The 72,089-nt window shown below is 39.8% G+C and overlaps 1 protein-coding gene across 1 annotated transcript; it reads right to left on the reverse strand.

Annotated features, from left to right (window-relative positions):
* Nucleotides 1–25,133: 25,133 nt before the first annotated feature.
* On the reverse strand, nt 25,134–51,423 carry kitlga (kit ligand a). The gene is made up of 10 exons (XM_047596703.1): nt 51,124–51,423; nt 34,389–34,496; nt 34,112–34,168; nt 33,540–33,695; nt 33,222–33,402; nt 31,196–31,249; nt 30,500–30,597; nt 30,227–30,336; nt 28,954–29,018; nt 25,134–28,786 (listed from the first exon to the last, which is right to left on the reverse strand). Exons 1-9 carry the CDS (start codon nt 51,136–51,138, stop codon nt 28,988–28,990), a joined length of 810 nt encoding a protein of 269 aa, XP_047452659.1. The 5' UTR covers nt 51,139–51,423; the 3' UTR covers nt 25,134–28,786; nt 28,954–28,987.
* Nucleotides 51,424–72,089: the final 20,666 nt, after the last annotated feature.

Below are 72,089 nucleotides of genomic sequence, written 5' to 3' on the forward strand. Positions count from 1 at the left end.
AAAATCTTGGAACAGTTTGATCATCTTAGCAGTCAGCCATGGCTCAAGTCCGGCAGCATATGTGTGGGATTTTGATATCTGTGGTGTTGTTGGTGACCATGTGCATTCTTCCAGCACGAAGCATATCCATATCACAAGCATCTCACTGACTCCTGCCTCCACAGTCGCCAGATCTGAATACAGCCTAAGATGTATGTGTTGTGCTCCTGTTGGAACTGATGGGGACAAATTTGCATGTTGGGAATGGTGTGATACAATCTCATCATCATGAACCTGAATCGCAAAATAAGGGTACCAAAATGTGTGGAATTCATGATATGAATCAGAGGCTGTTTTAAAGCAAAACTAGGCCCAACTACGTATCTAACATCAATGGCCTTTTTCCAAGATTCTCGGAGGGATGCTGTTATACACCACACCTACGCACACTACACAGGTAGTACAGTTATATACAGAATCAAACATTGTATGCTTCTACTTTGTTTTTTCTTGTACTTTGCTGTGGATTGTTGGGTGAGCAGTACCAGCAAAAGGACACCAGTAGGATTGACAAACTGATCTGAAATGCAGGTCGCATTATTGGCAGAGATGTTTGTCTCAGTGAGGGACAGGAGGACACTGGACAAACTTCTCCCATTATGGACAATCCATCCCATCCACTGCACCAAACATTAGAGGGACAGAGGAGCTCATTCTCCAGCAGCGGTTTGGGGTCAGAAGGTGCAACACACTCCATAGAATGCATTTGAATACGTTTAAGCTAATTATGTTCTAATATGGATTTATTCGAAACCTGAACAATGCAATAACATTTGATTGAACACAACTGGCAACTAGTCTTTTGCTATAGCTCCTCTGAGGAGGCTTTCTACTACGTTACTGTGGGACCCAGCTGTAAGGACTTTCTCCCGTTTGGTCACTGAGGCCAGACAATGTTTTTTGGTGATGCAGCCATTCCAATCCATCCCAGCTGTGTCCAGCATGTGCATACTTGCTTGGGGAGCCATTAAAAGCACCACAGTTCTTTTTTATATGGAACATCAGAAACGTTTCTTGGATGCCTTGTATTTCATTCCTCCTGACCACGGGTGAAGTCATGTACTGATTACATTTGTAACTCTTGGTTTTCCTCCATTGGTTCAGTCATGTACTAGTCAGTGTTGCTGTGAGAAACCAGTCGTTGCCTGGTTGACACTAAACTCATGGCTACAGAGGACAGATTTAAAACTCTGGTATGATTGTATAAGATGTTTGTTCAAGCTTTGCACTATGTGCAGCAGTTTTACATGGCAAGTCTCCAACATTACACAGGGCTCTTCTCTGCATACATTGGCAGAGAATTTTAGCACTGTACTTACATCTTGGGGTCTTGATTGGTGCAGGATGAGTGTAACATCTGGGAATGCTGGGTTGCTTTATTCAGGCACTACCTTCCGTTATTTACCTAACTTTGTGCACAATGGTATTAATATTTTGTGTAAATAAAAGGGCCTTGATCAAGCTGTTCCTGGGGCCCATTATTGTCTCAGATATCACTGTTTAGTGTTTAGTTTCTCTGACTGGAACTAAAGGGCCTAAATCATTAGAAACATGTGTGAGGCAGGGGCATCCTTAACATTGCATATCATGTATCTAAACTGTCTGCAAAGGTGATGAAACTTATCACTAACTTAGTTGTAATCTGTTCTTTTGCTTGATGAACACTTATTCAGTTCACTGAATAAACAAATTCACTACATTCACATTTTTGACTGAGTGTGTCAGTTTAGACTTATATACGATAAACAAGTGCGAAGGGAAGTTCTGTAGTTTTAGGAGAATGCCACAAAATGTTAGTGTCGAATGAGTGTACAGTGCCCGTTGTGTAAGAAGATTTTAATAGGTCACTTTTTTTCTGGAGTGACTTCTATTTGCTCATTTTTGAGCTGTGACTAGAAAGCTGTTTGCCCCAGGGAGGATGGAAATGAAAACAACCCTCTCAAATAGGATTCTCATGATTTTGTGATCACAAGTATGACAGCTCTATGAATCAGCCTCTTATTTAAAGCCAAACACTTGTTTTTATTCACTTTCTCTTTGGAACAACATATAAGGTTTTTATTATAGCCAGATAAACATTCAGCCTCAGGGATGCAAGTGTGCATTACTTTAAGTTCATCTGGTATTAAAAGCTGGTCTGAAACAGTAAGAACGAGTCCAGGTGGCAAGTAATCTGCTGGATGGATAATTATATTTAGTCCCAGATAAGGTTTAAGCACACTATTTGCCACTCTCTAACAGTCCCAAACCTTATTTTGTTTATTTTTTTACTTAAATTACTTTAAAGTGGAGCACACATATGATTTCCACTACAGCTGAAATCTGGTACAAGTGACTTGTTATATGTCACCTTCCAATAACTTATGGGAGGTTGTTAAAGGGATTTGTCTTTGTCAGTGGAAGTTTATGTCTTTTAAGCTGGAACTAGGGGTGTGCAAAGCATCCAGTATTTGTATGTGTTGAGTGTGTGTGTGTGTGTGTGTGTGTATGTGTGATTTTATCTATAACTTATTCATTATTAAAACCACATCTACTTAATATATTCTGTTTTATAACCATATTTATTGTTTTAAAACTATATTTACCTAACTCAGTGTTTCCCAACCACTTGAGCTATGGCACATATACATTTTACTGCTTTTAAAAATCATATTAAAATGCTGTATCCATGCTCATATCAAGTCATTCTAATATTTATATTCTGTGAATATGTGTATTTTAGATGAATTATGTGTGTACTCCACTGTGAGCCAACGAAATGTTGTTTAATATATGCACCGATGGTGGGTTGTTGAATGACAGTAAAGGAAGTCTAAGTCTACGCTAACATTACTACTACTACTACATTAACTAACAGGCTAATATTAGCTAATTTATGAACACTTAGAATGGCTCGTCAAACGAAACTCCACCATTTCCCCAGTACGTGAAAAAGGAGAAAGTTATAGCAGCAGAAGATTAAAAAGAAGAACAGGATGTCAACTGATTTCTACGTAAATGTCAATTTTTCTCTTTGACGTTTGTTAAGATTATATACAGGAAAAATAAAGTCATACCATCATTAATGTGACTACTTTACAAATGAGTTACGTTAAATTACGTTAAGTTAACCAAGCCTCATTCTAGCCGTATGCTAGCTAGTTGTCTAGACTGAAGGCTTAGAAAAATAGCAGCTACCGTCATATATACTGTGAAACTCATGTACATGTAATTTATGTCCAACAGTAAATTTTTTTGTTTTTCACTATTTCTGACTATTTATAACTTTTCTGAGTAATTTCAAACTTTTAATGGCAATGGTTGAACATGGGAGGCTGAGGAGAAGGTAAACACAGCTCCATGACTGATGAGGCAATTGGGACTCATTTAAGATATGTAAAGTAAGTAGATGCTGGGATATTTAAGTGAGGGCCTTTTACATATTGACAGACATTGGCAATAACATTTATAGGCTCATTAATGGTGAAAATGTATTTATTTCAACTCCGTATATCAAACATGGCGCCCATGATTTGAGTTGGCCAGACTCTCTGTAATATATGGCTTTGTCAAGACAAGTCAAAAGTCATCAACACAGCGACTCAGGTGGACTTGAGTCGAGGTTGCAGTGACTTTGAAAACTATTTGTTCAAAGTTTTTGTAAAAAAACACATTATTTGTGCCTTTACAAATACTGTATTCAGGTTCAGCTCCATCCCTAGGAGGACCTTAACCAATCATAGCTGGTGGCCAGTGGTCTCAGATTTTTGAAAAAATTCCTGCATCTAAATGTGGTGGTTGCCAGTGGCGTTTCTCGGGGTTCACTTCTTGGTCCACTGCTGTTTGCTCTGTAATTGGAGAAATGATAAGGAGGTCCAAAATTGTGCATTCATTGATGCTCACATTATTATGGTGCTAAGAATAACAATTTAAATTAAATTAAAAGTAAGTGATTGGCTGCCACGTGTTCAAAATTTAGCATCAGTCATTTTAGCTCAAATGAAACAAAGTCATTTAATGCTGCCTCCCTATATGTCTTATCTTGTCTTGTCACCTGTCTTTCGTTTTTTTTTTTTTTTATATTTGCAACAAACTCCCAGCCAGTTCAACCTTTTCTGATAATATTAAAAAGCAACCAAACAATATTTCATGTAATTCATAGATTTGACCTATATATATATATAACATTATTGTAATTATTATTATTGCTTATCTGAATAAAGCAGTAAAGTTAGTACATCAAGAATTGAGTGTGACTAAATTATGTGAAAATTAAAAATATGGTAATGAAAATAATGTATGACTTATTATTATTTAAATTAAAAGGAACTGATGTTGCAGTTTTCTTGGCAACAGTAGCACAGTCAGATCAGTGCATCGTAAAAAAAAAAAAAAAAAAAAAGAAAGAAAGCAATATTTCAGATATTTGCACAAACAAGTATTTCTCATAGCTTCAGGAAAGATTAGGGGCCCAGGCCTCAAATGTTCCAACTTCAGAGTTGGAACAATCACTGCCTGGAGCCATCATGTACTGACTGTGCTCACTTTAGAGTCATTCTTTTTTTTTTTTTTTTTTTTTTTTTTTTTTAGAGTCATTCTTGTAAGTAATGTAGTAAATACCCAGCTACTTATTCTAACATAGCATTATAAGGTAATCTAACAGTTGGTTTAGTTTATGAGATATACACGCACATGCAAGCTTCTAATTCACACTAAGGGTTTATTCCTAGGGACCCAAGCCGGAGCAGTGTCAAGTCTAAAGACGTTTAGGTGAAGGGTCATCCAACCGTAAACAACCAATGGCTAAGTATGTGTGTTCAGCAGCTCGTTTGCCGAATGCATCTCAGTCAAACCTCAGATTTTACACAAATGTTTTCCCGCTGATGTGAAGCAGATGATGCATTCTACTGTGATTGTGTCGTGTCTACTGTAGCATTATTGTGCATCATTGAGCTTTGAGCCAGGGTGATTATTAGCAGTGCTTGGAAGATGAACAGATGTGAATGCACTCTGCACTGTCTCATTAACAAATTAAGGAATTTGTGCATGTGTCTCTGTCTGTTCTCCAAATTCCTAGACATCCAGCATAATTCACAGTCAAGGAGTGGCTGTATTCTGTTACGCTGTCAGAACAGTCTCTATATCCACAACAGGCTTTCACCACCATGGGGCATTTACAGCGTGTTCACTATTCCCCCGACCTAAATGTAAACTGTTTCAATAGGCAATGCACTCTCTGAGGAAATATTGTATGTCATAACTGTCAGCACATTCACAGCAGCTTTCAATTGCCATATTTTCTCATAAAGCCACAGTTTGCCCGTTCCCAGCTGGCACGGTTTGATTCAGTACGGCACGCTTGAGGAAATGTGGTATATTTCCAGTAGAACAGAACTCACTAACTGCAGCTCCTTCAAACTTCTGCTGGTAGTTAGGATGAAAAGTGTTCCAGAAAGCTGCAATCAGCCCCTTCAAAATAGTCTTCATATGAGTTAACACCAGTATTGATTTACTTCATCACTGTGCTGTAATATCCAAAAGGCGTTGAATGAAGGCAACTGGACCTGTAGAGTTTCTTGAGGACGTTTCGCCACTCATCCAAGTAGCTTCTTCAGTTCTGAGAGACTAGTGGGAAGTTGAGGCTTAAACCTCAAGGTTGGATTACCATGACCTGGATGACTAAGAACACTCACAGATATGCGTTGTAATATCATTTAATTTATAGGTCATAAAAACACATTTAAGTGGGCTCTGCACCTTTAATTGGTTATTTATTTTGTAGATATATTTTATCTAGAAAATCTGCTACAGCGTGCTGACAGATTTACAGGCTATTACGCAGTATTTTCACTTGTTTTGTCCAGCTGTCATGGCTTTGCATCCCAGTAACACCACAATGAGCTTAAATCACCATCAGCGAACAAAAGCGATGATGACAAAAGGTTAAACACATAGCAGTCTGGCAGCAGGAGTCGAGCATTTGTGTGTGAAAGCAGGATATCTGAAACATTCTTCCCCTCCAGTGAAGCTAGGCCATAGTGGACTGTGTCTGTACTTGGCAGCTCTTAGCAGAGACAAAGTGTCCCCTATATGATTTTTATTCCTGGTCTGCATACTGCGCTGTTCTTTTTTTTTCCTCCTCTGCAGAAGAAACATTTGGGAACATACTAAATAAACATCTGTGCGACTAACTAATGTGCAGTAATTCTCACTTTGCTGAAAAATGTTCAGAAAAGATATTTATTGAAATCCATGAAATCAAATAAATACATAAAAATGTGTGTGGCTGCTAAGTAGTGGTGTTGCAGGTATTTTGAAATTATTGCAGCTGTGCAGGAAAGTATAACTTTACAGTCTTTAGGATAAGAGCATACAGTTTAGGATAAAATGAATGGTTCTACAAAAATCTATGGTAACCCATGCAGTGGTCATTTGGGTAGAAGTTAACGTGAGCCAAAGGCTGGACTTACTGTCCAACATATCTCCAACATATCATAGAGTGATATATGGCTGAAAACGGCAAGCTCTTGATAAATTGCCTTACACTCACTGTGCGCTGCAGGAACCCTGCATGCTAATCAGCAGCCTGTCAACATCCAGAGGAAATCAATGTCTCATCAGCATGTTCCCCAGATGATAATGTTTAAGGTTTTGTTGGATTTCATGAGTGTCAGATAACACGTCAAAACGATCCTGAGGGGGAAGGCGAGGTCATCCTTGATTAATGTGGACATAAAACAGAAAGACTCGGCACATGTTTGTTTGTGAGGGGAACTGGTTGACATGTTGCACAAAGTATCCCAGCTGAGCATTCCACAACATTCCACATCTGTTATTAGCCCCTGCAGGGTACAGCCAGGTGAACACATGGCACATCCGACTAAATATACCACACAGGAAGGTTCAGGATTCATCCCCAATGGCAATAAAACTTCCAGCACAGATAAGATATGATAACCCTTTATTTATCCCACAGTAGGGATGAATAAGGGATATACACCGATCAGCCACAACACTGAAAACACTGAAATGAGAAGTAAATAACATCGACCATCTTGTTACAATTCAGTGTTCTGCTGGTAAAAATCTTTGGACCTGGGATTCATGTGGATGTTACTTAGACACGTACCACCCACCTAGATCAGACCAGACACCCCCACCCCATAGTAATAGGGACCCAATGGCCTCCAGTAACAACATGCTGTTGCCAGACATCACAGGCCAACCTCACAAGGTTCTTTCTTTGATGAGTGAACTGTTTTGGAGGCACAAGGGAGACCTGCACAATAATAGGGGGTCATAATGTTATGCCTGATTGCAGTCTAATCCATATATACAGCAGATTCAAAAACCGCAATGCTGGACTTGAGAGACACATTGAGTGTTACTCCTTCACTGTATGGTATGAAGGAGCAATGCAGAGGCTAATAAATAATTATCATGAAGATCACGTCCCAATGGGCCCTACTGGATGCCCTCGCCACCTCATTAAGGGCACCACCTTTTCGTGTTAGTGCAACTCACTTGGAGATGTTCACTAGATACTGAGGCAGTTTGTTTGTTTTTTCCGTACAGCCATCATCGCATTGAACCAATAATACCGCTGCCAAAGCTGCTGTACTTTCACTGTTCTCCACCTTCCACTGTCAGTATTGTTTTCCTCAACTTTCACGTATCAACACAGTTACTTAACAGCTGCTGCTGATGTTTTGCTTCTGTTCTAAAGATAGTACGTGCTTTCATGCTGGTTGTCCTGTCTGCTTCACCAAACCAGCGGCATGCCAACCACCACCTACTGCAGCCAATACAATACAGTTTCTGGGTGTGGGACTCTGTACAGGCTTGTAAAGGGGCCATTCCCAACTTGCACAGATTTGTAACATAATTTGTGCTAAAACAATAAACTAAACTAGACAACACACCTTCAAGAACCATATTTTTTATTTGTTCACCCCGCTGTATCAATAACACACATAATTACCAGATGTGATAAATCTCAGTTATCTCCTCAATCCCGCCACGATCACAAAAAAAAAGTTTTAATGCAGGGAAGCTCTGCATTGCTAACTGAGTCGATATGCCGGCTCTATGACACAGTAAGTTAATACACATACATTCTGTATAGCCAATTTTCAAAGGAATTGCTCAGCTTATCAGCTGTTTTCTGAAAAGAACATCTGATAACCATATGTAAATAAATTATCTTATCTTATCTTATCTTATCTTATCTTATCTTATCTTATCTTATCTTATCTTATCTTATCTGAGCACGTGTGCATATTGCGTGCAAATCGTGACAGGTCACTGAAAATATGTTTTCCTCCAGCACAGAGCTGAGAAAATTCTGATGGTGGTGATTGTGACAGGCGGTAAAATTTATATGCTTTTTTCGTAGACATATTCCAGTTATTTAGTCCTGTCACCAGCTATAGTTACACCTCATGACAAAGGACAGGAAGGTGGTTATTTAAAACTTTCTGGTTCTGGACAACACTCAAAAAAGCTTTACGCTATTGCTTTCATGAAAGCATGCACAGTGAATTCTCCTCCCTAGGGGTAGTGGACAGCTCTGAGAGTGTTTGACAGAGTAAGTCAGGATGGACAGGTTGCTGGAGAAGGCGGAGCCAAAGGTGGAACCAGTTCAGCTGTGCAGCAGACCAGCAGAGGAGAAGCCTGCAGGGCACACCGCAGACAGCGGCAGACCAGCAAAGCGGCATTTCTTCCAAAGAAAGGCGGCATTGTAGTAAACGCCTCCACTGCCCAATGAGTTTATCTTAGATCATTTGACAACAAGGCCCGTCTGTTGAGATTTTGAAGCATGGATGTACTAAGTGATCAGGATATTGTGTTCCAAGCTGGTGCCCTATTCATCCTGAGGAGAACAGTTCACTGGGAGCAGAACTCCAAAAAATATTCTGGCCTATGCATTTTGGGGTAAATAGAGCATAAACATTACACCGATGGTCTACAGCGACCATCAGCAGCTACATCTTCAGTCCTCTGTCAGTCTAGAGGCTGAATATGTCCACAAAACAGTTGTTTGCTCATCTGTGTTTAAGCAGAGGTCAGTGCACTAATACTGTATGTGCATGTATCAGAAAAAAGAATGAATAGTTTAAAATAGACTGTAAAAATTACACTTCTGGTACAGTATTATAATATATCAACAATAAGCCACTGCACATCCAGGATGGACAGCTTTAGACCCTGTGTTTAGTCGGACTTGTTATCATCCTGCCCTGGCTGAGCTGGATGACTCACCCCGGACCTTTCAGTTTATATTGAAACTGTGACAATACAAAGAGTAATTCTGGGCTGTGTTAACAATTTCAGATTTTCGTTTTTAGAAAATCTCTGTTTGGATAAAAGTCTTTTTGGCCACTGGGCACTGTTTGACCTTTAAATTCTGACTGCCACATAGATACCAATTTTGCCGTATAGCCCGTAATGCTTCTCAGGGATTTGGCGTAAATCCCATACAGAGTTGGTGTTTTAGATTCTTATTTGCATACTGTGGTTTTAACACATTTTATTTGAGGCAACATGAACAGCAGACATCTATTGAAATGTCACACACAGTAGGTTGTTCATAAAACTGTAAAACCACAAAAAAACATAGAGCTCTCTACTTTTACTTGTGCATGTGTGGTCAACTTTCGCCTTCAAAGCAGATCTGAGGGTGTCCTGTGGTGTCTGGTAACACAATGTGGTTAGTGGGGGTCTTTTGGGTCCTGGAGTGGCTGCTGTCACCAAGGAGTGTCACTGCTATGGGGTGGGGGTGCCTGATCTGGTTTAGGTGGATGGTACGTCTAAGTCCACATGAATCCCAAGTCCTGACTTTTCCCAGCAGAACATTGAACTGTAACAAGGTGGCCTATGTTATTAAATTCACTTGTGAATGGATTTAATGTTGTTGTCCATTAATGTAGAAAAAAACAGTGATTAGTTGGCGTAATGTGGCTACTTATGCCTAACTGTGTTAAATAAAAAATGCCTGTACTGTTTTTTTTCTGTTTTGTTTAGTTTTTAATTGGATTCACATTTGAAAGTTGCCCAACTGTAAATAATTAGTTTTCTTGAAGATTTAGTTCGTCAAGAGTTCTTGCCAAGGTATTAGTTGTTTTAATCCTCTATAATATATATATATATATATATATATATATATGTATATATATATATATATATATATATATATCTGCAACTGTTCCTCATTCTTTAACACGCTTTAATGATTGAGTATTTTTAGCCTAAGGCAAAAAACACAAACAAACAAAAAAAAAACACAAAAAAAAAAAAAAAAACACAAGTGCTTTGTTGTACTACACAACTCTACACAACATGTCAGACTGCAACAGCATGGAAAAGGGCCACGCCTGTCAGATTAATGATTAAAATCTCTGGCATACAGTGAATTTCACTAAAGATTATATATAGTAGCTTCAGAAAGTATTCTGAACCTCAGTATTTTGCTCTTTATTCCATTATAGTTTTTAGTTTTGACTAATGCTGTTTTTTCTCCCCCCATGTGCATCCATTTTGTTATGACAAAAAACAAACAAACATGGTTTTAGATACATCTTTTTTCCTTTTTCCAATTCATTAAAAAAAGAACAAAATGTAAACTCTCTGTGCAAATTAATTTAGATTTTTAATTTTGTACTTTCAAAGTAAGGTTTAAGCTTCAAAGACCTGAATTGGGGACCGCTGATTTATCCTATCTTTCCTGTCAACTGCCATCTTCAGGTTCTCTCCACAGATGTTTCGTGAGGTTTAATTTGCTAAATGGCTTTCAGACTTACCTTCTGGATCAGGTTTTCTTCAAGGACCTTTTTGTATTTAAGTGCCTTCATCCATCCCCCAGTCACCCTGTCCCTGGTGCTGATAAACGGCCCCGTACAGCAGCATGATGATGCCGTCACCATGCTTCAATGTAGGGACGGTATGAGCAGGTGAAGTTCCTGGTATTTAACAGATACTGTGCTTGGAGTTCAGCCAAAATTACATCATTTTTAGATTATTTTTCCATCATCTTCATCCTAATTTTTTTAGTCAAGTTTCAGTTTCTCTGACAAACTCCACCCAGGCTACCATGTGATTTTTGCTTTCAACAAGCTGCTTGCATACCAGCGTGCTAAGTACATGTTTAATGAAATTCTCTTTGGATGTAAGAAGCTTCTAGCAGACTCTCCAGGATTGGTGGTCGACACTAAACTTCACGTTTGGCCGGCGCAAATGTGGACACAGTCCCTCCATGCTCAGGCTCATAACTAAATGGACAAGTCACTGATATGTGTCTCCCATGGCCAAGTGTGACCTGTTTCCTTGTTACTCACTGACAAGCTGAGGTGATGTAAGGTCTTGAGTTCATTCCAAGCGCTGAATTTACATATGTGAGCTGTTCTTGAGAAGATAGGTGTATAAGTGTATACAAGATGAGATGCCTCCATGATTGAGTGTTCACATCATCACAAGTGCTGATAACATCTAAGGGAAGAAAACATCTAAGAAAAATGCCTGTATATCTCTGGAACAAGATTCTTTGACGCAGTGAGACTAAGATTATCTCGTAGGCTACCTCCATGATGGTAGGAGAAAAGTGTGGAGGGGAAAGGAAAGGCTCATGATTTAAAGGTTACCAGAACTGGGGAAATTCACTGTATCTCTGGTCTTTTTACCCTCCAAATGTCTTCATAAACTTCAGCTGATCCAAAATGGCGCAGTTCGTATCATCCCCCGAACTCCTTCCATGGACCACATCATCCCAATTCTTCAGCGGCTCCACTGACCTCCTATACAATCAACCTATTGGGTACATGATCATGTTCTCCATTTCCCTTTTTCCCATTTAAATATATACTTTTAAATCTGCTTTTATTTCATTGTTTCTTTTTTCTCATGACGTTTTATATATTGCTGTTTTATGGAGAACTTGAGTGCTTTGAAAGGCACCGGCACAAAGGCACAATTTCTACAGGGACCTGTAGTGTAGACTATCCAAGATCCACCATCTGTACAAGGGACTTCTACAGCTCTTTTAGTGAGTATTATTTTACTCATGTCCATGACGAAAGCCCTGTTTCTCAGTTGCTCGTTTAGGCCAGGTGGCCGTTTCTCTCAAAATTCCTGTTGGTTTCTTACTTATTGAGGTCACTATGCTGGGAACATATAAAGCTTCAGAACTTCTTTTAATTTGGGAACTTAAATACACGTGCGTGCCTCTCGATATCTAATCATATCACTTAGCCACAATTGGAATCCAATCAAGACACATTTTTTTAAGTTAACACGACGCAGCGGTTGTTCACAGTAACGTATGTCTGAATATATTTTTTAGCTCATAAGTTTCCACTTTTGATTTTGCCAATTTGCACCCCCATAGCAATGACGCTCTTTGATGGCAACAGACCCAGTAGGATGCAGCCTGACACAGACACACACACACAAAATCAGTTTAGGAACAACTCAAAAAAACATGAAGGACAGCACAAGGTGTTGACCTGGCCTCCAAATTCACTAGTTCCCAAACTGATCGACTATCTGTGGGATGATCCACCAAGGCCCCTCCCTTCAGCCCATAGGACCCAAAGGCCCCCACTAAATACATTCTGTTTCCAGACACCACAGGACAGGACTGTGTGGAACTTCACAGCAGACTCAGATGGTTTTCATATATGAATGACTTCTGGGTAGGTTTGAAAGAATTCAGATCTTATGTGTTGGCAGAGATAATTCCTACCTGATAGGAGGTTCTAGTGTTCTGAAACACAATATTTTTAATATTGCACTAATACTGGACGCAGTGTTTTGAGATACGATAGCCCCTCACTCTATGAGGCATGAGATTTCTCATTTGGCAAAACTCAGCATGCTCCCTTTTAATGATATGAAAGACTGTTTCTGTTTCAGAGATGCTTTTTTGTTCCCCAGGCATTCCTCAAGTCAGCTCTGCTTTTTTATAATAAACTCCCTTTTTGTGCTAAAGTTTGTCCTTAGTCAGCTAAACTGGCCGACTTTTTTATGTTTCTTGATTGTTTTGAATCCCTGGTCTGTCTGCTTTGCCTGACAGGCATGGAAAAGTGTGAACTATCTTCCCATGCTAACCCAGAGGATCTAGAAATGTGGATTTGAGAATAAATGTTTTGAAAACTTGGGCAATTCACTGGGAGGGAGTGTGTTGGGACAGCGAGTCTGCTAAAAGTGCCTTTAATCAACCAGCATTTTCAATCAGTGCTCGCATTCCAGTATCAACAAGAACTTTGGACACTTAATGTTCGTTATTTTCAGACAATGAAGTTGTTTTCATTACTTCACTGTTGACTCTAGTGCTATAAAAAACTACAAAATGATAGTTTCAGCTTTTACTTCATTGGTTGGCACCACCTGTGTAGCTTTGGTAACACATTTTAGTAGAGAAGATGGTTAGTTCTTTTGTTTGCTCTCAATATAGAGAAGTGTGTTAGCCAGGTCTGGTGTTGTTATATAACTTTCATTTATTTGACATGACCATGTGGTCCAATCCTTCCTCAACATTTACACTTTCAGATGCTGTTGTATCTAAATAAATTCTGTTGAGTTGGCTTTACTTCCACACTCAACTTCATTAGTTGCCCCGTGTTCATCCCCAAACTCCCTTAGACCTTCTCATGAATAAAACACCAATGAAATCAAAATTGACCTGCATCAAGTAAAGGAAATCTTTCCAAATCTAATACACAGTCTGACATGTTGAGTCTGATTGCTAATAAAGGTTTGCTAAACAATCTCCAAGAACATCAGAGCAGCACAGGTGGGATTCAAGTAGAGTGGAACAGCTGTTGGGTCACAAATTCACTGCCACCTGGGTGATACACGGACAGAATATATGATTTGTCAGCTGATTTGGTAAGCTTTTGAGGCAACAATGCAGCAGAACGTCACTCATATACCAACTTGCCTGGCCTCTCGTATGAGTCTGTGGAATGCTGCTGAGGGTTGGCTCCAGTTGATCATTTTTCATTAATGTTTCCATAGAGCATTGTTTCAAAGCTCCAGGGGATCATCATGTGCTTTTTGGCCAACATTAGATAAGCATTCACTTATTTTTATTAGGGAGCAGAAATTCCTGCCTTGTTACTCTGACATGAATACCGAATTTCCCAAAGCTCCTCTTTGATTGTAGAATAATTAATGCTTCACTTTTGCCACAGTAAGAATGGTCTATGTGTCTTTTTGATCTGCTTTTCTGGTGTCACATATATTTTTATGTTTCACGTCATATTCTGCTTTGGTCACATGTAATAACAAAATTTGTTTACAGACTTATACTGAAAGTGTCCTTTATTCATAGTGAACTAAAATGCACCTCACGATTTATAAAATCTATATAAAATACATGTTGTGTCCGTGTACATGTCCAGCAGAATTTGGCCAAAATTTTAGTAAAAGCTTCAGTTGCCATTGTTGAAAGTGAAGTAGAAACAAAAATGAACACAACTGGTAAGAAAGACACAGCGCTGACTAACGTTTGGGTGAATTTGTTACACAGTGAGCCAGACTGCCGAGTATAAATTGCTTGCACTGCCGTAGGATCCGGGAGTAGGTCAGCACAGTAGTATGTAGCGTAAGTTATACTTAAGTGAGGGCAACGTTCTTGACTGCTAGTTAAGCAGCTGTTGCAGCAGACCATAACTTCAGAATTAATGACAATCAATCTATTGCCCGAAATTGGTGGTCCAGTAAGATTCCATGAAACACGGCTTGACACTGTTTGAACTATATTGAGAGAACCACTTTATATTTGTCACTGACAGCTGTCTGCCTTTTTTTGGCAGGCGTTGTCTGATGACCCAATTAAGAATCAGCCTCTATAAAACCTGTGTATTTAAATGCATGCAAAATGACATTTTTGACCTCTAAGCTACATATTGTATACTATACTGTGTGCCTCTATATTCTGTAACTTGTGCGTATTTTATTTATTTTTCATGGTGTCCTACCTTCCCTTTATGTTGTTTTTTTCTTTAAGAAACTGAAGTGAAACTTTAAATAATGTGACCAAAGCAAAGATGAACAAAAACATCTTGCACATCTATTTAACAAAAATCGCTTTGCTAAAATATGAAAAAGCAACTTGTTTTTCTGTATAACCCAAAGTTGTGCAGCCACACTCTCTCATCTTCTCTGTTGATATTTGTGTATGGGTGGAGACAGTTGTGTGACCAGTTTCCCTTATGATTTAAGTCATAAATATACGCGTCTGACTCGGCACACTCCATTTATGCAGTCATGACTCCAAAACCTTTTTGATTCGTCTTGCTCTTCTGTCAGCATTCTTCCTTTGACTAAACGCTTTTTTCCCAGCTTGACCCCAGTGTCTGCCTCAGGACCTTCTACCTCATCTGTCTTCTTCTCATCCCCCACTCTTCGGATCCCCTCAGGACCACCCCTACCTACTCCCTGTCTGACCTCATAGGTTTCAAGCTAGTGATCTTTTCCTCCTGCATTCCAGTCAGCACACCAATAAATAGTCTTTTATTTACGTTTCACGCTGCATCTTCACTTTGTGTCCAACATTTACCTTCACAGTCGAGCAATCTGATCTCCAAGGATTTCCAGTCCTGAGATGACAGATGAGCCCACACCAGATTTCTCTCCTGTTGACGCTTCTTCACGTGAATTGACTCATATTCATTCTCAAGGGAAATTCAGTCAGCTATCACGACTACACCCACATGACCCCAACCTTAACAAAAAAATAAATAAATAAAACCTTTTGGGGATATCCTGCGCTGCCATCCGGCCCAGCGATATAATTTACAAACCAGTGAGTTCAGATTTCAGGTTTGACGAGAGTGAGACGGTTTCCCTTTCACCCTCTTATAATTTTTAGATATGCATTCTTGAAATTGCAACTCCTTAAATGAAAATGTACTGAAAAATAGGAATGAGTTTGCTTTTCATTCATATTAAAGTAGTTTCTTTACATCCAAAGGTGCTGGAAACCATCTAAAGGTTGTTAGTGGTGGCTACCTGAGTATAACAGTAAAAGCAAATTGTTAATGTCTAGTTAGCTTGTTGTCATAGTATGAGATATTTTGAGATTATACTGTACATTTTAAGATCGCACAAAATCTCATGCCAGGAATTCTTGGTCAAGAAGACAGGAAAGACGACCAAAGTATTTTTGACAGACAATAATACAGGTAAGTTGGTGACTTTTTCTTTGAATATTTTATTTTCATTTTTCAACTGAAATACAGAAAAAAACACTATGTCCAATATGGGTTAACAGCATCTGACATTGTCAAGAGGCTATATGAGGATATACACAACAATCAGAGCAGTCAAAGGCCTCCTGACTCATGATACTGTTAAGGAAATGGCTAAGGAGAAAAGGAAAACAAAACAAAAAAGAGAAGAAAAACAAGCACCAAAAAGAGAGCCCTGAGAGGAGGATCAAAACCTTGGTCAGTAGAGAAGAGGAAAAAATGCAGAAGGAAAAATTAATTATGTCACATAGCGGTCTCATTCATAAATATGTCATTTAGGTCTCATCAAGTAAGGCCAAGAATGGCTTCTATGCATTTGTTCTGCTACGGCGAATCTGTTCTATCCTAGAAACAAAAATCATTTAGTTGAGCCTCTTAAAGCAAGGGGATGATGGAGACTTTCAGTTAAGTAAAATCCATTTTTTGGCTGCTACCATGTCCATTTTCAGAGCCTGCTTACAGTGGGAAGGAAGGGTCGATGTCCTTTCAGAGTAGCCAAAAATAGCCAGTCATGTTGTTTACAGTCTGGTTGAATACTTATTTCATATCGCTTAGACAGGCTCCTCCTCCCATAGTTCATCTGACAGTGGAACTCCCAGTTCTTTAGCCCATGTATCCCTGAGATGACTAGTATCCGGTGGTGTCAGAGGGAAAGAACCAAAATTATTCTCTATGTAAAAATCTGAAATACAACGTAGGCCTTTCTCTCTCCAGTCCAGAAACACCCCATCTGTCAAGCCTGGTTTAAAAAGGTGATGGCCTCTTACTGGAGCATTTATCGAAACATTTGGTAGTCTAATGACTTTTCGTATTTGCCTCAATATATATTTAATGAATTATTAAGAACGGAATTGTAGCCAAGTACCTTGTGGGACGGTTGGGCAACTGAAAAAAGCAACGCTGGGAGCGAAGTTTGTGACACAGACATGGATTCAATCTTTAGCCACAGAGGAGAGGAACAGTCATCACAGGGAGAATCCCTCTGCCAGAAAATGAGAGCCCTTGCATTTGCAGCCCAGTAACAGTGCAGAAAAAGGCAGAGACCCCCACTTTTTGCTTTCTTCCGCAAATGGACTTTAGAAATGCGAGGGGGTTTATCTCCCCAAACAAATGGCAGGACCACTGAATCCCCTTGTTTAAAAAAGGTAACAGCAATATTACCTAGGATATTGAGGCTTTGAAACAGATACATGAGCCTCGGAAGTGTGAACATTAGCATTAATGCAACCAATCATTGAGAGAGAGAGCAACTCCAGTTCCTAACAGGTAAGTTTGTGACTTTTATATTTACTTTTATATTTAGTATATTTTATCTAAAACATAAGTAAAACAAAGGCAACTGGACTTGTTTGCATCTTGAAGATCTTTCACTACTTTGATCATTGGTGAAACGTCAAGTTGCCAGTTACCTTTGTTTTAGTTTTGTGTGAGATACTGGATGACTGACAGTCATCAAACTAAATCAAAGCTAGCAACTTAACGATAGGCGGCCTCTTCAGTAAATGGCAGCAGGTTGAACTGCTAATATTGACTACGGCCTAATCAGGGTAGTAGTAATCTCCAGGGTGGAGAGTGGACTGGAGTTGTTAGCTGGTGCTGTGTCTTCACAAAACATATAAGGCCAGAGCATAATGTATATTAAATTCTACGAGTTGGCATGTCCAAGTGAATCCGCCACAAGATGTTCTTATCTACGGTATTCATTTCATACTTTCTGTGCCACATGAGAGAAAGAACAGGTGTCTTTCATGTCATGATACTAAAAGAGGGAGGTAGCTTTTGTTTGCATTTTTTATCAGCTAGCTTTCAGTATTATCATATTTCCCCTTTGAAATGCGTCAAAAGCCATTTTGAAAAGGGAAGCGGCGCGTTATTCAAGTCTAGATAATATGGCAACACCCACCTTACTCCTTTTGTCGACGCATTTGCAAATAAAGAGACTCAAGGGAGACATTTGGTTTACCAGTAATATATAATTACTTTTACAAATTTGGAAAAAATGCGGTGTTCTTTGTTTTTAGGTTCTTCATTAAGATACAGTTATTGGATGTTATGACACACTTCACCTAAAGATGCTCGTGGGGGGCACGTGAAAAAGCTGGTGCAACATATTGTGCAACAGTATGGAAGCGCTGGTGAGGTTCATTTATCCCAGTCTGATTAAAGAAACAGCTCACCAGATGGTCTAATCAAACCTACGGCAGCTCTCATGCGGGGGCGAGGTGCTGACCAATGTTCCCTTTGGAGCGGAAACACTGCGATGCGTAGAAACGGGATCCTCTCCAGAAATAAAAGGCTGAAGTTAAGTGATTCATCTTCAAGTACTGTAGAGCCGAACAAGGCCTGAAAGCAGGACTCAGGAGCCACTGAGTCACGCTGTGCGGAGGGTTGACCTTAGCTCAGATGACGGGGGCTGGAGTTGTTGCGCACTCTCGCTCTGCAGCGAGGTGACATCAAACAAGAACTCTTAAGGCCCCCTTGCCTCCCGCCCCCCTGTCACCTCCTCCCACGCAGTCCTACTTCCTATCACTGTCTGTCTGTCTGTCTGTCTCTCTGTCCGTGTTTTGGATAACAGAAGCCCAAGGCAATAATTAATATATATGTATATATGCATTATAATTATTGTCTCGGGCTTCTTGCTCTCTTCACGAAATCAAACATGCTGTGCCCTTATCTTGTATGGTCAATTGTTGGCACAAAAGTCACACGGTCTCATTTTAAGTCTAAACTGTGATTTCAAGAAACTGATTGTGGTAGTGAGGGAACATTCAGTCTCAGGACTAGGAGCTAGGAGGAAAAATCAAACACATATAAATTGTGAAACTAATGATGTTTTTTTTTTTTTTTTGAGTCGGTTACCTGTATATAACCCATCAGCACATAGCAGTCTGAGATAGCTGGTTTTGTTTAAGAGTTTTCCTTAACAGGTGCATGGTCAAAGACAGCGTGTGCAGACAAATGCAGCTCTTCTCTCTATCTCTCACTGTCTCTCACCCCGCCCTCCCACCTACCATCCCAACCTTCTATCTCTACTTCCCCCCACCCCCCACCCCACCCCACCCCCGTCCCAGCTCTAATGCTTCTGAGGGGGCCTTCTCAGTTTCTCTCCTGCCCAGAAAAATCAATATTGGGAGGCGGCCTGAAAGACCTTTCACAGGAGTATTACAGCACAGCCCGGCACTCCGATAAGCCTCCTATTACGTCCTCTCGGGACGGGGCTGGCCAGGCCAGCGCTCCCCACCTGGGGGGGAAGGCATTCTGCTCTGGCCGCAGGGAAGAGCGCCATAAAGGGCAAGACGTGGATCACAAGTCTATTGGTGTGGGCTATTAGTAACCTTATAGCCCCTGACCTGTGACTTGGGTCCTGTGCTGATTCCCACACACACTCACAGAGTGGGAGGAGACACACACAAAAAAGACAGTTTATGACGATAAAGAGCTTTGTCATTCATTCACGAGAGAGGATAATGTGTTTTTTTTTGTTGTTTTTTTTTTCGGTTCTGTCGCTAATGTATGCACTAACACAAGGAAGCCGGGGAGCTTTCACGACCTTGCCTCTGTGACTGTAGTGACTGTGGTGCCCTCCCACACACTCTCACCTGAGCATCAGATTCCCCGGAAGCTCACCTGAAAAAACAGACACACGTACCTCATGAGCATGATTCATGAGCACATGTACGCTGGAAAAATGCGTGCCAACGGAATAGCCCAGTATTCAAATATACACATGCTGATACATGTTCCAGAAACCGTTTGATAAGGATTGTCTGTAAAAAGTGTGTTAATCCTATATTACATAACCATATTTTAGCCTGAGCCCAACGATTGCTCTTCTGATATTTGTCTTGCTGATGCCCCATCTCCGGGAGATAACATGGTCCACTTTCAAATGGCCTTACATATCAGAATATAACACACCTTCCCGAAAATGGCACAAAAACATGGGAGATAACTTCATTTTTGGGTCATGAGTCTAAGTCTTCCTATCTTGTTTAAATATTTGCTTAAACAATCAAATTCAGTCGAAGTGGCAGATCTCCTTGTACACGTCCTAGAAGTCCTTTTGCACGTATTATTAGCCGGGTACATTTTGTGCTGTTAACGTGGAGGACCACAAATGTTATGGAAATATTTAAGCGTTTCACTTACAATAAGTAACTGAGCAATACAAATAGACATTTGTTTAGAAGTTTATTTGTGATGAATAAATATACTAATGATGAATATACATAATTAAACTATTAAAACTACAAATCAAGCCAAACAAATCATTAAATAACTACATCAATTAAGGCGTAAATACATTTGTGAATAAATTATAGGATTTAAAATTAAATTTAATGTTTGCACAGTTTACTTTTACTATTAGCTGTTTGATTTGTTTCTCCTCTCCTTTTAGCACTTTCATTGACACTATGGGCTTTGTGCCGGGAAAGCAAAAAAATTAAAAAACAGATGCATTTTGCTAGCTCTGGCCAGAGTCGTATATAGAGAGTCTGGCCAACTCAAATCACGGGTGCCATGTTTGCTACATTGGAGAGATGATTTTATGGGGTAACCCTCTGGGGCGGATGTGATATGTTGAAATAAATTGCTTATTTTCACAGTTAATGGAGCTATAAATGCTATTGCCAACGTCTATCAGTATGTAAAAGGCCCTCACTTAGATATCCCAGTGTCTGATCTTAAATGAGCCTGTAAAAATCGTCTCGTCAGTCACAGAGCTGTGTTTAGCTTCTCCTCAGTTTCCCGTGTTCACCCATCGCCATTAAAAGTTTGAAATTACTCCGAAAAATTATAAATACTCAGAAAGAGTTAAATTGAAACTTGTCTTGCTGTTATTTAGTGTTATCATTATAACATTAGCATGCTAGCCATAATAATTTAGTAGTAACCAAGTTATGTGTGTGTCAATTAAATTTCAATTAAGTTTACATGGACAGTAATAACATGTTCACATGAGTTTCACAGTATATATGACGGTAAGCTGCTATTTTTCTAAGCCTTTGGTCTAGATAACTAGCTAGCATAAGGCTAGCATAAGGTTTGGTTAACTTCAAACTTTGTTCATTTGTAAAGCGGTGTTGGGTGCTTTTGAGATCAAGGTTCACATTAATGATGGTATGACTTTTTTTTTCTTGTATAAAATCTTAACAAATGTCAAAGAGAGAAATTGACAGGTAGAAATCAGTTGACATCCAGTTCTTCCTTTTAATCTCAATCTCCTCCCGTAACTTTCTCCATTTTTGTTCACGGAGCAAACGGTGGTGTTTTTTTCCTTTCCTGATCCTGTGCTGCAGCCGTAGGCTGAGCACTGTGGCATACTTTAACTTTTAATTCAGTTTTATTCTCTATGGGGTTAGATGTATCTAACAAAGTGTCCAGTAGAAGAACCTACCACCGAAACATGTCAGGTATGTTTCAAACAACCTAAAAGTGTCTGATAAAAAAAAAAGAAAAAAAAAAGAAAAAAAGAAATTAATAACCTTTGGTTTTGCTACTGACATGACAATCACAGTAAACAATATTTGGTAGAATTTATTGATAATCCCTAATGCATTGTGTAGTATTTTAATATTTGTTCAGCAGTGTGGCTGTGGCTCATTGTGTTTACTATCTGTTGGCTCGTGGTGCTGGTAGTGAAGGCTTTCAAGCTGCTGCTACCACTCTACATGCATTGTTATTCCTGGATAAGACCCGAAATTAAATCCTTTCCCAAAGTGACTCCACTTGAACTATTATTTGTCAGACAGAGTTGTTTGCTCTCAATAATTTTTCAGAACTGTTATCTAAACCAGAGGTGGTGGAGAAACATTGAATCACATTTGTCTTCGCCTGAGACAAAGCACAACTGAAAACAAATTTTTCAAAAATAAAAAACAAACCCCTTTTTGAACACGTGTCCAAGTTGCTTTCATGGGTGCATAAGGGAATGATCCATCAAGTGCGCTCGTACAAAGAGCCAGCGCACTGTGGTCCAAGTTCAGCTGGCTTACAGTCACAAAAACAAAAAAAGGTCTGGTTGCTAAACACGCTTCTTTCATTGGTTTGTGCAGCTGGGAGCCGTCTGAAAGGAAGGATGGGAAAGCGGAAGCTCCTGGCTGTGAGGTAGGAACCAGGGAGGCTAGGAAATCTGTTGTCGGGAGAGAGTCCTTGAGGCCATGTTTACAAAAGTGGGAAGAACTACATTCACGGAGGCTGTCTGGGGACTTAGGTCATTTCCTGCACAGAAGTGATGCCCTCAGTCAGCAATGATGTATGGATGTGATATGCCCTATACAAACCCCACATCCCTGGGGTCCTGTCAGTTGTGCTGGCAGCCCCTAAACTTTTACTCTGCAGAGAGCTTTTAATTATTATTATTATTATTATTATTATTATTATTATTAATTTTATAAAGGGAATAACTTTATGATCCATTACCTGTAATTTTCTCCAACTTTGCGTGATTTCTAAAAACAAATGTACTGGTACATCTGTTGCCAAGGCAGCATGATTTGTTTGTTTGCTTACTTCTTCAAATACCTCATGCATTTTCTCACAGATCTTATCTATTGTATCATACATGTCATCACAAAAAGGCCCAAATGGTTTTCATTCGATTTTTCTTTTTCATTCTTCCATGGTATGGCAACCATAACCACTATCAGCATCTAAAGTGCACTTCCTCATACAGCACTAAGGGAAAAACCCAAACCCTGGGTTTGACTGCCAAGATGTATTTATTCAAATGCAACTATCTTTGGTCCACCTTTGTTTAATAATGTAGAAGGCACCAGGATTGACTGAGATCAGATAACGTGTTTATGTCACATCTCACACAGATCTTAAAGTCACACTTCTCTATGTGTATTCAGTGTGATACAATTGTGCATTGATCATAGGGAACAGTGGGGTTGTAACACAAATCCATGTCAAACCATTTTGCATGATAATGACATGATGCAGCCAGTGTGACAGCCCCAAGTGTGACTTTTTCATGAGGTTTCACACATCTCCATTGTATGTGTACATGCGATTATATGGTTCCTATGGTGATATCCAAAAAAAAGTACACTCAATCTGCATGGACTCCTCCTTTTCCCTGATAAGTTCTTAGCATAATGTTTCAAAGCACTCCTTGTCAATGTTTAGCCCAGATAACATCTCACGTACTAATAGTGGCCTGGCACTCATTTGAGATTGAGTTTCTTTTCTGTTTCTCAGTGAGCTAGCATGTTAAAGACAAGCCATGATTTCATGATTGTACTTAAAACTATTAGGTTACACATCATTTTGTGGATGCCATGTTTCTTTTGGCTAAGTGTAGACAGAACAATGAAAAGATAACATTCAAGGGAATCTGACATTTAAAAACGTAAGTTTCTTAATGCTGAATTGCTGACTTTCAAATAGTCCAGGATGTAAAGAAACATTCCAAAACATTCCATTTTCCAAATCCTTATTTCCCACTTTACATGAAGATGTGACTGTGTTCTCACACAGCTGGAACTCGTGGAGTGATTGTGAATACATATTTAAAGGGTACATTTAAACATTTAACCTGGCTGTTTGGAAGTGATGAAATATTTCCATCCTTTGTTCTCTGTTTTACAACCCTGTTGTAAACCCACTAACCGGCACCACAACATGTAGAGAGTGGAATGCACAGGTCAAAGTTGGAACAAATACAAATCTTTTGATCTTTAAAGCTCAGTATTTCTGTAAAGCTAAACCATGATTACATAAAATACAATGACCCAAATAGTGAGAGATACACCGCACCACGAGGCACACAATATTTAAATACAGATTAATGAATAGAGGTTGACAGTTTAGAGAAAATTGGAATCTATTAATACGGAATACTCTACAACACAGTTTGATTGATATATTGTGAAGAATGGGCGGGACCGGTAGTACAGTATATCGTAATCCTTATGTGATAAGGAATTTAATTTGCATCAGAGCACGTACTGCTAGTCTTATCTAATGTTAAACAGCCCCAGCAGAGCACCAACAGCGCACAGCCAGGACATAATTATAAGCTCAATTAGAGAAGAAAGCAAAGTGAATGGGATGTCGTTCCAGTGAGGTGTTATGTAGGTCCACATCTTAAAGATATGCTATTTTTATAGTTTAAATATGTCTCAGATTGAATTTATGGGAAATACAGAATGAAATGAACAAAAAAATCAGTCTTTAAAAAACAACAACAAAACACGTATATGTTGGTGCTGAATGTGCTAAATGTTGCATAAAAGCAATAACACAGCCGAGGTCGCTTTAAACCGTGAGATATTGGCACGGGTTTGAAGTGGTCACAGACAGAAGGCAGAAGGTCAAGTTCTCCCTGTGGTGTAGTTATTTTAATGAAATATGACCACGAAAGGAGCTGCACAACCTTGCATTCTATCATTATATTCTTCTGGGAGAGCTAAAACCTTGCAAGGCAATGGAAATTACTTATCAGTTTTCGAGAAAGATTTTTTTTTTTTTTTTTAAAGTATTATCTTATACAATGGACACGCCACACATGCCACACATGCTTGGAGCATCTTTTATGTAAGCTGATAAACTGGGGAAATTCTGACAAACTGAATGACACTTGATTTCTGTGATTTCAGAGGAAAATGCCCCCACCACATCCACCATCAAATGTCATTTAGAAAGTTCAAAATCTGCCACTAAACATGACTGTTAATGTGCATCAAAAACTGCTTTTTCTTTTAAGAATAGGCCATGACAAATTGAACCATTCCTGCCTTTAAATGACTGTCGTATACAAACATGGAGTTTGAAACTTCCCCTGGCGCCTGGAAGTAATTACAGCCCTCCCCAACAAACTACACACAGAAGCTCAATTAAAATTCTTCAACCACAAGCAAATCAATAAATAAAAGTTGGATACATGTACTTTATTCATATTTCATATATGTTGTTTACATTTATACAAAAATACAGAATACAGTAGAGTTTTCACCCAGAATACCAACCGGGCAATAATTACATTTGCTTTTTGGCACCCAGACTTATTTCCTGCCTAGAGCCATTTGATTTACCCACTGAAGTGGAATGGATTGGATAACTCATGCCCAAAAGCACTGTTCGGGATACAACTGTGTTCACACACAGATCACACAACAACCCACATAGGAACAGTATTTAAGGGCAGTCATTCTCTAGACTAATGCATGAAATTGCTTGGTTTCTGAGTTCCATGCATCAGGCATACTGACTGTTTCTGGCTCTCATATAGACAGGAAAATGGGAGACCATGTTCTTTTTTTTTCTTTCTTTTTTTGATTTCGTGTTTTGATTTTGTATTTGTTCACAGCTTAGACCTGTTGCAGCTAATTATATTCATAGACTATGTATAAAAAGCAACTTTTGACATAATATATCTTGATTGTTAGTTTGTGGCTAGACTAGCCTTTATCTCTGTCAGAATACTGGGCACTGCATTTAATAGTCTTCATGTAGAGAAGCATAACCTAAGGATGATCAAAGAGAAAGTCTCAGGTATCAGGTCTAAACTGCCATAGATAGCGTACGCCAATATTACTCAAAAATGCATCTTTGAATGAAAACAATCAGATTAAAAGCTTTGAAACTGCAATACTTTACCATGACGCTAATTTCTCATATATCCCTGCCAAAAGTACCGCTGCTGTGGAGTATATGGACACCAATGTGGTATACTTTTTCTAACACAGACTCAGCTCTACACTGCCATAGATAATATGGCACAATAAGATGTCACCATTAATAGCGCTTTTTTTCAAAAATGCATTTTTAAATCAATAATTTTATCCTGCAGTTTAACAAAACAAACGATACTTAACCACACGAAAGATTTCCAGCTATTGATGCTGAAAGGTACTGTTGATCTGAACTATAGGAACACCAATGTGGTATACAGTTTTTTCAAACACAGATTCAGTTTTGTACAATACACTGTTGTCTCCTATAAGAAAAAAAAGCCCAACATATAGTCCCAAATACACAGGAAACAAACAGTTACCAAGTGAACGGTTTCCTAAAGGTTACAAAGGCTAAAATGTAACATGTGGACAGAAATGTTACAACCACTGCAGTTTGTTCTGCTGATAGTTTTCTCTTACCAAAGCTCTGCTTTACCACACAAAGTGTGCATAATCATAACTGGGCACAGGTCAAGCCAACTAAACTCTAATTTGAAAAGAAAAGGGGAAGCATATCAATTGGTTTGTTGAAGTGAGATTATTTCAATCTGCCCTAAAATGATCTCTCCACTTACTGCTAGCACAGGGAGACATAGACAGACCTTTGACATTTACACACAAGTCAGTCACACTAATCAAACAAGGCACAAAACCAAGAATGGACATGGTACAATGTAAGACCACCAATATGATAGAAATACTAGAACTAGAAACAAATGTTTGTGTCCTGCCACTTCTGTCACTGTCTAGTTGCCTAATTGGATAGGTCACAGCCAGCGTGCCCTGTTGACACTTCTATCTTTTAGTCACTGACGAGGTCAATGATCAGTTTATTACCTAGAATTCATTGTCGATTTATTTTGTGTTTGGGAAAGGCTTTTGTGGGAGTCCTCATACAGCACTGAAGGAAAAACCCAAACCATGCAATTGACTGCCAAGACGTAATTATTCAAATGCTGAGTCACTTGTGTTCATGGGAGTGACTTTAGATAGATATGTTAATCCCACTGCTCTGCTCTGATAAGATCTATTATCACTGAGGCAGGGAGCACCTCGGCTCCTGACTTCTCAGATTTATGAGAGCGTCAAGTTAGTGAGTTGGGGGACTGGTCCCTGTGGCCTTGACAATCAGTTAATCTGTGTGAATTTAACAAACTCCCCTGCCATTTGCTTCAAATTGACTACCAGTGCGTAAATGATTTCTGGACCATTTATGTGGATCGTTCATTCAACAGGGAGCGATAACTTTTTAAACTCACCATATTGCATTTTGAAAGTCACACCGTTGTGCTACAGTTCGGTATGCGAAGGAGGCAACTTTAAGGCAAAATAGATATTTAGGTTTGCATGGCATTCCCATGTGGTGGGCTTCATGGATTGTAGAGAGAACTAACATGCGTTGTCTGGAAATATCACAAACACAGGTGTCGTCCTTCAGCAGCTGTTTCGGTTACATGCACTAACTATCTTTGTCAGATTGTCCATAATGGGTTTTATTATGCAAACACAACACTAATACTGGACAAAGGCAAAATCAGTAAGAACAGATTAAACCTTGTGAGTGCAGAACAGTCTAAGCTGGATGGTTGTGTAGGTACATTGGGTCGTTGAATAAACAGTCAAAAACAGATATCTTAATATAAAAAGTGATATAATATGGTATTTGTTTATTCGATTTTATTATATCTGTTTCCTTTTTCAAATTGCGTCACATTTAGTCTCTTTTCCAATGTGAATGGTCATCAAAATGTCTGATGTAACAGTTTCTATCTTACAAGCATAAAGGTGAGATAAGTAAAAAAAATATAAAGGCATTGTAGAACTAACATAGTATGGGAGTCCCATTGTTGTCTATGTTATGAATAATTCAGCTTTAAATTAAAAAAAAAAAAAAACCTGGATCCACAGAAGTCATCCCTGATAGTTGGTAGGAGAATGTCATTGCAGATTTCAATAGTCTAAGTGTAAGTTAGTCAAAGCAGCATATTTTCTATATGTGTGTGTGTTTTTCCATGTAATCCATTCACTCAATCTGAATCACCAGAGCCATACAGTATATACTAACAACAACTTATAAGAAAATATCACTTGTTCAGGAATGCGTTTGTAGCTTTATGACGTGTTACTATACATATTGTTCTTTAACTGTAACCCATTACTTGAAACATTTCAGTTCCATGAACACCAGCAGCTGAGTGCTGCCGCCAATAAATAAATACATCATGCACGCCCCCTCCCCCTGGGTACCTACCCCAACCAGACAATGTGACTACACCTTGGAACTACAACGCTTAACATTATTATTCTTTGGGAAACCCGAGACTAAAAGGAAATTGTGGAGCTGCTGAGGATGTGATTAACTTGAGGGTCATCGGAGGTAGTAATTCATGCCTCAGTTCATACAAGAGATAACCGCTCTCTGCTTTGTTCTTTGAAGATGAACCGGCAGGCCAAAAAACGCAGGTGGTCTGGAGCAATGTGACGATGAAGCGGCAAAGTTTTCCCCAAAACGCTGATGTTGCAGCACGTTCTGATGGATTAATTGGAGCCAGAGAATCCAGGTGCAGAGGGCATGGGGCGGGGTAGGAGTTGAGGGGGGGATACAGCTAAAACCTCAGTCTTGTTCAAAAGCATGGGGTTAATGCAGTCTCATGAGAAAGGCAAGCCTGTCCACACAGTATCAGGCGTGATTTAACCAGAAGAATCTTGGTCACAGCAAGTGTTAACGTGCCACAGTGAATCTGGAGAACAGTCAAAAACAGGCCTTTCACCTCACTATGGAATTCAGCTTCACGTTTGCTTTTCACCTTTGGACACCAGCAGGAGAGGAGTAGAGCCCTGTGAGAGAGGTATGTGGAGAGATGTGTTAGGTTGTTTCGTAAGGGCAATACAAGTCAGTTTTATTTACATAGCATCAATAAGGTTCCACCAGAACTTGAAAACCACAGAGTAAGCACTAATGCAACAGAGGCAAGGACAAACAAGATTAATGTGAAATATCTCACCAAGTACACTGAAGAACAACAATGGGTTGAAGCATTACACTATTTCAATGACGTTCAGCTTGTTTCTGCAATTGGACAGAAAGAAAAAATATTAGACATTATCCAGTAGCAATAATATTGAAAAATAATACATAAAAAAGAGTGGCTTTCACATGACAAGAGTCAAACACTCCTTTCAGCACACTGTCAGACAGCTGTAAGCTTAGACCTTGCCTGACTTCCTTGGAGACTGACTACTAGACCCTAAGTTCAAACTAGTTGAACTTAAAACGATGAGGCATGCCATCCAGCGTTTTTCTGGAGAAGGGGCCGCAGGGCTGCTTTACTGCAAACTCACTTCATGACAAATTAGCAGCTGCACGTTTCATAAACCACTCAACGTAGTCAGTGCTCATCGTGTGAAAGAGGCATGAGACTAAGAAACATGACTGAGAAGGACCTTTTCACTTATTGATCGGCAAAGAATGGCTGACGTGCGTGATTTGTGTTTCACCTCCAGATCCAATCACACTTTTATGCCTGTGAATGTGCATCACACAGTTCAGTAAAAATACAGTTCGGCTAATGCTGCTTCTGCTGAACACTCTGTCTTATATTCAGCAGGGTTGGAAAGATCTACAAAAACCTTGGATACATCCCTTGTAAGTGCCCAGCTTCTACATTCCCTCTTCTACCAAACTGTGTGTGACTGGCTGTGCCTGTGAGTTCAACTGAGGTGGGTGGGTGATGCCTAGCTAGTGATCTGTGACAGCACCTGCTTCTTACTTGTTGCTCAAATCGTCCACACAGACACTAGATTTTTAAATTACATTTAAAGGGGTGAATTATATGAAAATTCCAGGCTGTAAAACCGTGTGTTGGACACATTAGGTTTGTTTTGAACACAACTGGATAGTCCTACACCAAATCAGAGTCATTCTGTAGTTGTAGAGTTCAAATTCAATTCCACAGTACTCAGATGACAATGACTACGACGCTGTTACTTCTCTGTCCATCACTGGATAAAACCAAGTATTTGAGCGGCCTGGCAGACCTTTGTTGGAGCTGAATGAGCTCCCCAAGGAACAGCTCAAAACTTCTGCTACAGAATTTTTTTCCAGTCAGTCTGGCATCCAGGCTATGAATACATAATACATGTTGCTCATTAGGGGCAGAGCAACTAATCCACTTACCTAAAGTTACCTAAAGTGGAATAGTTGCGTGACCAAATTTTGCAATGCAATTATTAAAAGAGCAAAACCAACCAACTAAAGGGAAAAGAAAAACAGCCTACTTTTCTGATATTTCAGCATCTAGTGGAGGTGCAGTCCCTTCTGTTCCTGTGAAGAGTCCTTGTTCTCCAGCATTCTGTTGGAGATCCTCCTCGTTCCTTCGTGATCTGACCTGTATGGAAACCACTATTAATTCTAAAGCTCTCACCACCACAGCTCAGATTAACACAGTCTGCACTGGATCTGTCGAAAGCTGAAAGGCTGCAGCCAGTTGTCATAAACCTCAATGCTGAGCAAAGCACTGTCTAGCTGCCAGGAGTCAAAGGTCAGCTCACCTTCCACACAAGCAGGAATACGAGGGCTAAGAGTGGAATGAAGAGTAAGGAGAGAAGGCTTCGCTCCACCACCTCAGGCAGCAATCTAGGTGCTTTATCTGGAATGGTAAACAGAACTGAAAATTAGAGGGCAATTACATTTTTCTGGAAATACTGGTTAAATCCTGTCAGCCCTGGGCAAGGATGGATTCGACCTTCTGTGTTTTTGACATCATCTAAATAAATACAGCTGCACGGAGCTGTTAAACCACAGACTTAAAAAAAACAAAAAACGTTAAGACACAAATGCTGAATGATTTTTTTTTTTCGAAAAAATTAAACATGAATACAAGAATAGAAACAATGTTTAAGCCGCTGTAAATGTATTACAGTAACCATCTCCTTACATCTCTTCATGCTGACACCACTTTAGAAAGGATTTGTCTATTATTTAAATGTGTCCCTCACTCAAACAGAGAAGACAAAAAAACAGCAAGACAGGTAGGCAAAAAGCCTAGGAGACGCAAACAAGATAAGACAAGGGACAAAAGACGTGATGTGGAATTTGCCCTGCAGAGTGTCATTAATCAAGTGACTGCCACTCAGGTGAAATTAGGTTACTCGCTTTGGAATGTGCAGAAATACTGTAGCAGCTAAAGCTAATCTGACACACCAGCTTGCCTGGTTTTGCAACTGAATTCAAGCAAGCCAACTTACGTGCTGTGCAGCCAGTAGAGCACCCGGGGCCTTTACTGCTGGGAGTGGGTGACACTGTGGGGAAAGCAAATAAATGAAAAAGAGATGGATTGGTGAGTCTGGAGTTACGAGGAAACACAAAAAAAAAAAAACAAGTGGAGGGACGAAAAAGAGAGGGAAGAGAGGAGCGTCACTGTCTGATGATGAAAACCTTTCATTGTCAGGTGCTAAAAAGTTACCTCAACGCCACCTTTTCTACCCTCCCCTCACACACATAAAAGACCTTATCCAAGCACTCCGGCAAAGAAAAGCCAAGCGCTTGGGAAGATTGGAAGATTGCTCTGTAATCAACACGTATACAGTCAGGTTTCGGCCCCTTTCTTCCCTTTCACATGAGCTACCTTGGGACATCTTCCCTCAGTCCTGTGACTCAGCTCTATCTCAATGGACCGTCTAAGCGTCGAGACCGCTTTGAGTTTTTATCTTGCAAAGTTCTTGTGCAGAAATAATGGTACCTGGATTAAAAGCTTCTTCAAAAACGGCCACAGGAGATCTGTCCTAAATAGAGCCCGTACACAATAGTCCAAAGAGGGTGACGGTAGTTTTACAAGCACAAGTTAGCTTGTGACTGGAATGCAGCTGGTTAGACTTTGTAGACTGGCTTCAGAAAATGTGTGTGGGAAGTGTGACCTACATTGTCAACTGCTGCTCCTTAAGAGCTGGTTACGAAATCCAACGCTTTTCACGCGCTACCCAATAGAGCAGTGGAGAATCTTGATTGTGGTGCTGAACTATTTAAATTTCATGTATTAGACCAGAAGCAATGTCAGCGTTAATCTGGACAGCCCACAGACCCTCCTGTAAATAGGTTTTAAATACGTGCTTCTGAGGTAATGGCGACTGATACATGGTGGAAATGATGAGAAAAAATGTTGAGCAAATGCTCCCATGATTGTAAGTAGTTTGTTGTAAGCAAAATAAAAAAAAAAACGTCACAAACCACGTAGAGTGTCTGCTTGGCAGCCAATCCAGTGATCTTATCTTTTACCGATAGAATCGTTCATTCTTTGACTGATCTTAACAGTGAAACTGAAAAATTATCAGATTTTTACCAAAGGCTCTCATGACCGAGCAAAGGACTCAGCGTTCGCGATCTCTGCATTTTATTGCGTTGATGTGAGAAATATTTTCTACCACAATATGGTGCTTCAGCCCAATTATCAACAGCCTGTAATCAAAGTAATAACCTTTATTTAACCAGGTTTGTCTCACTGAGGTTTAAAATCTCTTTTTCAGGAGAGAACTGGCCAGGACAGCAGCACAGGATACAGTATAAGATTCAATTAAAACAAACAAACAAAAAAACAAACTGGCCAAATTAAACTACTTATAACATTTGCAGGTATGGGCAAGCCACATGTTCTATAGATTTAACAAGACGTATAAAATCATCAAAAGATGCACTTCTGGTAAATGAAAATGTTGCTGCTAGAAATCCCGCTGACCCTGCTCAGTAGGCAACATGAAAAGACAAATCCAAAATCTCAGCGTGAAATCCAAACAGCTTCAAAAACATCAGCTACGCTCAGGGAATGGAGCCGGACTGATCTTCTGCCAGTCTTGTGATTTTCCTGTAGTGTGCTTTGGATTAAAGGATCACACACCAGATGCAATGGACATGAGTGAGTGGCACGCAGCTTGTGGTGCCGTCAGCCCTATCAGAGAGAATAATGGAACAGCATCAGGTGTTCAACGCCGAAGCTCCCGATGAGGAGCCAGCATGTCTCTATAAGACATGATGTACGTCTCACTGAAGGAAAACTTTCTGCACAGTTAACATTTGCTCCTCAAGAATTTAACCCTATGGTAAGTTGTTGCCCTTTTCATCTGCAGTTAATAGTCTTACCCGCTACAAACGATCCAGTGACAGCAGAGCTGCAGTTAATGACTGCTTCATTATCCATTACTTTCTGCTCTCAGTTAAAAACTTGAATTCAGAATTGAACTGAATTCATTCATACAACACAAGCACAGAGCAATTATTCACCTTGTAAATATTCTTTTGTTGTTACTGTATACGGTGTGGTGGGACAGGGAGGAGGATCACAGTCATCTGAATCTTCTTTATTCTGTGCAGCTGTGAGGAAGTCTTTGACAAAGTCAAAGTATCGCTCCGTGTGCCACCCATCTTCCCTGTAGTGGCACTCAAAATCATACATGGTCATCTCCTGCAAATACAACACAGGCCACACTTAATTTGAAGTTGTACTCACTGATTTTTGTTGCATGCGGTGGCTGCATAAAGACGTAGCTCACACAGCTGACTGTTTTTTAATCTATTAAAAAAAAGAAGAAAAAAACGTACCAAGCTTTGACCCATTGCGAGCCGCAGTTCTTGGAGTATTTGGATGACTATGCTAATGTCGTTTCTATTGGATGAAATGTTTCCAAACTTGTCTGCTAAATCTTGTAAACTTTCTTCCAAGTAGAAGACATTTAATTTCACCCAACACATCCCGCCCTACAAGGAAAAGAAAAAACAAAACAGAGACATGGCATTAAATACATATATGCTGAGTCAGATACATAGTGCCTAATCGCGGTCACCATAAGTTCAAAAAAAGAACTCTCTCAGTAGAGTGGATATCCACCGGAGATTAATCATCCTCCCAGTCAGATGATGCCTCACAGTTAAAACAGCACTTACCACATGACACTTTATTTACAGTAAGTGGGATACACTGAGTAAGTACAATAAGAGGGTTTCTTTCCCTAAGGAAAATGACAGCTTTGTGACTATAATTAAGGACATCACTTGAATTTACAAAAACAAAACAAAATAAAAAAAGCTGGGCGTGTGTATATGCAAAATGTCGTTAAGTCATTAGGCTGACAAAGGCCTGAATGTAGTTGAGTGCGCGTGGCACTGCATCTTACCTCTTTTTTTGGAATGTAGCGTACAGGAATTTTGTAATCTTTAGGAATGTTTTGTCTCTGTAAAAAGAAGCAAGCAGAATACAGTTAAACCACAGACAAACCCCATGAAATGCAATGCTTTAGTACTTGGATTTGTACGCAAGAAAACTGCAACAACACACAAAAACTAACCCTGTACGACATTTGTTGGTCATCCAATGTGGATAAGGTACCAGCCAAAACTAAAATGGGGATCCAGCTAAAATCTAAAAGATTTAATTACCAGTATTGAGCTTACCAAAGTAGAGAGTTTAGAGATGTCATCGGTCACTGGGTTGACGTCAAGTGAATCTGAAAGTACCCCAAGCGTGAACAACAGGAAACGGACACAGATGTGTATCCAACTCTGAAAGGTTGAAAGAGAAGGACATGTTAAATAAGAAAATCAACTAAACATCCTTCAATGGGTGAGAGTTTCTCTGCACACAACAATGTTGCAATGCAACATTTCGTAAGTGACTTGCAACCGTCGAAGCCAAAAAGGACAAAAGTCGTGCCACACCTAACGGCTACTCTATCCCCAATCCACTGAACACATGCACTAGAAACTTGCACAAAGTAGGCCTTTCTTTTTGGATCTAAGCAAAAAACAATAAAAGGCTGTGGTATGCAACGATTTCACACTAATTGAAATGTGTGCATGGCCATGACAGTGCCGCATTGACTGGCTCATTGGTTGTACCAAAGTATTTTATGTATCACAAAGACAAAGTAGCCCTGAGTTGTAAATCAGTCTGAAGGTCTAATCTGATGGATGCTTCCTAGGGATTTGCAACAGTGACTGCATCAGCTTCGTTTACAGAAGCACGTAGCAGCAAACTTCATCTTCATCTTACAACTTTTTGGCCACTGTGACAGAACCGCGAGGTCTGTTAAGACTCAACATGCTTTTTCAATCCACACATTTTGATTTGCCACAGAAATGTAATAAAGAACATTAAGAATGGCACGGCTAACGGAATAGAAGTTTTTTCTGCTGTGACATCACAAACAGAGAGAAGGCGCTGATCATATTTTCTTGACTTTTTTTTTTTTTTTCAGAATGAAGGTAAATTAGTCCTGGCTTCTTTCTGGTTATGTAGTGTCAGCGTATCCGCCGGATAATACATAAGCAAATCCAAACATTTTGCCTTTCTTTTACATTTCTGTCAGAGCAGCATTCTGAACATTCCTGCATGAGAGAGCAGTGTTTGGAAAGCTCTCCTTCGTGCTGGGATGACTGATGCTGCTGTGACACAGGTAAGTCACCCGGAACGTTCACCTGCATTTATATACTTGCGTGTCGTGTTTTGTGTCAACTTCTAACGGCGTAAAGAAACATTTTGTCATCCAACATGTCCTGCTGACACAACATGGCACTTGTCTAGAGCTCTTAGCGCTTTGAAATCAAAGGCTTAACCACTCATTTTTTGGCCTTAATCAATGGTTAATAATAATAATAATAATAATAATAATGATAATAATAATAATATATTATACAAAGTTTTTAAATGTATATACTGTATACTGTGTACTTTATACGCTGAGTGTACTCTTTCAGGTATTGCACTGAAATTTCATTTGGATGTAAATCTAAATGACAAATAAAATCTGTCTGAGTCTAAGTCTAAAGTAGATGCTGACACACTGATAGGAACAAAGACTTTGAGCAAATACATGGGGTGATTATAATAAAAGAAACAGTGTTGGCTCTCTTTTGTAATTGTGCTTTCTTGAACTGGAAAAAGATGGATTTTGAGATTGCGAATTTGGAGAAGCCTTAAAGTTACGCCGTGCAGGTCTGCAGAGCAAAACTTTACAAGCAGTGAAATTCCTGCCTTCCCACCGACGGACAACTGATGAATGTAACAAAAGACAGCTAGAGAGCAAACGGGGTAAACAATGTGCCATTCATTAAAAAACATTTTTTAATTGGCCTTGCTTTGCAGAACTTTCCTGGAGTTATTTCGCAGGGTTTGGGGCCAACCGTTGTCCTTCATTTGGCTGACCTCCCACCTCTTCCCTGTGCCAATATGACAATATTACACAATGAAGCCACAATTCTCCTCTTAATGTAGATTACGGCGAACTCTGAGCCATGGCCCAAACAATGCAGTCACCCTGAATGTGAACCTACTCTTGAATAAAGCTTTCACAGAGAGTGGAATAAAGAGATCATAGTGAGCTGAGCCACGTCTAATCTTCAGGCAATTCAACAAGTACAACAGGATTTTGTTCTTCAGTTTATTTAAGCAAGGGTTTGTTGGACCAGGCTCGCTCCTTTGCAGCAACTTGAAGTCTCATTCATAGTTGTGCACATTCATACATACATAGAGCATTTCCTCTGCCAGCTGGATGATTCAGATCAGTCATTTTTAAATTGTCAAGACAGACTCCGCTGCCCACGTTCCTCCTGCTACTATAAGTTAGTCAAACGGAGCCACAACAGGATGAGAGTGGAACAATGATCCATCAACGGCAGGAAAGGCCGAAGGAAAAGGGCTACGTAAAAGGCGAATGTAATTCAATTCGGAGCTTCTACCGCTTGCCAAAACAAATCGTCTTTGAATGGCAGACAGGGACGCCGTAATGAATCATCTTATTCGCTTCAACTTGAACTATATACATAAGCTTTCTGGAGGTGCATGGGAGCTTTGGGGACAATTTTAATCCTTGTGGTGACTGACTCTAAATGTTGTATCTCAATACAGCAGGTCAAAATTCTTGTTTCGGCCTTCAGGAAAAGATGCGGTTTAGCCACAGATCTATCCTGTTTCCGAGCCCTGAACAGCTACGTTCATTCCTTAGCTTGTTAGACTAAGCACTTATTACTGTATCATTGAAACCCAGCGCTTTGGATTTTAATAGTGTGCTTTGTCCCAGCAAATCATTTCAAAGGATGGAGTGCCTGGTTGCCGAAAATGCCTTCACGTCAAACAGACTTCAGCCAATAAAGGGAATTATTTTCATTTTAGTTGAGCATGGGCAAAAAAAGCATATCAAAAATATATAAATGGAGGAAAAATGCAAAAACTAATGAAAATGAAATTAAAAAAAGAAAAACCAGACACTCCAGATTCACTTGCAGAGTGAGCTTGCAATGACACATTTTCCTCCAGGTCATAATTAGTCTGTTGAGCCGTCTTTGCCAGTCCATTTCAGTTACATCAAAAGTTAAATCAAATGCAGTCATCAAACAAATATCAAGGTTGCTTCTATCTGCACACATGTTCCGTAGGTGCAATAATCAGTCAAGGGATTAAAAAGGTTACATCTGCACTTGCTGACGTCGTCGTAAAGCAGAGCAGCTGTGACAGGCTAGCAGCGATCATAGCTGCCAGTCACTGTCATTTACCCCTTCAGTCGTTTACTGTGCTCTTCTAAATCTAATGATTGCCCCCCCCCCCAGCTTATTATTTGTGAGAGCAACTATGGCAAAGTAAGCACAGCAGCATACGCGGTGTGATGTGAAACGTGAGTGATGATAGCGATAGATATTTATGAGACAGATTCACAGCCCATGAAACAGGCCAGCTGAAAGCCACGTCACTAATGTTAGAGGCAGATGGGCTTTGCAGGAGGGAGAAACTAATTCGGTGTTGACGGCGGTCCAGATTTTGCACTCTCCGACGGCCTTCTGGTTTTACATCATGTGATGCTATTAAAGGTCTCACTTAAAGTGGATTAAAGGAAATATTATGAATAGCCCTTTTGTGAGCACCCAAAAAGGGAATCATTTCATATTTTTCTACATTGTTTAATTTAAGGATTAAAACATGACACGATGTAACATTTTCTTTTATTGGCTAAGCCAGTAAATTGGATTATGTAATTGCTAACACTGAAACTGCATGCCCCCAAAAAGTTTGAGTGTCTGTGGCAGGGTTCCCAGATCTGGACTACCACCAAAGTATAATTAACTTCTGCTTTGCTTCAATGCTTATGCGTCCTCTAGGATTTAAGGAAATCCATTCATATGTTTCTGAGATCCTGACAGACAATCCAAGAGCCAAAGCTGTAAGCTTTTTATTGGATTTAACAAGGTGCATTCGCATTCAACGCACATACCTCGACATGTCGATCCCCAGGTTACGATATTAGCGTAGCAGACGTTTCAGGAGCAGACCCGCAAACCAAGGATTTCACGCGAAAGACAAAGGATCTTCTACTGACTCAGCGGGTACTTGCTAATCTTTGGCTACCAAAGTATTGATCTGTCTAGACTGCTCTTGTTGGACTCTGTAAAACGTCCTCTGCTGTGCAACAAATCATGTTCCTATGCTCTCACACCACTATACTGGGATTTGTAGAAGTTTAGGTTATCTGCTGTTATATTAGTCCTGACGCCACATTCACATTGACATTGACATGTAAGGTTAAAGGTTCCATTGGTTGATTAGAAGCCAATAAAATGCATATGACGCCGTGACTGCACCGAAAATGAGAAATCAAGATACAGTAAGTGCAGCTGCAACTTGCGGAAAGTTGTAAAAGTTTATGACATGGCAAGTAGATTAGCAGTAGTAGATTTTAAATGAGAAGGAGCTGTAACTAAAGACTAAAGACTACGTTATGGAGACTTGCTCCATAATGTAACCAAAAAATAGTCTAAATCAAGGACACTTTAAATGCTGGTTTATTACTAGATTATATATAAATATAGATTCGAAATTAATATTAAGTTCTTGAAAAAGAAGCTATCACAGATTTCATCCATTCAGCATATGTATCTGTGTTAATGCTAATTTATGCTTTCTATGTCTGCATATGTACGCCAGTCTTTGCGATATAAATTTAACATATGTGCTGCAATCACAGTGACAGCTTGTTTCTTAGAGAGGTTTCATGGGGACATTCAGCCTTATTCAAACCTTTAGAATGAATCACTAATCACTCCTGAGTACAAGGACACACAGATGGCATGAAACTCCTGTCAAGAAATGGTTCCAAATTCTCCAGACTTCTTGTGCTACGTCTGCCCACTGTGCTTGGACCGGGAAGGAAGCAAACTCCTGAATAATCACCGACTTGGTGGTTATGTCCAAGCTGTGCGAAAAAAAAAAAAAAGAAAAAAAGTGAAAATATCTGATCTGACTGAGCCTTCGTGTGTTTTTCTGTGTTCCACTAAAGAGCAATGACCCCACAATAATAACCCATCCAAGCAGCAGACTGACAAGTAGGAAAGCACATGCGGGCGCCGTCCGCGTTCCAAGTCTACGTCAGTGCGTGCTCACAGAAACCATGGACCTTTACTGCGGTTGACATAAATCACCACAAACTAGTCATGAATGCTTATTTTATCTTATTTCAAAATAGACTGAAAGTTGGTGTTGGACATGTCAAAATCCACTGGCTGCTATGTAAGCTTTAAGTTATTGTAACTATTCCTGCCAAGACAAAATTACAAAATTATATAGATAGATAGATGACACATGAACCATGTGTTTGTGAAACCAGACGTAATCTTAATTGTCTGGGGAAGTTTAGCGGATGGCTGTTTCATGGCAACATTATTATGTTAGCATAAAGCTTTCCTCTAATCATTATTTGTTAGGTCAGAGCTTTTCAATTCACACGTTTGCTTACAAAGGGCGACTTCCACATATCGATGACAAATGTGTTCTTAGCTAACGTGCTACGGAAATTCTTTGAAAAGAAAACACTTGAACCATTAATGGGATGTCAAATAAAAAAAAACAACGAAAGAACATTTACATTGTGTTGCAATTGAGCGTTTGCTCAGTCTTTGATCTGAGGAAAAGGTTGACGATAAAAATGGTGAGTAAACTATGTACGCATCTTGAGCTGCATAATGCTTCCAGAATTCTGCACTCCTGCATTAATGATGTTGATTAAAAACGTATGCAAGGAGACTGTTTGGAACTATCTTGCTTAGATTCATTTATTGGTTTTGGCCGTGTGTTAACATGGACGCATTCTTACAAAAAAGGAGACGTGTCATTTTTTTCGTCTGAAACCAAAATATATGCATTATCATGAGGCTGCGGTAGTATGGACCCTATACACAATGCCTCCTGATGCTGCCTTATCTTATCGTGAGCTGCACTGATACGATCGAAAGAGAAAGACGAGAAAACATCTTAGTTAAATGATACCCATGCAAAAACAAACACATCTTGTTTCTACGAGTTCCAAAAATGCTCACGGATTCCCAGCGCTCTGTTCAGGCCAAACATATCAATAAACACCAAAGCTTTGGTGAGAAAAGTCTTAAGGCTCCGACGGATTTCTTTCCCATACTAAGAGTGGTCTCAGCAGATGAGAAATAAAGGAAATCAAGGCTTTTTTTAATTATTATTTTTATTCTAACAACAGCAGAACCAGCTGATAGTAGCCAAAAAGAGTCACACATAACCAGCCACCCTGAAGCCCTCTTGTCTCCCATTTTCCGGTGCATTACAGCTCTCACGGAGTGTTACAAGCCTGCTCTCACTCATCATATTGAAGATGATTACCCCCTCCGTCTCATTTTCCACCAATACTTTGAACCCAAGGCGTCATTAGCTGAACAGGCTCTCCAGACCGCCAGCCTCGTGGCTCTCTTATCCACATAATCTCATAAAAGCGGAACACAGGACCTTGCATGACATTAGTCCGCCATAGCAACATACAGCCTGTTTTGTTAGAGAACTGGGCATTTGATCCTAATCTTTTTGCCTCCATCACTGTTTTGAATCCTGCTGGGAGACAATCATTTCCATGTTTCATAATGAAGATTAAAAGAGAGGCAGATGGACATGCAGAGAAAACACCAGGCTGCTGTTGTCATCCAGATGTGTTGGGAGTTGACCCAGACTCAGGTGAATTGAGGTTTCATATGAATTCTTCATTGGGTTATTTATTTTTCTCTTTTTTAGCTGTATTTGCTTTCAGTCATTTGCCCTTCCGTGCTGCATTTGTAGAACTGCCAGCTTTTCTAAGCTGACCAGGAAGTACCCTTGTTACAGTCACATGTCAATATTTAACATTTCAAAGTGGCCCTTTAGTCTCATAAAGCCCATAAAGATCAAAATAGAGATATCGCTTTCATTCTCATCTAAATTCCTTGTTAGAGGTTTGTAATGTGTAATTAGTCTTGTGTGTACAAGTCTTGATAAAAAAACAACAACAACAACAACAACAACTCAAAAACTGCACACTGGAATTTAAAGTGACCAGAGCTCACTTACTCCAAGTGTAAAACAAATGACCATCCAAGACTAGTCAGCTGCTGCCGTCTACAGAGGCCCACTCACAGCTGCTAACCCTGACTAAATAAACTTCAAGGTAACAGAGAGGAGCCAGTCAATTAAGTTGATTCATACAGAGGCCGACTAAAGAGGACCCATCTGATGAGGCTGGGGTGGTTCTTCCCACCGACAAGCGCTGTGCACATATGACAGTACTATCTCTGGATGACGCTTGAGATCAGAGATTAGAAAAACATACCACAACAAGCATTTAATACTTACTGCTTTCCAAATGAAAAAAAAAAACAAAAAACAAAACAAAACAAAAAACAAAGCAAACATTATTACCAGACAAAAGCAGTGTCTGTGGGTTGAGATGAAAACCACTGAGTACCTGTGTTTGAACTTTATGACCACAATGACAGTTAAAATGTATTTCTATTGGCTCTTGCTCTAAATAGGTATGACTGCTATGTCACTATTAGGAACTCACTGCGCTGATTCAGCATTGAATAACAGGGGTTGCTGAGGTGCTAAAAATGTTTCAGCAGTTCTTTATCTGCACAAACAGACAGCAGAATTTTTATTTTTATTATATTTACATTATATTTAAGTTGTTTTTTTTTTTGTTTTTTTTTTTTACTTTGGCTTCTCTGGCCTAAGGGCTAAATACTTGACTGACAAGCATGAATGAATCAGGCATTGATGCAAGTGATGCATTCCCCACTGTGGGATAAACGAAGGATTATCTTATTTTAATAAATGGTTATTTTGTATTCAACCATATATTTGGGAATTACTGCCCTCCAGAGTAATGAAATGTGTTACCAACAGCTGAATAGATAGAGACAAAGACCTCAAGGACTGAGATCAATTAAACCATATGGCTACAATAAGCAGGCTGCCACATGCAGGACAAAACCAAAATGCCACATTTAAGGCAACATGAAATCAATCAGCTTTGTAGTGTCTACAAAACACTAGGAACAAACAGCTCGTTCCTAATGTGTCTGGACCTCACAGGGCTTTGATGGAAATGAGAGAAATCCTGCTGTGTTAAGCAGTTGCTTTCAGAAATCAGTGTGCAGAAAACGTTCTGATCTTTTAACAAAATATAGCGTCAGCGTTTGGGATTGGTGAACACCCAAATAACAACACTGTGGCTGACAGGAACAACAGGAAGCGAGAAGAAAATAAAGTGGCCGTTGGTTTGAGGAGCTGTTGTTTGGCTGTTTGAAGTGATGTAACGAGGCCCTACTCAGATTACTGTCTCTGGGACTTGCCCCGGTGTGTGATTGAAGAATTATGTCCCTATATGTTAACGGACTGGGTGAACAATCATTGTGTTTTACTGTCAAAGTTGCTGGTTTCTGTGTATCTGAGATCAGCCTGCTACGGACACACATTTAACACCCCCCGCCCGCCTCCGGATGAACCCAGCCATAAATTACCCAAATAAATTGCTGCTTCTTTGGAGGACATGTTGACTTGAACTGTGGGTGCTTTGATTGCAATCACATCATCTTGTTGGTGTCTAGCAGGAAATCTGATCTCGCTACTTAAAGCAAATTTGCAAGGGGGGAGGATGAAGATAAAATGCACTTGATAACTGTATGCTCTGTGTTGTTTTCCTTGGAAAGGAAAAGCGATGTTTTATGATCCTCTTACAGTCCCTTTATATAGCCACATCACTCGCTGTGTCAACAAACAACGGGTAGGACAGAGCTGGTTAATATGCACTAACTGCAGGAGGGGAATTTGGCCGGGACAACAAGGAGGAAAGTTGTGCAACAGTTTTTTTTTTTTTTTTTAATTTGATTTCCTTACAGATTCCCTGCCAAGTTTTTACCTTCACAACTTCTCAGTCACGTCTCAGCTAAATCTCTTCCTCGTCTTCCTCTGGTATCCATAAAATCCTGAAAAGAAACTGTACAAACGTTGGTCTTGCGCTTCATCCTCGGCTGTCACCCTGCTGTTAAACAGCTCATTGTGGACCAGTTATTGAAATTAAATTCATATGTTATGCTGTCTATTTTCATAACAAAGGGAAGTGCTGCTGAATAGCAACATGTGCCCGGTGCCATTAGAGGACAGCTTCGCTGGAGGGGAAAACCCGGTGACTAGGAAAAATGCGCCACCCGTTTAAAAAATAACAAATGTATCTTCCTTCAGATGGTATCTGCTGTATTCTGTGGCACGCAGCTGAACAGACAGACACGGAAAATGTAACATTATTGCACTTGCATCAAATGTGGTAGAGAGATTACAGCTGCCTTTTTGGGGTTTTGCAGAAGCATGATGTGTTACACAACAGCGTCTGTGTCAGGTGTGGCGTGTCCGGCTGTCCCTGTTTCACTTTCACGTAGACTGCCAGCTTAAAGGAGCGAGCTGCCCACATTCCAACTCCGTACACTTCAAACATAATGGGGAGGCGGAACAAAAGAGCAACAGTCTCTCTTGGGAGTGAAAGAGGTTAAGAAGACTTATTTCAAATTTCTCCAAAGTGTCTGTTATCCATAAAGCCCAAGGCTATTCATGTTGGACAGAAAGTTCAGCAGCTGCTTGTAGATATTTTTTTAAAGTGGGAATTTAAAAATAAGAACCAAGGGCATAAGGGTGAAGGAAATCATATAATGAATTTAACCAGTCATGCCAAAACTGACAATAATTGCAAGAGACAGCCCTTGAAACCTCAAAGACCAGTTTCAGTTAAAGGTACAATGTGTCAAGTTTAAAGCATCATGGACTTGACAACTCACTGAGGAGTAAAGATGGCTAACATAGATCCTTACTCCTTTGGAAGGATCTTTGTGGTTTACATCCCAACTTGAGGACAAACCGATCATGAGGGAACTGTAATTTCCAAGTAAACAGACCCTCAAACACGGGACAAGGCAGTTCTATCTAAACGCCCTAAGGCAACTGCTCCAACTCAGATGTCTGAATATTCACGTAGCATGATGCGATGCTGGTGAAAACATCCAGAGACCTTTGATGCATAAGGCACCTTGTGCTTCTGTTAATTATGTACGTTTAAGACAAGATGCCAATCTCACACAACTGAGGCCTCTAGAAGAGCTCAAAAGCAGATGACCGCAGTATGATTAGGGTGCTAATTGAATTAGAGGTATCGTTGCAGCAAAGCACCAGATCATCGCCAGATGATGTGCCTTCACTCATTCTGTGACAGCATACAGAAACCATATCAACTGAAAATCTCCATTTTTTTTTTTTTTTTTTTTTTAACATGGAAATCCTCAGCTTCTGATCTGTCAGGACTCTTTTAAGGCAAAATGACAGTGGGAGGATTTTAATTATCTTCTTAATCAACATTTATAATAGGGAAAAGTACAGATGCCAGCGAATGCAGCCAATGAACAACGAGACCGGGCTGGTTGACTGCAATGAATTTTACACATTATGCAGTGGATTAAAAAAAAAAGAAAGAAAAACATTCCACATGACTTGGAGGGGGAAAGAATTTTCCCAAGCCAAAACTGAGCAATGAATCCTCGCACAAAAATGTGCTTTGATGTTTTCCAAAATATTCACAAAAACAATCATATGAGAGAGAGAGAGAGAGAGAGAGAGAGAGGGTGCAGATCATGTTCACACTGTGAACTTAGAGAATGTGTCTTGGCTAAACCAGAAGGAGCAATGAAACATTTTCATATTTTTTTTGGTGCCACTTAGAAATACCACACGGGAGATATTTAAATGAACGCTCGGTGTACCAGCTGAAGTGCCAGCATCAAATATCAGTGGGTGCCGTATATGCACTCTCAGTGCATCAGTCAGATTTAAATGAACCGCTCATCTTTAATGCAAAAGAAAAGAGAAGAGGAACATGGCATGGGCAGGTAGAGCCAGGTTGATATCAAATATTAAACACTGGAGAAAAAAAGGTTTTCTAAGAGGCTCCTCCACCTGTCCTTCAGAGCTAGTGTAAGGAACAAGTCAGTATTAAAATAAAAAAAATAAAAATGCAATATCTGTGTTGGCCAGGGCAAGGACAGTCATATTGTACAAACAGTAACAGTAACAAACTGAACGATTTTTTTTCTTTTAATTTCTCAGATGCACAGCACAGTGATGTGGTGGTTAGTGTTGCACAGCACGAAGGTCCGGGTTCGAATCCGACTCGGGTCTTTCTGTGTGGAGTCTGCACGTTCTCCCTGTGCGTGTGTGGGTTCTTTCTGGGTACACCGGCTTCCTCCCACCATCCAAAGACATGCTTGTTAGGTTCACTGGTGATTCTAAATTGACCGTAGGTGTGAGTGTGAATGGTCATCTGTCTCTATGTCTTAGCCCTGTGATGGACTGGAGACCTGTCCAGGATGTACCCCTCCTTCCCTCCCAATGGGATAGGCTCCAGCCCCCCAGAGGACAAGCGGCTGCAGAAGATGAGAATGAGAATTTCTCAAATCTCAGAGCATTGCTCCAGAAAAGGTTTTCTAGGAGGGTCCTCCTAACATAAAATGATGCAAACCCAGAAATCACATTTGAAAAACTGGAACCAGCAGGTGTGTTGCTCTTCATTTTCTTGCTTTGCTTTGATCTCAGCGGTGTAGGTGGAAAGTGTTGGACGCAGAAATCTCTCTCTTATTCAGTATTTTCTACGTACAGTTAGAAACTATTTTAATGGTACTCCTTAGTGACAGAGACGTATAAATCACGCAAGGCTGCAAGTAGTGCATCAATTCTGCAATTAGAATCTGGATACATACAGCAGACCATACTAAACAGCAATTAGGGAGTAATTTCGCACACATTTTTGGACTTCAGAGGAGAGAAAATGAAAAGTTGCTGCGTAAACTGCTGTTAATTGGCTCTGACAAATGCAGCACTGAGGATTCTGCTACAGACTTCCTGCCAGCCTACAGAACAAACCCATTAGCTTGGCTCCGGTCGTGTGCCGCATTCATGTGACAGTGATTTCCCTGCTAATGCCTGCATTCACATGACACCAAGCACTTTCTTGTACAGAAGCAAGCCCAAACCCAGGTATGGTAATAGTTTCAACTCATCCAACCAGTCAATTCAAGTTTGCACGCCAGTTCGAAAATGCCTGCAGGAATTTCCAACTGACAGATCATAAGCATGTAGTGGTTAAAAGATCCAAGTTCCGTAAATATTGTTCACACTTAGAATACCTCAACTGTGGCTGACTTTAGAAGCACATTATGAGATTCCTACTACTTCCTAGTGAAAAGATACGCACACACGTAAGGTCCTCTGTCACATTTTGGAAGATGAGTCCAAGAGATCTTGTGGTTTCATATTTAAAACATCACAAAAAATAGTTTAACACCACCAATTCCAAGCAGGGAAAGATGCAATTCAGTGCAGATGCAGCCTTCATTCTAAATAGACTGACTCTATGACATGCCCCATCAAGGCGCCATTAAGGTTAGAAACGCTCTTCCCTGATTGTGAGACAACACACGATGTCTTTTTGCTGCAAAAATAAGAGATAAAATGCTGCAAGGCCCGGCCTGTGCAACAGAGGAACATCCTGTAACTCAAACCATGTTTGCTTTTATGGACTGCGTGCTCTTTCCCAAAAGGGCAAAGCCAGCGTAGCGTCTAAGACCATGACTACACACAGCTTAGGGGCAAATTAGAGAATTTTGTACAAAACAGTTTCGGCAAACACGTGTTTGGTCTGATAATAAACACAAACATAGGCACATCACCAGAGGATCCGTCAAAGTGATCTTTGAATCCGATTATCCACTGTTCAGCCACTTAACGTCGCTGGGAGATTTTTTTCTTTAGTATTGAACTCAGGTGGGAGACGGAAAACTATGTGGTCTTTGCTCGGGCAGTATGTAGTTCCCCCCAAGGAAAAATTGCATTCCCTTTGTTTGGAACTGCACGATGCGAATTAAGTGAGAGGTCTGCAGCCAAGATCAAACATCAAATTCGTCAGCTTCAATTCACTTTTGCACAACAATGTTGCACTGTGCATGTACACTTTGTCATCTAAAATGTCCCTGTAAGTCACTGGTTGACCTAAAAAAAACAAACACACACACACACACACACACACACACACACATATATATATATATATATATATATATATATGTTGATGACAGCTCCTCTGACGGCAGTTTCTGCCTCATTCAAGGTCTTGGAAAAAGGCTCCAAATTTACCCAGAAGGCATAAAAACGATGCACACAACTGAAACAAACTGATTTCAGTTTCGCCAATAACATGTGATCGCCGAAGATAAATGAACTTCTTCAACCCTACATGACTTCAGGGTAGGTGATGAAAAAAAAAATAGTAACACAAAGGATGAATGAGTCTCACACTGCATTAGGTATGCATCAGGTATATGTGTAATTTTATGGGACCAGTGAGTTGGATTCAGTGGCATCGAAGTGTGAGGTTGCAGAGTGAAATATGCCCATCACACACGATGCGTGTTATTGTATGAATTCACAGGAATAATACTTAGTGCACAAAAAACGCATTGAGGTTCAGGCGGTTAAACCCAATAATGTGGTGGTGATGGATATCACTTCACACAAACAAAGGCTGTGCAGCCAGGTATGAGCTGTGATTAAGACATGAGTCATAAGGAGCAGTTGATATCCAGCCCTGACAAATGAAAACATTCATCACTAATGAGAGGTTGTTATGTGTCTGTTCACAACAAGAGAATATATAAGACACTGCCAACGTACCAAGGAAATTTTTGGGAAGGAGTTTTGTTTCAGTAAGGTGTGAACAAAACAACTGAACTGATGTTCACAGATACCACGGAAAAGATGAGGCGAGGGAATGCAGTGTGGCTAGAACCATGGGTCTATGCGTTTTTTTCTTTTAAATCCCACTTCAAGCCCCACTTCAGAAGAACTTAACATTTGACTTGTGCATTCTGAGAACTTTCACAGCCCATCATGCTTCAATTTAACGTTTCTTTTCCTGCTGTTCTCATTATTAGCGTAACTAATTCATTCAGCTCTGATTATTGGAGAGTGAAATTCTGACACATTAACACTCTCTTTGCCACAACGCCCACCTCCTGCATGCTTCCCAGAACATGTGACATAATACATCCAAGGATGCAGGCTTGTCTGTCATTTCTTGTCATGCTCTGCTGTCCGCCTTAAGACCTTTAAAAGAATGGACACTGATAAAATCTGATTCAGACATTGCGTGCTGGCCCTCAGCAGGTCAGAGGCCACAACAATAAAGCTGAGGCAAACAGAGCCTGAATTATATGAGCTGTGGACCTGTGGATTTATAGCCTGTAGTGGATCTTGGCTCCTCCGACTGGGTGTATGTTTAAATCACCCTGGTGTCAAAATACTCGAGTGCCCCTTCACCTGCCTTATGTGTCTTCCCCTGCATGGAAATGTGTAACCTGGGCAAACAGCTCAGCCAGTCAACAACCGATACATGATCACAGACATCTGACTCTGGGGAGCAAGCATTCACGAAGCAGACAGGTCGAATGTCACTTGACTTATCCGACTACTTATCTGGAATTACTGCCACTAAATTAACAGTGAATAAGGATAAATTCCTTTTTGTGTCAGGAAGTACACAGGGGGCCCAACACGTGATGTCTCTCTAAACCTCCCACAGCTCAAAGCCATGGGAGCCATGGTTGACTGGCATCAGAAAACTAGCGCTCCCTACTGGTGCCAAATGTTTTGTGAAGGTGTAAAGGTCTTTACAGGCATTCACACACTCGCATGCATCTTGTGTCAGGGATTTCCTAAGAATCTTTAGTTAGATTGTGGTTTATCTACCATTATTACAAGGGTGGATCTAAGAAAATTACCATGAATAGCAAAGGTCGATGACCATTAAATCTACTGTAACAATACTATGACAGGTTCTAAGCTCCTTTGGAAACATGAATAAATAAAGAACAGCCAAGCCTGGGAAATATTATAAAAGTTTCCATTTGTATAACAAATTCCAGACAAGGAGCAAAATTATATAGACAAATTTGTTGCTTTCTACTTGTGATTACACGACAGAAAAAATACCCTCATGCTGTGACAATATTTGTACCTAAATAGAAGATGAAAGGTACCTAATAATGCAGCCAGACACGGAGCTGAACTTACTGTATAACTTCATTAAAAAAGCACAAAGGAAGGTCTGCGCAGAATATGATTAACAGCGACGGAGATACCCACCCTTTCTCCAGGAAACTTCAAAGACTCTCAACCCCAGATGCATCCACGCACGTATACACTCTGCGATATCCATATTAATCCAAAAAGCGTTTAAAATCCATATTAATGTGTTTCACGCCCTTTTATTTATTTCTGTCTTTACTGTCTTGAAATTAGCGTAAATTGCCAAACAAAGGCAGGCAGAGATTAGTCCAAAAAAGTATTTTCGTTTAGACAAATTCTTGTCCACAGAACACACATTAAATGTGCTTTCTGCTGACCATATTTACTCAGATTGCAATGTAACACATGAGGTCTTTCAACTGAGAGAAAAATATTTGTCTTCACTTAGGACATTAAAAAGGTGTTTCCATTTAGAAGTAGTTGGCTGCCTCGAGGTGGTCCTTATTGGTATAGATGAAGGATCAAACCTTTCATTCACGCTTACACAACAGTGATAAAAAAAAAAGTAAACTTCCAGCAGAAATGTTAAAGAAACGCAGGGGCTTGCCTAAAATAGCAAAGGTAACCCTAATCTAAGACAACAGTCTTTAATTTGCATACTTTCAGGCCAGCCGCGTCTCAGGCCACAGATTAGTGTCAGGGCTTGGAGGCAGAGCCTATGCTTGTCTTGCAGCGCATGCAGAGGAGGAAGATGAATAACCCGTAGAGCTGCGCGAACCGGTCGTCAGGCGCTGGATGATAAGGCACATAAATTCTCTACATTAATCTATCTATCTATCTATCTATCTATCTATCTATCTATCTATCTATCTATATATATATATATTTGTCTCTGAGCACACTTGGACAAATATCCACCAATACAAAACGAGATTTATGCGCGCAAAGGCAGAGACTGGCACCCTGTCCACCCAATTCAATCAATCTGATTAAGGCCGCTTTAATTTATCTGCTAATGATTTGCGTCGACCAGGAGAAGTATGTGCACGCCAAGCATCACAATTCTTGGAAAAGCGAATTGTCATAACAGTAAGTACTTGTAATTTTATTCGAGTTTAGGCTGAACCGACGAGCAGTCAGATCGCTGCTTTACGGATGTGTGCGTAAAGTAGCTGATTAACTTTGATCTACATAGGAGAACGCGTGTAAAGTGAATTTCTCACCCTGCACGTATTCATTATTTCACATGCAATCACCCTTTAAGACCTGAAACCCAAATAAACGACCATTACGCAAGGCGCAAACCCTTCCGAGAAGACTCAGACTGGCGCCGTTACTCTAATTGATCGGGCAGACATTAGGTGCGCTTCTCTTCCAACGAAATACGGAAGACGTGGATACGGGACAGATTGTCTCGACCGTGCACAGGTGGAGCACTTACGCGGCTTCAAGGAGAACCGCAGGTTTGCGACAGTGGTTCCGCATGAAGACGCAATAAATTTAGTATGAAGTAAATGAAACGTTGGAGCTCAAATCCACTCATTTAAAACCTCACTGCTTCTCGTTTGGAAACAATACATAACAGAACTGGTAAGAATTAGGAATCATGGCAAATCTGAACGGCTTTCTGGTTACTTGCGAGCAACGTGTCCCGATGCACCGAAAGAACCACAACTCGAACTGTTACAGTTCCTAGAATTAAAAAGAATGTGGAATTAAAAAACCCGCAACGAACAAGCAAAAATAGTCACTTACTTTTGACTTCTTCATATGGAATGACAGGAGTAAATCCAGTGTGCGCGAAAGCCTATTTTATTTTACTTCTACGGGGAGGAAAGGGGTTGTCATCATCCTGTGTGCACATATCCAATGCCTAAGTCAGAGATATCCAAGCAGAGGAGAAAAAAAGCCCCGAGTGGAATAAAAATAAAAACTGCTTCACATGCGAAATAAAACTTTCACTCTCTGCAACCTGTAAGCCAGCGGCGTGTGGTGTAAAGCCCATCTAGCTACAGCATAGATCCAGACTCTGAGGGCTCGCGGCGGAGGAGCGGGACAGCGCGCAGAGGGAGGGAGTTAAGCCTTTATAATGAGGCGTAAAAATCAGTCAAAGAGCCGCCCTCTGACGAGCCGCGGCATGAGGTTCACTGCAGAGACACTACCGCCAGTATAAACCGATCAGATATGAAAACAGGTTCAGAGCCTCGCCGAGCTTCTTCTGTAACAGCGCTTCTTTCATTCTACGCTATGTGGTGGATTTAGCAGATAGGTAACGCGTTAATGGCTCATGTTTGAGGCCTCTTCAATAATATTAACATACTGACAGAATTAATCGTTGCAGGGGACTAGGAACATTCAAAATAAATCACTTTACATGGTATGGAAATGAAACCACAGTCAGATGCGTAATGTATCTGTCAACTTCAACATTTTCCCGTCTACCTTTCTTTGTCTTACACATTACACAGATGATTAAATGAGCCCAAATTACTCTAATAAGTATAAAAAATCAACAAAGCTGCTGCATGTGATTTGTTACATTTAGAAATATATGGAGCTGAGGCGCCTCGTCTTGGGGAACCACAGTTGCGCATTTACAAGTTAGCTAATTCACAGAATTATTTAAGACGTGGAAGAAGACGACAAAATGAAACCCTGTAGGCTAATTGTGCCTCCTGCGATTTTGTACACGTGCGTGTAACTTAGTGAATGAGTGACTCAGTAACTGAATGAGTCGAAGTTTGTGTCAGGGGATCTGGGGGAGGAAAAGAAGGATATGTTCCTCGATTAAGTGCAAAAAGCATTGTGTTGTGACTAATGGCCATAAACGGGGAGAGAAAGGAGGAAACGTTTAAAATGAACCATACACGAGGTGACTCATTTTGATTAGAGGAAGATAAGGCTTTGTAAACTGGTTCCTTAACATCCGTGGCATGTCATGTGCAGTAGATTATTTTATGATGTATTATATAGCCAACTATTTAATGTTTCATATACAAACTTCTCTCATTTGTCTTGTGGTTTGTCAAAAGTGTCAGTAATCACATTCTTCTGTGATCTAAAACTCAACCTTTGTGCTTACATAGTTTTATTCCATAGTTTTTGGTTAGTAGGAAATATATGTCTGAGTGTCACTCACTGTAAATGTCAACGTTTTGTGCATTCTTTAACTTCCACTGTATAACTTAATACACATTTTGCAGCACTAATGACATTTAATGGCATTTCCTGTTGGATTCCCCTGTGATTATTTGTGGGATATTTTTAAACAGTGGTCAGCCCAGACAGTTTTAGTGTAGCTGTATTTGTTTCCAAGCCTTCTATTGCACAACTTCATATCATACGAACACTTATCTCAGGCTGTCCTGATTCAAAATAAAAATGAAAACTTTCTTTATGTGATACCAGTCTATCCTGAAGTCAAGCCACTGTGGATTTATCAGGGTTGGATTTCTCAGAATTCCACTTTACTAAAGGAAGGTCTAGTAGTACAGCCATCACCCCCATAGCAAAATGATCCGAAACAACTGTCAAGTTGGTCTGAGTGCAAGCTGTCACTGTAGGTGCCCTGAAGTGAAGCATGGAAGCTCCCATAGACCTTGCCAAAAACAAAGGGTTCAGTCTACTTTAGAACATGCCAGAGGAATGATAAGGTACTTATTATGGCTGGCTGGCCTGTCCAACTTTCCCCTTTATTTATTTATTTATTTATTTATTTATTTTAGGCCATCATAACTCAGTGTCAGCATTTGGGATGTTGTTGACAAATAACATTTGTGGAAATACCTGCATTATGTTAGGCGGGAGACACACACACAGCAGTGCTGCCTGGGTCCTTAAAATGAATGTAACGGATGACAAACGGCAAATGCATTATGCAAATATTCCACCCCCAGTTTTTCTTTTCTTATGTTTCAACAATGATATTCTCTCTATTATTCTTATCTGTCTCTATCTCTCATCTCCAGACTACATTTTTGACAAACTGCAATACATTTTCTGTTGTGAGTTTCCACTCTAACACCAAGAACAAAACAGTTGTGGGATGGACATTGGGGTTAATGGAAGAAAACTGTTTCCGGTTGTCAGTATTTCATCAGTCAAAATAGAAAAACCTCAGTTAAAACCTAAGTTAATAAGTAAATTAGTGTCTTTTTTCTTTTTTTGTTTTCTTTAGAAGTTTTTTGAAGGCATTTCTAGTTATTGTGCCTGAAGAAAAAGCTCTAATTACAGGATTGCTAAAAAAACTAACTTATGTCAGAGGTGCATTCATGGCCTTGGGGGACAGGCAAACTGGTTTTGCAGTCAAAAGCTGTTGGGAATCTGTTACGTGTAACAACTTCTAATGCAGTCCTTACAATACCTGCTGGTCAGGAGCTCACCAAGGTGGAGCGTGGCTCCGTGTAGATCACTGGCACATATTTTATACTAATACCCGCAGAGGGGGGGTTTTGGTTTGGACTCAGTTACAGTAATAGGATTGGCGATCAGAGTTATTTACCCAAGCACCAGTGCCTAAATTGAGAAACCCAAACCGCCTGCTTTTCACACAGAGCAGCTGTCTGAGACGTGGAATGATATAATGTGCTTATTTCACAAATCTGTCTGTGAATTAATACGACTTCATGTGTGTTTATCAAAGAACGTAATCCAGACTTGCACGAAACCGGATTTCCTGTACTTATTGGCAGGCTCTTGTGGGATTCCTGGAGAATATGGAGACTATTGATGGATTTTTGGCTCCTAGGGGCCAATAAACAAAATGCAAAAATAAAAATAAAATCATATCACACTAAAACCCTACTAGGCTGGAGTAGCTGGACTCAATTCTTATCACAACAGGAGTACAGTAATGCAATAGATATGGACATCATGTCGCCACTTTCTTGCTTTGCTATTTTCCTGGGGATATGCCAAGGTATAATCAGCTCCCAATAGAGTAACTCCAGACCAACTTTATGCCCCTATGCACAGTGAAAGTCCATGTGACTTTCAGGCTAATTTCTCAGACATTATCAGGCAATGCCATAGCTGTTTAAACATAGTGGGTGCACACGTGAGTATATCTGACTGTAATCTTTGACTTGTGCATTATATATGAATAGGCAAGAGTTATAAGTGATGCACATTAACACCACAATGAAGATTTCAAACTTTATTTTTTTATTTTTAAATCAACAGAAACAACAACACATAAGTAAGAGCATCCTTGACCTCATAAGCTAGTATTTCTCCTTCAGCAGAAATAAGTTTGTATTTCATTAAAAAAATGACCTCCCCCTTTTTTCCATCATTCTTTCAATTGCCGCCTCAGTGTTTGTGTGGGATTCAAATCTGATAAATTAGGCCATTCATTCATTTTTTCTTTCCAGGCCATTCCATGGAGGATTTGCACATGTGCTTAGGTCTGTTATCCCGCTTCTGTTTCAGCAAGACAGATATGATGAAGATATATTGAAGATATGATGCAGAATTCTTGGCTGAATCAGTGGCCAGGATACATTCATCGACGGGTTTCCTCACACAGCAAAGGTCAGATTAAAAATTCAGCGTTTAAACCATGAAGAACAAGGATATCAAGGAAATAAAGTCTATGTCTCTTCTTTGTAAGCTATCTATATCCCACCCATTTACCTTCTCCATGCCTATGTATTTTAAAGAGACAGCATGGTTACCTTGTATGAAATTTGCATGTGATGAGATGTTGTTCTGTTGTAATCCTTAATTCTCATGTTGTATTTCAAATGTAAACCTTAAAACCACAAGGATGTGGTTACTTGTCCTACAAGTAATGAGCTGTGCCATCAACATGCCATGGAAACCAAAACATTGTGGCAAAAGAGGCTGAAAGGCTCCATAGAGCAGCAGTACTGATCTGTGTGGTTTGGCTATGTTCTTTTGCAGACTGGCTGTTTGACGTATTGTTTTTGTTGTGTTTATGGAGATTAGACTGATTCCAATTTTAGTTCAAAGAAGTATAACAGCATAGTCTACTCAAGAAGCTGACAGAGTGTGTCCCAGCCAAGATACCAATACAGTTATAAACTGGATGTTGTGGCTGTGATGAATGTGCCTGGCTTTATTTATTAGGGTTTAAGAACACACAACTGGAGGGAAATAATGCACAAAATGTGTCAACACATAGTCCATTCATCTCTGTTTTAAAGAGGCAAGTTAGTACTTGAGTACTGCTGGATTTAATTTCACTGATTTGTATCAACACTACTTCCATCAGTCTGTTAGGCAGTAATCAAATTCAGAATATAGGCACTGTTAGGGTCCCTAGTTTCAACTGATATGCTGCATTTGACCCAACAATGTACACATTCCTTTAAAATAAAATGCATGAAACCACCACATTTAAGATGCCAATCTTCATTGTGCAATGGCCCAAAAATCGGGCCTAGAAATGCTGACTATACCAGCATTACAATAATGTATCACAAACTCTTCTTCAGTCACCTTTGAAACTGTGACTTTCAAGGTAGGCCGTGTGGTTTGGTTTTTAGCAAACGTCTGTGCAGAAGAAAGTCAGCGAAGGATTAACTTTTAAATTAAATCTCTTAGACACATAAGAGAACATAATGTCTGCCCACTCCTTTGTAACACTTTACAAGTGTCTTTTTTTCTGCCTTAGTTTTTGTCCTTGCATCTGCATCCCAATTTTGAACAGACAGAAATGAACCAAACACAAATTCTAGACAGTTGGATGCATTGTAGATTTACTTTGAAGCTTATTGGTTGAATATTAGTGTTTTAATAAGGAACTATTGATTATCTATTCAAAACAACTTTATTCATCCCTTAAAGGACTATTTCATTTGGCAGCACACATACCACCACATGCTCAGAACACAAAACAGAAGGATAGAAAAGAAAGGGTTGGCAGCTGTCTGCTATCTCTAATTTATAGCTTGCATGTAGAAATTTGAATAAATATCTTCATTAAAAGTATGTCTTTTTATCTCTACAATATAAAATGCATAAAATTTACACAAATATCATACAGACACAAATTAATTTGCCAGTTTGGTTTAGCAGTCTGACAGCAGAATGGATAAAAGACAAATGGTTGCTCTCAGATGCAGGCTGGGTATAGCGACGGCCTCAAGGCAACAAGTGTTCAATACAGAAAAAACAAGTGTTTTATCCCCGAGTGACAGGTTGTTCAATAGATAAAAGTAGAAGTTAAAAGACTTTCAATGAAAGACTGATAAAAACGACACAGAATCGCTGTACTACCAGAAAAATAATCGTCTGCTAGCCGCCCCGAGTCATAGCTGACAGAGCGCCCACGGTAATGTTCAGTATGATGTTTCATTTCACAAAATCAAATGATCAGTAAAACAGTAGTAGTTACTGTGCTGGACTGCTCAGCATTTGGACAACAGTTAATCAAGAACTACTCATGAAGAGGGGAGTATTTTCAATTTATGGATAATCAGGGACTAATAAATCCCAATGATTCATCCCAGCTTGCCTTTTTGTAAATAATTACCACCAATAGATCCTGGATTATTTATTAAGGAGGAACTACACATGAAAAATGCATCTAGTACCACGTTCCTTCCTTACTTGTGCTTGCTCTTGTGTTCTTAACTATGCACACCACACTGTAAATGGTTTCCAGAGAAAGATAAAGGAGGAGTGTACTACAATGAGTCCAAGTCATCCTTAACCAGCAGCGTGGAGGAACCGTACCTTACTTTGTATTTTGTCATGCTTTTAATTTGTATAGTTAAAACACTATAGGTGGCTCCATGGAGAAATGCCAGAGAGATTGCCCAGGACAACCACTTCTGTGGCCAGAAATAGTAAAATATTTAATTTACAAAGTTGCCAGACATGACATCAGGACCTCCAGGAAGTCATGATGGTGACCAGTGAGCACCTTCTCCTTCCGAATATTGTGACCATGTCTTTGTGAACCTCCAAGACGATAATAACAGATGATGGATGGAGGCTGATGTTAAGCATTTCCTGAGACATTGCTGCCTTGCCGTCTAATTATTTAAAATAGAAATCCCAAAAGTTATTAATTTTCAGCATAGTCACTGTGTACGTGTAACCAGAGATGAATAACTCACAAAATTCCAATCAGCTCCTTGTAATCCACTGTAAAGTTGATTTCCAGCTCAAGCAGTTGGCACATCCAGAATATGTGTGTTACGTTACACACACACAGAGACACACACATATACACAGAGAGAGAGAGAGAGAGCGCGCTTTCTTTTTTTTAATTCAATTACTCAACAGTTCTCAGTGAAAACAGAAAAAAATAATCCTCAAAAGCTGTGCACAAACATTCATGATTATTCTACAGATCATATTGCTGTATTGTTGTATTTTGGCTACCATCCCACAACCTGACCAGAGTTTGAGTGTTAATCAAGGCCACCAACATAGACAAACAAAATATGTTAAAGCTCATAACAAAAGACAATAGAACCAATGACCTAAAATAAGTTCTTCTTCCTCAAAGAAGAGCTCCAGTTCAGACAGATTTTTAACATACCTAGTGTGAACAGCTCTCTTGAGGTCATTCCACATCATCTGTGTTGGATTAAGCTCTGGCCTCTGACTTGTTTGAAGTAATTCTCTAGTCTGTAGATGTTTAGACTTCCTGTCCTGCTGCATCACCCAACTTCTCCTGAGCTTCAGCTGGATGGCCAGTCTGACATTACATTGGAAGACACCTTAAGAACTTTGCTTTTGATGATGGCAAGCAATCCTTGTCCAGAGGGAACTAAGGAGAGCTCCAAATCACAACTCTGTGACTGTAATTGAGCCTTGGGTTTTGCTTTACAGCAGAATGTAATTTTTGTTACGCCATGCATTGAGCTACAATTTTCCCCAAACAATTCAACCTTAATTTCACCAGTATATAAAGTATTTTCCCGTTTGCAAAAGTGCCCTTTGGCAAACACGTGATGTGTAGTAGTATTTATTTACTTTTTAATTTTTTTTTTTTATATAAAATATGGCTTTGTTGTTCGACTGCATGGTCCTTACAACAATATTGTTCAGTGATTGGACTCCATACCACTCCACAACAATTCAGACAGAAAAAAACAGGCCTTACCAAGCCTTACCATCATGGCTTCATGTACGTCTCCCATGCGGTTCTAGCCGGCCAGCAGAGGATCAGAGATCTGAGCCTTGACTTAAACCAGGGAGGCCCATATTGGAAAGGATCCAGATAAAAACTAAATGAAAAGTTAACTGTCCATGGAAATGTGTGGGGCCTATTCAAAGGGTGCATACGCCAAAATGTGTGGCATAAATTCTTCCTCATCGCGGAGTTCAGACGTATCAACAGTGAAATGAGGTGGAAACGTGCAGTGCCTCATGCAGACTTCATCGGCTGCATACGTGCATATCTACGGCTGTTGATCCTTTGGCAACACTTAGATGTGATGCTGAGAAACTGTCATAATACTGTATTGGCAACACTTTGGGAGTGGGCAGCCTTCCCCCACTTTTTTATCCACCTTGATATTGGACCACTTCTTTTTCAGTTTAGTGTGTGCGCGGTGTTCTGACCCCACATCAATGACAGCTTCACACACATCTGGCACCTCCGGTAATTTGTAAGAATTATGAAGGATGTGCTATAAATCAAAGTTTGGAGAGATGTTTGGTAGCAAAGTGGGGATGTCGCTGAACTATTCACCCATTGAGACCAGGGATGAAATTAATTAATGTACCCTTAATGTGTAAATCTGTGCAAATGGGGCTGATTTAAATTTCCAATTTAGTTAGTAGCGTATCAAATTTGCTTCCTGTGAATCTTTTTTCCTGCCCTACTCATCCTTTTGTTTTAATTTTCTGAATGCACAGAGAGGGGAATCTCAGGTGCAAGGCTAATTTAAAATGATTTGCATATATAAATGAGGGTGTGTCTTTTGTGGCTAGTATTAGGTTTTTGCAAAGCATGGGATTATCTATAGAATTTAATGTAAATTTGTAAACTGTCCTACTTCACACTCCAGTCCAGATGGTGGCCGTAATACACCTGAAAGTTGTTTTCCAACCATTGGCAACCAATTTCCAACCAATTAAACAAGAAGACAGAGAAGAAGAAATGGGGGTTTGGACAAGGCACTTCAACATGGGAAAAGCAAAACTATACAGTCAATGGGACAAACACATTGTAACTTCACCCATTGAATTCTGAACCTCAAAAATGAAATCTGAAGTGGGCGCAGCCCGCGGTCGCCATGTAGGATGAGCTTTAGTCCACCCACACGTGGATACTCCAAATATGGACTTGGGGGCACCCTTAATTATGCAGTATTTTAAACCTCAATAAAAAATAAATGAGTGCGTTAGAAAAAAATTCACCCCCATACAGTTGTCATGAGTAGTGAAATAAAGCATTGAGACCAAAAACCTTTTTCGAAGCAGGCTGTAAACATGTTTAATAACGCTGTAGAGTTGGACTTTGAGGTTGTCTACGGGGATTTGCTCTCTTTTGCAACCAGCCTCAAGCAGCCACTCAATGAACTGCTAGTTTTTGCACTTCATCGCTCAGTCCCAGAGGTTGCCACTTGGTGTACACACAGATTCTTCATACATCAGGGGCCTTATTTATCAACCGTGCAGACACACAGATGTGTTGGTAAAGAGAACGTAAGCACATTCCGATGCAAAGTATGGAATTTATCAATTTGTTTTTGTATTTGGTGGTGTCTTGTTGATTTTGCAACAACTGTTTTCCTGCAACTCCCTCAGCTCCTCCACTGCTTCCAGCACCGGAGCTCAGGTGGTGTAGGTGTAGGTACCAGATCTGTTCGACTTAGTATCTGGCACTTCTAGATGACCTTCAATTATATGTTCAGCCTGTTTGTTCAGCTACGTTCGACTCCATTCAGCTCGGACTGCGAGATTGGTTCGTGGTTAGACATCACATGTTTAATTTATTTTTCACAATATGTTTAGAAGAGAAATGTCAAAATAATTAGAGTTCAATCCATTCATTTGTATAGTAGGTGCAAAAGGATTTAAGGTTTATCCTGAAAAATATTAAATAAAAGCCAGCCAATTATAAAATGCGACGTCAATATCCCCTACATTGTGACATCATCGGGAGACGCCGGATACTGACCCAAGCAGATCTGGTACCGAGGGGGACTGGCCCTCTTTCTCTACGCCATGATTTCAGTGAGGGTAAAAAAATCCCTTCATGCACTTTTAAAGGGATTGTTGCTACCATATAAAATCAATTCAGAGTGTTTCTGAATGCAAATGAACATGGAAGTAAAGAACAGGTGGGATTTATCATCACCGATTACTTATTAGTGTGCGTAGGGCCGGTGTCCGCACATTTGATAAATCCAAATTTTTTTGTACTTTAACACATTTAGAACCTTTTCTACACACAGTTTGATAAATGAGGCCCCAGGATTTTGGTCGAGCAGCATTTTCTGGTTTTGACCACATGCCTATTTTTAGTATGAAATCCATGCAAGTCTTTCTCCATGAGGCCCCAAGTGATGACTTTAATCCAGTGAGTATATTTCATTAATGGTTAATGGTATTATTCATTAATTCATTAATGACATGGCACATGTCAACACTAGCTCAGAACAACACAAACAGTTCTATTGAATATGACATTGAGCAAACAGTACTTAGAAGCTGAGTGTGTGTGTGTGTATATATATATATATATATATATTATAAATAATATAAGCTTTCAGCTTGGTAGGTAATAGTGTGATGACACATGGGGGTCAGGAAACTGAGGGCATATCAAACAAAGACAGGAATTAAAACAAACTAAAAGGCATGGAGGCTGTAGATATCATGTTGCAGCTATCATTTTGTGAACAAGCCAGTCACAACTTGTTTGACCTGAATTTATTTAAATAACTTGTGACTTCACACTTAGTTATTCAAAAGTATACAAGGAAATGACAAGAGCAGTCTTTGTTTTCCTGCTATGCTGATTAATGCGTGTCTGTTTGTTCTGTGTTCCTTCAAACGGACTGTTTGCAGGGGCAGACAAACCAAGCAATAGTTTCTCGGTGAAAGAAAACTGAGAAAGGGAGCTGCCATATGGCTTCTTTTTTGCATGTTTTTGTTGACAACCTTTAACCCCATTAAACCTATGATGCCTCTAGTCTACAGCCAAGTTTTAAACTGCTGCAGGCCCCTTTCAATTTACCAACAGGATGTAAAGGGGGTGTTTTATACCAGGGGCCTACCAGAACCAAAGAACACCACTGTCAGTTTGCATTCACATGTGTTGTAGCTGGAAGAGCTCTAACAGATTAGCTTTCACTGGTGCATCCAACAGTGCATTTTGACCTGTGCTTATCATTCATACAAATTAGTTTAGAAATATCTGGCTTGTGAAAACTTTGTTATTTAAGCGCTTTGTTTTGTTGCGTACAAGCTGCACTTTTCACTTAAACGCCTTTTGGTTCTCCGTGGTTAGATGTTGCCTGTATAGTCACATTTATGATTGGGTTATTGTCTATTGAGGTGTTTTGTTTATGGTTTAAGAGTTAGCGTTTTATTTTGAGACCTTTTTTTTTTTTTTTTTTTTTTAATTTGGTGTACACATTTAGTTTCTTTTTGATTTACTAATTTCTTTGTTTTATTCACAACACCCTTTGCCCAGCCTTAGTGCTACATGTTCTGTTATACCTTTAAAATTTCTCAAAATGTAACGTCTGGTTTGATGTTGTTTCCCTCACCCTTAACAGGGTTAGCTGCGTTACATCACTATGCTTTTGGACTATGAACCTGGCCTCATGCCACTCACAAAAGATGTTAGCCCAATGTAGGGCTGGGCGGTATACTGGTTCACACTGAATACTGGTATTTTTTTGAATGACCTGTCCCCTGGCTAAAGCTGTCCCTGAAAATGTCCCAAATTTTAGCTTTTTATGAATGGATAAAACAACAACAACACAAACCTACAATATTTACTCATCAACACAATAAAATAGTCCATTCTTAGTCCTCTCTCAACAAGTAGGAAATCTTGTGAACATTTGATTATTAGGGGTGTAACGATTCGTTTTAACAACGATTCGATTCGATTCATGATTTGTGGTTGCCGATACGATTATTTCCTAGTATCGATACAATCAATGACCTTTTAAATCGATATCAGATCAATGTATGTCGCCTGGAAGGCCAACTTGCCGAGCACAGATTGATGTAGTTGGATTGTAGCAAAATAAATCGATTCATCGATGTAGTGGATGAGTCGTTACACCCCTAGTGATTATGCATAAAAATAAATAAATACTGTGTAATAAAAAATACTGTGATATACATTTTTAGTCATACTGCCCAGCCATAGAACCAATGCAAACCACTGATAGGGTGGCTGGGGCATGGTATCATGCTGTGCCTATGCTGAATGTTGGGGGCATACAGAATGGTGATATAGTGTATTCGATCCCAAGAAAATATGTGCAGTGCTCTCAAGACACACACATTTCAAGATCACTCACTCTCACGCCACACATGACATTTTTCACGCAGAAGTGATAACAAATTGCTGCACATAGAATTGAAAAGAGCTTAGTAATCTGTGGATGGATGAGGGAAAAGCAGACTGCTCTGCTCAGCAGCGATCTATCAGCCAATCATAAAATAGTATATGTTGTTGCCAGGTGAAATAGGAGCGCCATAATCATGCCTTCCTTAAATTTGCACGAATGCCGCGAACGCGTGCACCGTTCAAAGAAGAGCTGGAAGTGGTAGTCCGCAATCAGGTAATCACTTCATCCAGTGACGGGCCAGCTAAAGGGCAACATGGGCAAATGCCACAACGGCATGTGTTGATGTGGCTGCTCATCAAATTTGTGAAATAAATAAGGTGGAACCGAGGGAATGCTCCAACAATATGGAGGAATAAAAGTGCCACAATTAAATAAATAAACAGACCATTTAATAATTACTTAAATGTGTCATTAATTAATTAAAATTTGAATTAAATGCATAAATGTTTTATTAAATGTGTCAGCAATTCATTAAATATCAACTCATTTGATGTAAAAAAAAACAAACAAAAAAAAAACAACAACAAACATTTAATTATTTCACTACTTAATTAATTATTTCATGGTCCTGTGTTGCAGCGCATCATGAATTTATTTTATCTGTCAAACTCACCCATCAAATTCAGTGGGCGGGGCTAACGCTGATCTAGTCTGATCCATTACTTTGGTCTGAAGTGGGATGTCTGCAGAGAGACATTGAGGACCTCCAGGAACATTCGAGGGAGTTGGTCAGAGATATTTTACACTTTGCAGAGGATGTGGAAGCGGAGCCTGCCAATCCAGAGCAACAAAGTTGAGGAATTTATTGAAGTTGTTAGCTTATTTCGCACATTCCAACCAAGATATTGGCGACAGAGTGACAGCAAATTTAGAAGAAGTACCCCATCGCTTCCCGGTACCATAGGCAGGGCGCAACAGGCACAGTAACCCTAACCCTAACCCTTAACCTAACCCTAACCCTAACTCAGATTAATGGGTAGTCGAGAAACGGGCAGTCAGACTTTTGGGAAGTCAGACCGATGTATGCTCCCTCCAGCATTTATGGATGGATGGTCCTGCATGTAAATAACCTTTTAGTATGAGTATAATATTTCAATAAATACATTGTTTTCATGTTCATTTATTTATTTGAGGTTATGTTGCTGTTTCTTATAGCAGACGTTAAATTCGGGTTTGTATTTTGAAAGTGTCTCACTAAATCAAAACATCCAGATTTTGTTTGAAAAAATGTGTCTGACCAAAGTAAGAAAGAGTGTTTCAATAGCACCTGGCTGATAAGGGCACAAGGTTTGTCCGCAATATTTTATGATATTTATTTATTTATTTTTTTAAAGTATATATATTTTTTGGCATTTTAGCCCCTGTCGACAGTCAAGTAGAAAGAGATGGACAGGAAATGGAGGCAGAGAGTTGTGGGGAGACATGCAGGAAAGGACACCCGATGTGGGACCCAAACCGGGGTGTGTTGTGTTAGCTTTGATAAGGTTAAAACTGCATATTCGTTAAAAAATATATATATCGTTAAAAATACAAAATTTGATTTGGGTAATTATCCTAAGGCTATGATAAGTTTACTGCCATAAAGAAAGGGAAAGGTAACTGTATTTTTGTTTTGTTCTCCTTCATAGCTCTTACAGTGTGTTCATCATTGAATACAGTTCACAAAAAAATAAAACAATATGAACAATCAGTTAAAGAGTATGACCATCATTCAGCCGTGAATGCTGCACTGCACCTTGTAGCTCTGGATTTTTAGCATTGAAGAAAATGTTTTGTTTGAGTATCTAAAACTAACATAGATGTGAACAGTGTTTAGAAGTGCGTTCACTAGCTCTGCGTCAATCCATTATCTGGAATCAATATGCCTGGTCTTAATGTGCAGGGTAACCAATCAGGTATTAGGAATCTGCCCAAAGACTTTGATGGGTGAGTTTGACAGATAAAATAATTTATTGAATAGTGAAATAATTATGTTTTTCACATAAATGAATTGGTATTTTAATGAATTAATGACACATTTAATCACACATTTATATATTTAATACCAATTTTAATTAATTAATGACATATTTAAGTAATTATTTAATGGTGTATTTATTTATTTAATTGTAACACATTATTCCTCCATAGTCAACAATGCAGTGCATAAGAAATACATAAATAAACAGCTGGTTAACTGGAAACAAAATACAATGTAGAATTTGCAACAGCTGACCTGAGTTCAATTACAACTAAATGATGGCACGCGAAAGAAGCTTTCCTGTTAAGTTAATTAAAAATCGTCTCAGGAGCAGAATGGGACAGGAACATTTGGAAGCCTTCATTCTGATGGCAACAGAAAAGGATGTTCTCATAATATTGGTGCCACCCATGAGATTTTTTTTTCCATCATGCACTTTGAGAAAAAAGTCGAAATGTCAAGAAAAAAGTCGGAATTTCGAGAAAAAAGTTGAAACACAATGCTAAGAAAAAAGTCGAAATAAAATTTTGAGAAAAAAGTCGAAATGTTGAGAAATTTCAAGAATACATTGTTGAGAATAAAGTTGATCTTCAAACCTGTGATACTGTACGTATATCGTAGCACTGGGACATAATACAGATGGTACAGCATTATTAGTACAAGTAGCTGCTTATTACAGTCTAAGAACTCATCTCATATTCTACTACCACTTATCCCCACTAGGATCTCAGAGGTTGCGAAAATGTTATGTTATCTGCATAATGTGCCCTTTGGTGTTGGAGCTTTGACACACCTGGTTGAGACCATAACCAAATGTTATTTGGATTATTTATTTATTTTGCATTACTGTCCCTAATATTAGTTTTTTTCTGACCTTTTCCTACACCTTACCAAGTGGTCATGGTATCTAAACCTAATCAGTGAATGGAAAGAAAAAATAAGCTAAAAAAGGAATTCAAGGAAAAAGATAATGGTCTCACATGGAACACAAACCCCAGTCCCCTGGGCAGAGGTGGGTAGTAATGAGTTACATTTACTTGAGTAGGTTTTTGAAAAAAGTTTAATTCTAGGAGTAGTTTTAAATCACTATACTTTTAACTTTTACTTGAGTAGATTTGTGAAGAAGAAACTGTACTCTTCCACCACTACATTAGGCTACAATGAGCTTGCTACTTTTTACCTCTTTGGTATTCTACGCGTCATTATTAATTTTATACATTCAAAAACTCAACATCTAACTTGAGGAAACATGCAGAGCTTGGTGAAAAAGTACAAAAGTTTGGAAATTTGTGTTACTTGTGCTCAATTTATGTTTTATTGAAGTAATAAAAATTGGATTATTTTAATTTAAGCTAATTTGCAATTAATTAATTAATGATTGTATTTTTTTAATTGATTGGATCAACTCTTATTTTTATTTTGTATTTTTGTCTGTCTGATTGAATGCTTGCGTTAACAAATAAATCAGACGTTACTCAACAGTTACTCAGTACTTGAGTAGTTTTTTCACCAAGTACTTTTTTACTCTTACTCAAGTAATTATTTGGATGACTACTTTGTACTTTTACTTGAGTCATGTTATTCGGAAGTTACAATACTTTTACCTGAGTACAATTTTTGGCTACTCTACCCCCCTCTGCCCCTGGGTGGAAGTATGATTTATACCTCGAACACCTGTCCATCAGTGTTCCAGGTCCTCTGCCCATCAATTCCTAATAATGACCCCCTGCTCTGACACATGTTCTGTGCTAAACATTACACATGCATTCAATCGAGCACCAGTTACATGACAAGGGTAGACGATATTTTACTAATTTTACATATACACCATACTGTGATATGACTCACTTTAACCATTTGATATTTTATATCACAATCATGCTAGGTTTTCAATCTGCTGCAGAATAACTGTAACTTGAGTCAATAAATGAATAGTTACAAAGGTTATTGACATGACACAAATATCACATCTAGCCTCCCTGTGTTTCCAGTTTTTTGTAGTATAATAATAAAAGTTTTTTATTGACCCATTTTAGTTTCGTAGATAATCCACCTTTAAAGCTGATGTTATGGCTTTTTTTTTATTTCCCTCTAAATGAGCAGCACTCTACAAGTCAAGGTATTGTGTAACTATTTATATAGCGTATATAACGCGTATTCTGGATGAAGTGAAGGCCTTGCAATGCCTCAGGTATAAATTTGTGATATACAGAGCTATAGCCCTATTAAATGCCATCTTTTTGTGATGTAAAAAAAATAAGACCAACATCAATCATTTCACTAGCCTTTACAATGCCAATGGAGGTGATTATTAGGACCTCGAAATGGGTGGTAGGTGGAAAAGCTGCATGGAGGACTTCACCTCCCCCCAATTAGGACCTACATGGATGACATAACGACTGTGATGTGAACTGTTTCATGTGCTAGCAGACTGCTGGATAAGTTAAACAGCAACTTGCAGTGGGCTAGGATGAAAGTGAAGCCGAGTAAGTCTAGGGTATCTCAGTTGTTAAAGGAAAGGTAGTAGATAAGAGGCTTGTCATAAATGAGGAGGTGGTTTCCACAGTGCTAGAGAAGCCAGTGAAGAGTGGTGGGAAGGTGGTATGATGCAAGTCTTAATAATAGAGCAGGCTTGAGGCAGGAAATGATTCAAGGCATTCCGAGACTGGTCAGGGCACCCAGGGAAGTTAAGGTTATGGTGTATGCAGTTTGGTTTATTGCCCCAGCCAATGTGTATGAGGTTCCTCTTTCAAAGGTTGAGAAGCTTGAAAGGATGATTATTTCATCGAAATACAGCCTTGTATGGGAAAGGTATACTGGAGCTTCCAGTAACTAGTCTAACAGAGGAGTTTAAGTGTGCTAAGGCTAGACTGGAGATGACTCTCACTCATGTCAAAAGATCCAGTAGTTAGGTGTACAGCCCCCACAATTAAAACGGAGAGGAAGTGGAATCCGAGAGACGCAGTACAGGAAGCAAAGGCTACCCTCAGGCTTAGGGATATCATAGGTCATGTAATGCAAGGGCGTGGAGGCCTGGGGCTGTGTGCAGGGAAACCTCTGTGGAGCAAGGCATCAGTAACAGAAAAGAGAAAGATGGTAGTGAAGGAAATTCATAGGCAAGAGGAAGCAGTAACATGTGCTAAGGCAGTGTCGCAGGCTAAGCAAGGACAGTGGATGAATTGGGAGAGTGTAGAGAAAAGGAAGTTGAAATGGAGAAGTGGGATTAGATTTATGATATAGGCTTTTTATGATGTGCTGCCATCTCCCCAGAACCTAGACCAGTGGTTAAGGGAGGATGCTGCCTGCCCACTGTGTTGTTGTGTATGTACACATTCTGACAGGTTACAGGGTTAGTCTCCCAAGGGCTATATACCTTGCGTCACAAGTAGGTTCTGAAATGTTAAAGTTAAGGCTAGCTTAGTAGTTAGTAGTTGTAGTAGGGCTAAGCTAATATCTTGGTTGAAAGTCACATGGTTGCTTGGTGGCTGCACTGAGGTGGGTGACTCCATGCTGGAGCTCACTGTTAAGCCTTCTTGAGGTGTCATGGTGTCAAACATTGGTGAAAGGAGGTGCCTATTGCTGGTGGCAAAGCTAGTTAGCTGGTGTCCTCTAGTGTTTTACCTCTGATCTTTGCAGAGGGGAGAAGTGTTGGTTGAAGTGTAGTTGCATGTCCTATCACTTCTGACCTACTGCTGTTGGCTAGGCTAGTTAGCTAGCATCTTCTTGTTAGTTGCTAGTTAGTAGCTGACTGCTGGCCTCCTGGACGGTTTTTCAGTTGGACTAGGCTTCTAAATGTGTTTTGCCTCAGATCATGTCACAAGGGATTGTAACATATTATCCTGTGTATTATTGAGTGTCAGAATTCTTTCCACATCTAATGTGACCAACAACCTGAACAGCTCAGTTGGAAAAACAAAATTAGGAGGAGGGTAGTAAAATAAAATAAAAGTTAAAATAATGTGCTTGCATATAACTGGGGATGTGTCTGTGGTCAGAATTAGGCTCTCCTGACATTTCCTTGGTCACATCTTACACTCCATCACTTACTCCATAACCACATAAAGCCCTGCCAAATCATTTGATTGGCTTAGCAGATCTTTACTGGAATCTAATTTGTTCCACAGGGACCCCAAACTTTCTGCTACACAAAATGTGTTGCTGGGGAAGTCAGGCTGACTTCCAGGTTAATCTCACATCATGTGTTGAGCTCCTCATGTCACATTGTCTAAACTTTCCTCATCTCCCTTTAGCTGAGTGGTTTTATAGCTTTGCTTCCGATATGTGTAGGTCTGCTTTCCAAGTTTTGGTGTTACAGAGGGGATTTTGTGGCCGGTGTGTTTGGGTGAAACACAGCCTATATGTCAAGGTGTGATGCCAAGCATTGGTTTCCACTGGAATCAGTGTGAAGCCAAGATTTTCAACACTATGTCCAATGCTATTTTAGTTTCGAGTCAACATCTTCATTGTGAGGAGTGTGGGTTGTTGCTGGTAACACGTGGACATACCGTCCAGCCCTAGAACCGGGGATCAGGAAAATGAACTGTCAAACATTGCTGTCATGCAAGGAACATATAAGAATATAAGAACTTCTTTAATATGTGGCTTGGACTTCTTTTGTTGACGCAGAAGCTATGGAAACAGCGGAGAGAGTGCAGTGAGCCTGCGCTGTAACTAATGCACACTCCCCAGAAATGTAGCTATATGCAACGGTGATGCAGACCACAAGAGCTGGGATTGGCTCACTTGGTAGTAGCGTGTTTCTGCTTTAGTGAAAGTGAATGTATATACTATGGACAAACCCATTGTGACGTCATCCGTTGGATTGTGAAGCTCGAAAATGAAGCACGCAGTCGTCATGTCGGAAGAGCTTTACTCCACCCACACTCGGATATTCCAAATATGGACATGGGGGATTGTGTCGGACGTTGAGACCTGCCCACACAACTCTCCACTACCTGTTAGCTCGGCTACCGCCAGTCAATCAAATCAGGATTGAATTTTAAACCTTAATAAAAAAATAAATGAAAAAAAAACAAAAAAAAATGAGTTAGAAGAAAATCACCCCTTGTACAGTTGGCATGAATAGTGTAATAAACTATTGAAACCAAAATAATTTTTTCGTTCCAGGCTGTAAACATGTTTAATAATGCTGTAAAGTTGGGGTTTTTAACATGGGGATCTGCGGGGATTTGCTCCCTTTGGAGCCAGCCTCAAGTGGCCACTCAATGAACTGCCTTGCTTTTTTATCCCTTTGCTGAAAAACACTTTGCATTCATGCTGTGGAGGCTCTGAATTAAATATAGTTTTACTTACTTAGTATTTCTGGCTGCTTCTCGATCTTGATGTGGGCAAGTTATAGGATCTAGGTCCCACAGTACTGTAAAAGAGCCTTTAAATATTATTAACATAGCAGTAAGTTCCATATTATCCATAAGCACGCTTACAGAAAGCCTGAATCCAGTTACTGAGGCAACGTCATTGTTAACTGATTTGGAATTTAAGCAGTTATGAGAGTTAGCTAAAGGTGGGCATAAGCCCAAACTTAAATTTGTTCTTTTTGTATTATAAAAAGAACAAATACTGAGCACTCAGTTGAGACCGGACCTGCTGTTGTGGTTGGAAATAGAAAAGGTATTGTACTTGGTTGATCTTACTGTCCCATGGGAAGACAGAGTTGAGGAGGCTAATGAGCGCAAGAGAGCTTGGTATGCAGAGACGGTATCAGAAGCTGAGCAGTGAGGCTGGAGTGCCGTGTGCGGCCAGTGGAGCTCAGTTGCTGTGGTTTTGTTGCAAAATCCACCATTGTTCTCATGTGCAAGCTGGGCATTCGCAGCAAAGAACAGAGGGTCGCAGTAAACAACATGTCCCTGGCAGCAGAGCAAATGAGTGAGTGGCTGTGGCTAAGGAGGAAACACACTAGCTGGGGAGTAGTTAGTAGTTGTAGTAGGGCTAAACTTATCTCTCAGTTGAAGGTCACATAGTTGCGTTGTGGCTGCATTGAGGTGGTTGACTCCAGGACGCTGGAGCTCACTGTTAAGCCTACTTGAGGTGTCGTGGGCCTAACCTAACAAATAATCAGCGAAGGGAGGTGCCCACTTGAAAACCCCAATGATGTGCCACATACTGCTTACTGCTGTTGGCTAGGGTAGTTAACTGGTGTCTTCTCCTGTTTTACTTCTGATCTTGGCAGAGGAGAGAAGTGTTGGTGTAGATCTAGTTGCATGTCCCATCACTTCTGACCTACTACTGTTGGCTAGACTAGTTAGCTGGTGTCTTTTAGTGGTTACTTCCGATCTTGGCAGAGGAGAGAAGTGTTGGTTAAAGTGCAGTTGCATGTCTCATCACTTCTTACCTGCTGCTGTTGGCTAGGCTAGTTAGCTGGTGTCTTCTTGTTGGTTGCTAGTTAGTAGCTGACTGCTAGCCTGCTGGATAGTTTTTCAGTTGGACTAGGCTTCTAAATGTGCTTTGCCTCAGATCATGGCACAAGGGATTGTAACATCTTATCCTGTGTATTAATGACTGTCAGAATTCTTTCCACATCTAATGTGCTTGCATATAACTGGGGATGTGTCTGTGGTCAGAATTAGGCTCTCCTGACATTTCCTTGGTCACATCTTACACTCCATCACTTACTCCATAACCACATAAAGCCCTGCCAAACGATTTGATTGGCGCGGCAGATCTTTACTGGAATGTAATTTCTTCCACAGGGACCCCAAACTTTCTGCTACACAAAATGTGTTGCTGGGGAAGTCAGGCTGACTTCCAGGTTAATCTCACATCATTTGTTGAGCTTCTCATGTCACATTGTCTAAGTTTTCCTCATCTCCCTTTAGCTAAGTAGTTCTATAGCTTTACTTCCAATATGTGTAGGTCTGCTTTCCAGGTTTTTTGGTGTTACAGAGGGGATTTTGTGGCCGGTGTGTTTGGGTGAAACACAGCCTGTATGTCAAGGTGTGATGCCAAGCATTGGTTTCCACTGGAATCAGTGTGAAGCCAAGATTTTCAGCTCTATGTCCAATGTTATTTTTAAGTTTCGAGTCAACACCTTCATTGTGAGGAGTGTGGGTTGTTGCTGGAAACATGTGGAAATACTGCCCAGCCCTAGAACCAATGGGGATCAGGAAAATTAACTGTCAACCATTGCTGTCATGCAAGGACATATAACAATATTCTTTAATATGTGGTTTGGACTTCTGCATTGTTGCAGAAGCTATGGGAACAGCGCAAAGGCTGCG

Source organism: Mugil cephalus, chromosome 10, assembly GCF_022458985.1.
Source record: "Mugil cephalus isolate CIBA_MC_2020 chromosome 10, CIBA_Mcephalus_1.1, whole genome shotgun sequence".
Taxonomy (NCBI): Eukaryota; Metazoa; Chordata; class Actinopteri; order Mugiliformes; family Mugilidae; genus Mugil; species Mugil cephalus.

What these genes read in the sequence shown, in the direction of transcription:
- kitlga (XM_047596703.1), bottom strand. An exon ending in GCTACATTCCAAAAAAAGAG is followed by an intron (nt 33,696 to 34,111) that starts GTAAGATGCAGT and finishes TTTTCCTTGTAG; the next exon opens with GGCGGGATGTGTTGGGTGAA. An exon ending in TCGCAATGGGTCAAAGCTTG is followed by an intron (nt 33,403 to 33,539) that starts GTACGTTTTTTT and finishes TTGTATTTGCAG; the next exon opens with GAGATGACCATGTATGATTT.